We start from the raw sequence: 72089 nt of genomic DNA, 5'->3' as shown, positions 1-72089 counted from the left end.
ATCTATGTGCCATGCGCTACTTGATGTACCAGCCTGCTATGTCGGATACCGCCAGCCATGCATCGACCAGGCGCCAGGCGCGAACTGATGGTGGTGGTGGTGGTGAGAAGGAGAGCTCTGTGCCAGAACTTTGCAGCATAGAGAGCGTGTGTGGGCAGGCGTGTGTTTACCGCCATATTGCCAGGTGTGTCTTTACCACCATATTTATCAATCTCTGGCTTCCAAATGAATTCTGGCACTGTCCAGGACCAGCTGCAGGCACAAACATCTATGAGCTCAGCATTGTGTAGCTTGGTCTTTTCCCTTGCAGCTTCGGTTTGATGATATTCACTACAGCTCCTTCCATCCGCTACATCGCATATAGGTCAGTTTCATACCCTCGCTTGGTGCAAGCCGATACGCCGCCCCTCCGCTTCAACAAAATCAACCACAAGTAAACGGATGCATTACAGCAGCCGCTCCCAGAAGAGGGCATGGTTGGAAACTGTGATCTCCGTACACTCTCTGTCACTCTATTTCATCCAGCAGCCTTTTTCTTCATTGAATGATCAATTCGTTTCTTCAGAATTCCCAACCTCCATGCCCTGATGAAGTCTGATGATGCCCAATGGGCGAACTATTGGCAAAGTTATCTATTTGGTGCAGCTGAGAGCCTGTTGCCGGAATGGCGGTTATTTCGAGTGAGTGATCAATTCTTTCAACCTTTTGTCCATATCACCACGTGACTTGCTAAGCCGACGCAATCTGAATGGCCATTGGAAATGATACAGGAGATAGTGGATACTGTCTGGCAACCCCCAACAGTGTAAATTAAAGATTCAGCCTTCGCCAATGCCACCCTCAGCTTGTGTGAACGAATGACGATCGCACATTCAGGACGGGACGTGGAGATTCCTATCAAACTGGATCCATTGTTATTAGGCATTATGCCTGTTTTTGGTTTCCAGTATGAATAAAGTATACAAAATGTCTTCTTTTTTGTTTTTACTATTGAACACTCACTGCATGATGAACTAAAATGAGGAAAAGAACTCGACACAATGGTACATATCCAGCAGGACGGAGTGGGTGGGACCTGTGAAGCTCAGCCGACCAAGGGTCTCAGCATCACAGCTGCACATGTGCACCAAAGGAAACAAAATGGGGAGTGGAAGGGCGGGGAGGGGAGCAGGAGAGCAAGAACTCTAAGGGTAGGAAAGAGAGGAGGGGGGGGGGGGGGGTAGGAAACCAGGAAACTTGTTATTCCAAGATATGAGTGCAAACAAGTACGCAAACAAGTACAAATATAGCAGTATCAAGATCATGATGCTGAGGCGAAAGTAGAGGCTGATTGCCGTGCAGATTTGACGAAAGATTAGAGGAGAGTTAGAGAGAGATAAAGACAGATGGATTGGGAGTTTGATGAGAAGGGAGTGCTCCGAGAACATGAACAGGGTCGTACTGGCAGTAGCCTAGGGGGCGATGTCCGTGGCCAATGACCAACCCGACCGTTTCAGGTAGCGGTAGGTCTGAACCTTGAACTGCTGCATCCCTTTGGCAGACGGTGCATCGCGGAGGAGAGTGGCTGGCAGTTCATTCCAGGCTTCGATGAGGCACTCCGGGAAAGAGCGCAGCGCAACATTGCACGATCTGGCAGGTAGGGCTGTCTGGAGTTGAAGCTCGTGCGCAAGGTTGGCTGCCGAGCGGCGACGTGTGGCAGGCGCGATGGCGGGTGCGATGGCCCTGGCTGGGCGTGTCGCTGCAAGAGCTGGCGGGCTTGCGATGTAATGGAGCTTGTACAGAGTTGTGAGGCCGGCCACACGGCGCCGCAGGGACAGAGTGTCCATTGCAGCCCCTGTCCCAATCAGGGTGAGGGCACGATGCTGGACTCGGTCCAGCTGTGAGAGATGGGTAGCCGCAGCTCCCATCCATACAAGTGGACAGTACTCCATTAGAGGCCGAATGAACCTCCGGTATGCTGTGGCCCGGCCCGGTGGGTCCAGGACATGTCACGCCTTCCGGAAGAAACCAATTCGCTGTGTGGCACGCACTGCAGTTCCTCGAAGATGCTCCGAGTATGTTAGATAGGCATCAAACGTCACTCCAAGGAGCTTCAGCCGCGAGCATTCTGGGACCGCTGTACCGTTGAACTTGATGGGTGGTGTCTCCCAGGGTCTGCGGTGGCGGGACACAGTCATGGCCTGTGATTTCGTTGGCTCAAAAGTGACGCGCCACTGAGCACCCCATTCAGCAAGTGCATCCACACCAGCTTGGAGGTTGCGGCACACTTCTGTCACAGCATGTGGCGTTGGGATGTGGGCATAAAGCGTGGTGTCAACTGCGTAAACAGCCGGAGTGATCCCTTCCGGTAGGACGTCGCAGGCGTCATTCACGTACAGCAAAAACAGTGTGGGCCCAAGGATGCTCCCTTGTGGGACCCCAGCATCAATCTTGTATGGTTCTGAAGATGCTCCGCCGACTACTGCCTGCAACTTCCTGTCATACAGGTAGTCAGACAGCCAGTTGAGGAGGGGACCAGTGATGCCATATGACGCAGCCTTGTGGAGCACGCCTCGGTGTGAAACTTTGTCGAATGCTCCTGCTATGTCGACAGCCAGCACGCGGACTGCGCCACCACGGTTGACTTCGGAGACCCAGGAGTGGTTGAGAGACGTGAGAAGGTCAGATGTGCTGATCTCCTGCCGGAATCCGTACTGGTGGATGGACAGAGCCTTTTCATGCTCAAGATGATTGATTATGGCATTGTTGACAATCTTCTCCATGACTTTGGAGACAACAGATAACAAGGACACAGGTCGGTAGTTCTTAACAGCAGAATGAGATTGCTTCTTGTGTATCGGGACCACACGGGCTACTTTCCAGAGAGAGGGCTGGACATGACACCGAAAACAGAGTGAGAACAGCTTGGCAAGTGGTGAAGCCAAAACTTTTGAGCACTGCTTCAGAACTCTGGCAGGGATGCCATCGGGTCCGGTAGCCTTGGTTAGATCCAGCTGGCGGAGCTGGCGCTGGACTGTCGCTTCCCGAAATCGGACAGTTGTCAGGGCAGATGTACACCTAGGAGGAAGGTCAGGAAGGTCGGAGTGCTGTAGATCTTGATCACCCAGACTGCATTTGCTCGCAAAGAATTCTCCAAAGCAAGTAGCCTTTTCCTGGTTGGTGACATATTCTCTACCCTGGGCATTGCGTAGGACAGGGATAGACGAGCTGCGGCCAGAGCCTGCAGCTTGCTTCAGGAGTGACCACCATTGCTTGTTTCGCAGTGATCCATGTTTGAGCCGATCTCGGATACGGGCAGATTCTGCCTGCTTTGCGAGACGAAGGCAATTGGCAGAGGCTCGGACTTTGGCATTGTAGTCAATGAGTTGCTGGTGGCAGGTGGGGTGTCTCCTGAGACGGTTCCATGCATTCTTCTTTGCCTGGGTAGCGGCTGAGCATTCCGGCGTCCACCAGGATGGATCTGTTGGTTTCGTCGAAAGTTCTTTGTGTGGAATGAAGCGATTCATGCCTTCCATGACAACAGCGGTTACTGATCTGCACGACGCCTCGGGGTCTTCTGATATATCCCAGTTTGCTGTTGAGTAGAAGTGCCGAAGCCGGCCCCAGTCTGCCTGAGCATACCTCCAAACGCGCCGTTTAGTCGTTGGTTCGCGGAGTTGGGTGGCATCAAAAGTGGCCACAACGGTGGCATGGTCTGATGCTCCAATGGGGTCCAGTACATTTACCACCACTGAGGTCTCCAAGAAGTCGCTGAGTATGAGGCCCAGGGTGTTCTCACCACGTGTCGGTTGTGTAACGTGCTGGTGGAGCCCCTGGAACGCAGAGAGTTCTTCCATGTATTCACCAGCCGGTGTAGTCTTCGTGCTGCATAGCCAGCTTTCATTATGAACATTTAAATCCCCGGCTATCACGACGCTGTTCCCGAGGGATCGAGCTTGATCCATGACTGAGTCAAGATACTCAAGCAGAGAGACATCTTGTCCAGGGCACGACCCGAGTAGTAAGTATAAAGCCGGTTCTGGGTAATTTTTCACCTTTGACCTTTGGGCCAAATAAGGCACACTGTGTCGGTCGTGCTTGGTCTGGCCCCGGGACTCCCCCAGGGTTTGACCTTTGACCTTTAGGGTTTGTAATTATCCTCGAATAGGAGTGGGTATAAGAAGTAGATACATTGTTGGATAATGTTTCATTATGGAGATGATGATGTGGGGTGAAGATGGATTTTGAATTTCAGATCTTACGTACCTATCTACATGAAAAGAGACTTCGTGAAGAAGAAGAAGAACAAGAAGGAGAGCAAGAAGAAGAAGAAGAAGAGCAAGAAGGGAAGGAAAAGCAGTGTCATCATCTTGATCATGTTGTTCATGAAGGAAGATACGTATGTTCTTCTTGTGGACTTGTCATGGATGTGGTTTACTTACTTGAAGTACCTGAAGTTGATGTGCATCAGAGATGTAGTTTGATGAAGAAGCCTTACGCTGCGCATGAGCGGTTATGTGGTGTGGATCGTCATCTTTTGCATTTTCTTTCGAAAACTGAACTCTTATCCGATCAGCTTCGTGTACACCCTCTTCGAGAGCAGATACGTGCGATGAAGAAGTCCTGTTTGTACAAGAGTATAAATTATGCTATAGCATTATCCTGTATAGTATACGATACGAATGTGGATGCATTACGTAAACTGCATTCCTACTTACCTCATAGCAATGTAGCCTGGTTGAGGTTCAGTCGAATCATGAAACCTCTTCCTCAGCATTTTCCACTCCTATACGTACTGCATCTCATGGAGTCGACTAGGATGGTGTCTTCATTGCAATTGTCCACGTTGCGTTCGAATTTGCTGCTTTTATCTCCATCTGATATATCTCTTATGACATCATTGATTGATGCTTATTGCTGGGAAACCTATTCACTCGATCACGTGATCCAGAACATGCACACGTTTGACTGTGATCTTCTTTCCATACTGTACCAATTCGCCAAGGTGGCGGTATCATGTAAGGAATCTTTATAATGAGATATGATTTTGGCGGGCACGATGCTGATTGGTCAAATGTTTTTGGCGGGCTTAATGCTGATTGGTGAAATGTTTTTGGCGGGCTTGATGCTGATTGATCAAATATTTTTGGCGGGCTTGATTGGTTGACACATGCAATCAACGGAATTCCGCCACCTTGCAGTTGATTTTCCCCATTTCTCTCCTCATCAATCCCTACTTCTCTTTGTACATACATCTACATCTACTGTTCTTTCAATCAAATGAACCCCTCGATAGGCACATTGCCTTTGGGTCATTTCATAATAATAATAATAACATATCTTATCATTTCAATCCACATTCCTCTCTGGCTCGTATAAATACGAATGATTGTCTGCAGTTGAGTCATTCGTTCATCGAATACAGTGCTGACGAGTTGTCCTGACTTCACTTCCTAGAAGATGGCTTCCCTATACGAGCGAAGGATGAAGAAGAATTCCGCTCTTCCTGCTGACCCTCCTCGAGTTGTGCTCTCTTCGAAGCCAGTGCCGGCTAAGCGTCGCTATGCATCACTTGCTCCTACCAAGCTCCACAAAGAGATTGTGGTGGATGGGTTTCAGGAGGACATGCAGCTGTCCTACAAGTTATCGGGTAAATCCTTCTACAAACCTGGATATAAGATGTACTTCCCTTCAGGAGCTCTGCCAGCCTGTGGCAGTACGGCAACGGCTCGCAAAGATGCTCAAGGACAAGTTTACATCGAACTGAACGAGTCCACTGAGTTCATCATTGCGAACTTGATCAAGACGTGTCCATCGCTTCGTGACACTCTCCGAAGTGGACGTGTGGAGAAGATCAAAACCAACTTCTATACATCACGTTCGTCCGACGGTCAATGTCGGGTGTACATCAACGGTGAAAACAAGCTAGTCCCGACCAGCTCGTTTGAACTGGATGTGGAACAAGATGTATTCATCTACCCCGGGGCAGTCTCCCTCGACACTGACGAGCAAGTGATGAAGGTACGTCTTGCTGTTGCTCCAATCATCTGCATCAACGTGGAACCCAGATGTTTTCATCGTGCTCTGGACGCACACATGACACTTTCTATCACGGAACTGAAACAGCTGACTGAGAGCTTCACATCATTATGCAGTGTCGTCGTCCAACAGGACGATCAGCTGGTAGAGACCTTCCAATAAGTCTTTAATGAACTGCCTTCTTTATCACACAGCTGATCATTCATTCTTATTCTATCCTATACTATCCTATACTACTTTCTATGGCAATACCTCATGATACTCATTAAAAAAAAAAAAACTTCTAAAGAACAAGTATGGGTGGTGTTTTGTTGAGTAGTACGTCCACGGAAGAGTGCTGCCTTGCCTCTTCGGACTCTAGTATCCCCACTGCTACTAGTGGAGAATGGGTTGCAGGATGTGAAAAGAATGGAATTGGGAAAGATGAACCAGGGTGATCTCATGTGAACACCATCAATGAATGCGTCATTCATGACAAGATCAATCATGTCAAGGTTCCATCATCTGTTTTTGGCGGGCTTGATGGTGATTGGTTGACAACTTTGCATTTTCAACCCACCCCATTCTGACTTGTATAAATACGCATGCTTGGCATGCAGTCGAGTCATTCCTTCACCCGATACAGTATTGATCAGTTGCCTCGTGTCTTCGCATTCTAGGAAATGAATTCCCTTTACGAGAGATGGTTTCACGTTGCAAAGAGTCTTAACGGATCGGCTGATCACAAGACTCACGAATGTCAGGTGTGTCATCTGCTAGTACGAGTTGCTGACCATGTTCTTGCAACATACGCAAAGGATGAAGGTGAATGCTCGGAGACTCGTCATGCCTTTGCCATTGACCATTTGTTCGTTCGTGATTCGACATTATTTCACGCGTGGACATCTGCTAAATATATCGCTATGAAGAGACCTGACATTCTCAGGTATGATGCGAGCTTTACTGTTGGTGATGGTGATCGTGAACAAGCTGAACGACTTGAAAGTTGCCGTGGTTGGCAATCACCCACTCTCTTTAACATTGGCCGGTGTTTCCACCGAGTCTTGAGATGTTGTAATAAATAATAATAATAATAATAATAATAATAAGTTGCATATGCGGCATCATGGAAGGTTTATGGAGTCATGCATCAAACGACGTCGTTGCCCTGGAGATGACCTTGGCATATTCAGTCACTCTGTTGGACATGCTGGCACGGAAAGGCGATCGTGCGAAGGTGTTGTTAGCACGAGATTTCCTCATGAAACACATTCATAATCAATCGAGAAGGAGGATGAACGGTCGACTCATCAACACGATGACTGTGGCCCTTGTTTGTTGTGCATTGCCTGTTGTTTACCTGTTCTTATGAGCATCATAAAGATTTATTTGAGAAAGAAAATATTTCCTATCATAATTAGTACAGTGTGTGTGTGTGTGTGTGTGTGTGTGTGTGTGTGTGTGTGTGTGTGAAGATGGCGTACTGGGCTACGCATTTCCATAGGAGTGATGGTGACGAGGCCTCCCTCAAACACATGCAAAGCATGCGGAATGACATTATCGAGATGCAATCGGTTGTGGGGAACGATGACACCGAAAACACCTTGGTTCATGATGTGGAGAAACTGAAAGAGGAGAAAGCCGATGAGAGCAAAGTGGAAGATGTGGAAAACAGATCTACGCGCTACACAGATCAAGCCATAGCAGCTGATGAGCTGCACGTTAAAACAGACGGATCCGTGCCCATGGATGCTAACCTCGACATGAACGAACATTCAATCTGTAATTTGGCGTACGACGATAGCTCTTTGACATGTGCTGTCCCTGCCGGTTGGGTCAAGAATGAAATCCGTCAATCCTCATCGAGATTGCAACACGACATCGACGCTGTGCGCAAGATGAAAGGTCCTCGTGGTGATCGGGGCTTGGGATGGCTTAGCGGAGGTGGTACGCCACTGAACTCTGTAGGGAGAAACGGTGACTTCTATGTGGATGCAACCGCGCTCATCTTGTACAAGAAATTCAGCTCGGAATGGATGGCTTTCGGTCGGCTTCGTGGACCAAGAGGTGAAGCTGGTCCACGTGGAGAACGTGGATTGATCGGTCCTGAAGGTGAGACTGGACCTAGAGGAGCTGATGGGCAAGGTGGTGAACGCGGTCAAAAAGGCGATCAAGGAATACCTGGTCCAGAAGGTCCCAGAGGTAAAGTTGGACCACGTGGAGAACGTGGATTGGTCGGTCCTGAAGGTGAGATTGGGCCTAGAGGAGAAGATGGACAAGACGGCTCACAAGGTGAACGTGGTGTGCAAGGTGATCAAGGAACCATAGGCCCCGTCGGTCCCCAAGGAACCATCGGTCCAACTGGTCCTCCTGGAAAAAGAGGTCCCGTGGGCCCCCAAGGAATCGTCGGCCCCATAGGTCCTCCAGGAGCCAGAGGTCCCATGGGTCCGCAATCAAATCAGAACCTATCCGATCCGTTTCATCTACTACCTCTCATTCGGAGAAACGCCTACCTCTACATATACTCTCATCCTAGCAGATTTGAATCCGTCAACAGGGTGAGCAGAAACAGATACAGAGGGGGAAATATCGTTGCCTTGAATGACAAGAGAATCATCGTGAACGGCATCGACATGTTCCGAGACGGTCACTTCTACCTCAACATTTCACAACAACAGCAAGTTTCCATTAGAGAACGATTCGTCAATCTGTTCACGACAACATGTCTTTTGCAATGTTCCAAGTAATTCAAGTGGACGCACCTGACCCTAGAAACATGGCATTGAAGGCATTCGACATCGATACTGTCGGAAATTTCAGCTTGGATAGTTTGTACGTGTTGTTCACTGCCACCCACATAAGTGGCAACTACTTCACGGGTTCCGGCTATTCATCATTCAACCTACCCGTTTCGTCTTTAGCGAGCCAATTATCGATGGCTTTGGACAAGCCTGTGTCGAGCATGACGGATCTCTTGGGTACAAAGTGTGTCATAAGTTACGCACGGAATTCAGAAGGCCTATTCACTCTACACGTAAACTCCATTTTGATACATTCCAACTTAGACACTGACCCATTTTCCAGAACCAATGGAATCGAAGATTGCGATTATGGCATTGGTGGCACTCAATTCTTCAACGGCACTACGTCAAAGTTGTTCTGTCATTTGCACTTTGTCGAGAGTTTATCTTCTCACACAATCCAGCGCATCCACACAGAACTCATGGCACACTACAATATAATTATGAAAGTATTAAGTACTTCGATTGTACATATAGCACACATGCTACTCTACATTCTTGAGATGAAAATGAAAAAAAAACCTATCTATAGTGATTACCATCACAACATCAGAATGCCTGTGATACTGACGGTGGCGAACAACACGTCGGGGGTGAGCAGGGGATTGCACAAACCGAACTTTACTCTAAATGTGAAGGAACTGGATACGCGCGATAAAGTCCTGCATGTTGAATCGGCTCAGTTTGAAGTACACTTTGAGAACATAGACGAGGCAACGAACAAACTCTATGTGGTACATGGTGAAGAAGAAGAAGAAGAAGAAGAAGAGGATAGACTGTCCATCAAGACGGGAACATACAGCGATGTAGACGATTTGGTGTCTATAATCAATGCCACTCTGAAACGAGCAGGACACGGAGACATTGTGTTTTCCTACTCTCGTCACACCAGCCGCATAAGTGTCTCGGTACCCAGGAAGAAACGGTGCTTGTTGAAGAAGGACTCACCCGGATTGGTGCTGGGTGTGGGCACTATTCTCAAGCCATACACGATCGAGGGATCTCACACGTTCCCGTTCGCTGTGGATCTGACAAAAGACAGACGACTTGTCCTGCTCTACACCGACCTCATTGGACCTGCTGTGGAGTACGAAGACAACACTGATTCGAGGGTGTTGAAGACCTTTCTCATTCAAACCCTCAACGGTTTGAATAACTATGTGTTTGGAAAAGAAGACAAGCGATTGCTGCTTCCACACGAAAACGTGACTAGCATTTCGTTTTGGTTGAAATTCAACACCGGCGAACACATCACTTCGGGATATCCCGTCTACCTTGATCTTCGGATCACCAACACGACTTAGATGGATCTTCCAGATGTTCGTGTCCGTCACGTGCGAGACATGGTGGAGGATATAGCAAAACGAAAGGAATTGGAGAGCGAAAAGGTGCGTTGCCTGGAGAAGTACGTGATTTACAACACCGCAATCTTGTCCTTTCCCATACTCAGTCAAACCCTTCTCAATATTCTCCAAGGGAGTGGTGTCGTATCTGGAGAACATCGCATTCGAATCATCGCCATCAGTAGCACGATCATCGGCGTGATCATGGCATGCATAGGCAAACACCTTCTCGACACCAAACGTCAGCTTGTCACGTGTATCGAACAACTGCAGCAGATGGAGAGAGCTGAAGACGCGTTCATGTTGGAATTGGGCATCACTCTGGAAGATGGGAAGCTCACTAACGAGGAGCATCGACGATTGATAGCGATGATGAACGACTTTCGCAAGACACTGGATATTGGATCGTTGAAAAAAATTCGCCCCTATTATAATGTGACTGGCAAGAATGGCACAGGAGATCTACTCGCCGCAAGCTCCGGAGTCCTTCACGGGACTCCTGACCAACACGAAGATCGTTCAGAAGAACATCCTCGACAGGACGGAGAAGAAACTCTCGTTGCTTGAGGGTAGACGCGGAGTACGACTCTTTTTCACAGCAGATCGATCACCACCATCCCTGAACAATGAACTGGACATCTCGTCACCGAATTTCATTGCTCTCGGGGAGAGCTATTTCATCGTGAAAATGCGCTATAGTGTCAAAAACAATCTCGATAATCAACCTGGAGACTATACGCGATGGGTGTGCACCACATCACCAGCCTTTTCGTGGTTCAAGAACATTCGAGTGGAGATCAACGGTACAGAGGTCACGCAATCGAGTAAAGTTGCCGACATGCAAATGGTTCAGCATATCCTCAGTCTAATGGAAAGCAGCAGCGAACGTCTTCAGTACGTTGACTCGGATCTCTACGGTCTACAGAAACTGGATCCGCAAAGAGCATTGAGAGGTGTGGATTTATCGCCCTATCAACTTGGTGTGAAGCGTAAGCATGGCTACGCCTTCGAAACAAACGCTGTACACGCTGATGCAGCACGAGCACCGGATTTCGCCGCTAATTTCACACCCAAGCGTGCACCCACCGTCGAGCTTGTCACCAACGAAGGCTTCTCCAACACGGTACAGGAAAATGCACTTCGGGCAGCCGTTGGACGGTTTCAATACAAGCTGAGACCCTTCCTACCGTTTTTCAATCAGGACGATGCTTGGTTACCGCCGGGTACACAGATGAAGCTTCGCTTTGATCTACCCCAATCCGAGCTTTCCAGATACATCATGCTTAGCGATCAGGGCGGTGGTGCCAACAGTGCTCTGAGTGTCGGTGATATTGACATCGATCTACTCCAACTGGACTTTGTGTACACTACCTATCGCATGGAACCCAATCTTACCGATCGTGTACGCCTTCCCAAGCAACTCTATTTCCACACGTGGTGCCCTCGTCTCATACAAAAGAGCATTTCAGATGATGCTGGTACAATGGAACTGCTTCACAATGCAGACATACTACGCAGAATGATCCTGTTCTTCACGGATTTGACTCATGGTACACAACCAACATTGGCTGGAGGCCAAGCATCACATTCGTCGAACAGACTGGCCATGATTCATGCAAATCTCAGTCAACTTCGTGTCACTGTCAACGACGAGACGCTCTTTGACAACCCGCTCAAGTTCCAGTGGGATGTGAGTCGTAATACGGAAGGACAATACTTCTACGATTACAACAAATCCTCCTACCTGCGTGCCTACAATCTGGTTCAAGACTTTTTCGGCATGACGTATGGAACGCAAATCCCCATCACTGCTGCAGATTACTGCAATCACTACTTTATGGTGCCTATCAACTTGAATCTGGATGGGATGACAGACAATCCAAGATCGAGAGGAAATCTGTCCATCGACTATCAATTTAGCGACGTGACAAACGCTCCGTTGAGAAGACCTAGCGAAAATGGTGCCTCGATCAAAGTCAACCTTCTCTGCATGGACAAGTACCTGTACACCATGAGCAAAGACGAAGGCATCAAAGCCGAAGTTGTATAAATTAATTCCGATCTAGTACTAAAAGGGCATCATGGAAGGTGGTGACCTAGAGACCAGACATCGTGTCTACGGTGGTGATTTGAAATCGTCGAGTCGACAACACGGTGGTTTCTTCTGGAAAAAGAGCTTCTGGAAAAACCTTATTGGTGCTGGACCCGAGGAGATGGACAAACAGATGGCGGAACCCATGACAAAACAAGATGACATGCAACGCGGTGGACTTGGACCCTTGGCTGCCATGGCAGGAATGACACTTCTTCCCATGCTTTTGGGGAGGGGAGAGTCCGGAGACATCGTGGAAGCACAAATGAAAACGGCTTACAACCCGTCCATGCACCGAGGTGGTCTAGCCATTCCACCAGGATTAGCCGCCAAGGCCATACCACTACTAACAAATCTGGCTGCTCCCTTAGCCATGGGTACCATGGCATCACTAGGTGACAACGTAATGGATAAAATATTCGGTAGAGGAGTAAGGAAGGGAAGATCAACAGGTACCACGAAGCGCGCTAAAAATCGTCGTCGTCACGCTCCGAAGAACATTCGGCATCGAGCACCTCGAAAAACCAAAAAGCCAGCTCGTCAAATTCGCTCCAAAGGTCGCAACACACGAGGAATAAAGAAACAAGGAAGGGCCTTGTTCAAGCAATTAGGACATCGTGCCCTGAACGAAGCTTCATCATTCCTGTCTGCACCACCACCACCACCACAGAGATCACTGACCCGTCCTGAAACTCCATTTGCTCAAAAAATTCGACAGAACATTAACAGTGCAGGACCGTCTTCTCTGAGTTCCGCTCACATCGGCCCATCCTTCAACATCTGATCATGGACTTCATCTCGCTCCTTGGACAGGAAACCGAGAGGAAGAAAAAGGCTAGTCCCGTAAGGAATGACGATGTTCCATCCACGGTCGCTGCTCGACACAAGCTGCACGTTCCTGGTCTTCAATTCGAGTCTAAGGATTGGTTCACGGAAATCATTCCTGCCCTGAAATCCTGGGGACAAAACGTATTGTTTCTGGGACAGAGCAACATGGGCAAATCCCACTTTCTCATCAAACTCCTGAAACGTGTGCAACCCGAGCGTATGGTGGTCATCTCCAACACGCCGGCCGATCAGTATCGTCTTCCAAACCTCAAATCCTTTAAGCATTACAGCACCATGCCCGAGTGCATCGAAGACATGAATCTCCAACCTAATACGTATGTGATCATTGATGACATCAGAGTGATGGGTTTGAAGCACGGTAGTCAAAGAGAGTGTCTCTACAAGTTCTTCACCATGTACAGCCATCATCATAAGTTGAACGTGTTCTTTCTCTCTCAGAGCTTTGATAACATTAAGGACATGAAGATCAATGCAAACTTTATGTATCTGTTTTGCTTCACCGATAAAAGCAATATTAAACGTTATCTCAATACTCTGTTTGGTGGTATGTGCACGAAGTCATCCATTATCTTTAGATTGTACGAGAAGTTATTGTCGGCGTGCCGCAGGCCTATCCTAACCATTGATTGCTCTTCTAATCAGTACTACACGTATTGCGAAGACACTGCATTAAAGGTGACTTTTGAATAAACCCCTCGTTGATGTGTGTGTGTGTGTGTGTGTACGATATTAGTCGAAGAGTTAACCGAAAAATTAGCCGAAAAGTTAGCCGAAAAGTTAGCCAAAAAGTTAGCCGAAAAGTTAGCCGAAAAGTTAGCCGAAAAGTTAGCCGAAAAGTTAGCCGAAAAGTTAGCCGAAACATTGAAAAAAATTCCAATCATGAATAAGAATGGAGCATCTTACGGTGAAATTCTCAAATGGGCTACCGAGTAGTATACAAAGAGTGGGACCCAGAAAGGGATCCTTCTCGATACCCAAGCGTAAAAGGTTGCAAACCTTGCAGTTTATGACGAATCATCCTCAACACATCATTAAGAAGAGAGCAAATTCGTGGGAAGTTCTCGGTATACCACCACTCATGCGGCAAAAAGGAGGTAATAACTACAATACCTACTTGAAAAGCGTCAAGAAAGTTCTTTCCCAAGTACCAGATCACAGTTTGAGCACCTCCACCCTGTTGGAACTGCAAGCCGATCCGCGAGTAAAGCGTCTATATGACACCCACTTCAAAAACAATCCCGATCACATCAGTTACCCGTCTGTGAGAAATGTGATTGCATCCAACATACTCAACTATGATTCCACTACCAATCAAGTTCGCGATTCCGTTGCAGATGTCAGGAAGAAGAGAAAGGCACCTTTAACATCGGTACCTTTCAATCTACTACAAGATCATGAATTTGACCGATGGATCCTGCAAATCCTGGACAGTTTCCTCCGGCATACAAATATACCGGTAACCTTTTTGAAGAGCAACTATTTCACAAGCCGATCACAACTGCTGCAACTCTACGATGAAGATCGACTGAGGTTCAGGAGTAGGGTGGAAGCGGCTGCGGATGCCCTGAAGACGCAGACGATGAACGACTACACTACTCTGGTGAACAAGACGAATCGCATCTACATGTCCAGGTACCCGTTTGCAGCCATAGCAGGTGCCATGGGAATCGACAAACACGTCGATGGGTTCCTTCGATCAGAACGAAAGATTCAGGAACTAACCACCCTTGTGCTAGCTATACCGGGATCACAGCTCAAGTTTCAAGATCTCAACGATATGACTTCTACGTATGGTAGAACAACTGAAGCAAAATTGATCCATCCCGAGCATTTCATGATCAGAGCACAAAAGGTGATGGTGGACGATGCATCATTCATTCAACAGGTGCTGAAGGACAAAAGCAGGATCACTCGTATCATCAAGGATATCTTGAGCGGACGCTCCATGTGATCACGTGCCAAATATTTTCAGGCTATGATCAAGAATGGACTATCCTCTCAGCAGTGCCGATATCAAAGGAAGATTGAATGGTGTCGGAGGGTTCGTGGGCTGTACGAGTTACGACCTCTTGCCACCCTTGAACAATGGAGACTTTTGTATCGTCAACACCGACAACGTTCTACCGGTGTACGATGCAACGGAAGGCGGACATCATTGGTTGACCGTGTGTCGCGAGCAAAACGTGATCCTGGTTTTCGACAGTTTCGGACGCAGTCTATACACTATGGAGCAAGATTACACTGAACCTGCACTGTGCGATTTCTTTAAAGAAGCCTACGCAGACTGTAAGGTCATCACCAACACCCAAGCCGTTCAAGACAGAAGCACAGCAGTATGTGGATGGTATGCCATATTGATGGGAAAGCTATTTTCCAAATATGGTCTGGATGAAGCACTTCGAATTTTCCGAAGAGTCTTTGATGATGACGAAAAGCTGGAAAACGATAAACTGTTTCTCAGTTCAGGTGCCCTGGAAGGTGCTGGAGCCTTTTGGGACAACAAAGTGCAAAAGGCAATTCATGATGGAAGACGGAAGAAGAAGACAGAACCCGCACAGTTCCATACGAAACTGGCTAACGAATTGCACAAGCCCAGACGAGTGCATTTCAAAAGACGCAAGGTGAAGAGCAGAGCAATTGACCATATATGGAGTGCAGATCTTGTGGATATGCAACGGTTTGCCCGAAGCAATAAGAACATCAAATTCCTGCTAACAGTCATCGACTTATACAGCCGCTATGCCTGGGCAATGCCTTTGAAATCGAAGACGGGTATCGCCGTGAGAGATGCGTTCGATGAGATCGTCAGTACATCCGGAAGGACACCGCTAAAACTCTGGGTAGACGAAGGCAAGGAATTCTACAATGCCCCCATGAAACGATGGTTATCACAACACAACGTCATCATGTACAGCACCCATAACGAGGGTAAAGCGGTGGTGGTCGAGCGCTTCAATAGAACGTTGAAGGCAAGAATGTGGCGTCACTTTACAGAGAAATCCACGAACACGTACCTCAATGTCCTACCTCATCTACTAGACCGCTACAACCAGTCAAAGCATAGAAGCATTGGGATGACACCTCACGAAACATCGAACGGTAGAATACCAAAAGATGCAGATCAACAAGACCCCCTGCAGTCAAAACCCAAGTTCAAAGTGGGTGACGAGGTGCGCCTAACCGTATCTAAGCGTCATTTCGAGAAGGGCTACACTGCGAACTGGACGGAGGAAGTATTCGAGGTGGATGAAATCCTATCAACATCACCACACACCTACAGGATTCGTGATCTGATGGGAGAACACATCATCGGATCGTTTTACGAAGCAGAACTGCAACACGCCAGAGAGACCGGTTTAGGATTCGATAAGGTGTTGAAATACAACAAGGATCAACGTCTTGTGCAATGGAAAGGCTACACAGATAATACGTTCAATACCTGGCTCACAAAGAAGGATGTGAACAGTCTTAGATCATGATTCACAATGTCATTCATATTGAAAAATAAAAAATAAATGATTGAGTGCTATGTACAAGCTGATGGTGTTCATGAGAAGCTATTCATCAACGATCATGAATGTGTGTGTGCCTCTGTGTGTGTGTGTGTGTGTGTGTGTGTGTGTGTGTGTGTGTGTGTGTGTGTGTGTGTGTGTGTGTGTGTGTGTGTGTGTGTGCCATCGGTTGTTCCTTACAGTAAAGTAGATGTCTATCCAGAGTCTCTTGCCGGCGACACAGATGGAGGCACCGCAAACAAATGTAGTGCCGACATTTGGCACCCGCGGCGAGCAGCCTACTCATATTTTTAATCCACACCCAGTGTTGAGCGGTACCATCACCGAACAGCAGCAGGTTGATTGCAGATTGCGGTTGATCAGAAACGCGAAGAGGGTAGAGGGACTTGCTCTCGTAACCGAACGCATTGATGAATAAACCAGGATTCATCTTCTCAATGCGCTCGATGTCCACCACCTTTGCAGGAAACTCTATGCCGTCCAATTTGATAGCGTCGCCGTGATTGACGTACGATGAGACTGCTTTGGGATTTGACTTCGTGTGGGAGAACTTAGCGGCAAGAATGGCCCATCTGCACAATCATCAACAGCAACAATGCACACAGGTTCTTCTATTAGAGGTGAACAAAAATCAACATTAAAAATAATTAAAAAACATTTTTAATATCTTACACACAGGTAAAACACATAAAAGACATTATTTTCTACATAACAACAGGATAGTATCACTGGAGAATTCACGGCATCGAAAGAAGCATCAACTTACAGCATGCACTTTTTGTCGTAGTTGATTACATTGATGATGGCCTTCTTTGTATTTGTATTTATATCATTATCTCATGGCACATCATGACGACGGCCAATAAAACTGAGACAAGGGTGAAAGCCAACCACAGCAGTAAAACAGATAAAAGAATACAAGTAAGAGGCAAAGAAGGCAAAGGAGGAGACAAACCAGCAGGATATACATGAAACCTATAATTGAGCAGAGATTTTAGCAACAAAATTATCCATCGACGTGCTGGTCTTGGCCTGCGTTGGTAATGTTGCCCAAAACACATAGCCAGCAAAGATCGGGGATCTAGTGAATAGGGTGGAGGCAGCGCGTGGGAGACTGAGTGAGTTCCGGGTATTCCGTGTTTCGGAGAACCAATTATAAGCCTGCATATGCAAGGGTATTTTATTTAGTAATATTTTATGTATGAGAACACAGAGGTGGTACTTATGTCGAGTGGAAAGGGGACTGATCTTGGCAATTTCGTAAAGACTAGCGGAGGGAAAGCGACGATCTTTGCTAAATAAGATTTTAAGGAGCATGCGGTTATGGGTTTCTAGCTTGTTCAATACAGTAGTAGTTATGCCACACCAAGCAGTATCACAGTAGTCAAGTAAGGGCAATATATAGCAACGATAAAACAAGCGTTTGCAAGAAAGAGGAAGATGTCTACAGTGGGCTTGAAGAGCCCCAAGGATGGAGCTTGTGCGCTTGCAGACATACTGCACATGGGGTGACCACGACAATTTAGAGTCAATAATAACGCCAAGATGCTTATGCTCTTCAACAATATGAATAGCAACACTTGAAGAAGGAAAACAAAGTGGCAGGGAAGGGGGAGAAGGGGAAATGTACATAGCTGCCGTTTTATCAACGTTTGGCTGCAACTTCCAATCATGCATCCAGGTTATAACTTTCCCAATGCTATCTTGCATGGCTTCGTGCAGGCGTGTAGGGCAAGCATTGGAGCAAAGCAGGGCTGTGTCGTCAGCGAAAAGGCTGACACCAGGGGCAATATCGGGGAGGTCATTAATATACAGGAGAAATAGCAGTGGCCCAAGGATTGAACCCTGGGGGACTCCAGAAGTAACGGGTAAAGGCTCCGATAACACAGTTGAGAGGCGTACAAGCTGATGTCGGTTAGAGAGATACGATGAGAGCCAGCCGATAGCCTTGCCATCAATGCGATATACTGTTCGCAGCTTAGCTAAGAGACCCCTGTGCCAAACAGTGTCGAAGGCCTTTGCGAGATCGAAGAAAACTAAACCAACATGGTTATGGGCGTTCCGGGCGGTGTGGATGTCTTGCACGAGGCGGGTAACCTGGTACCTGGTGGAGTCACCCCGACAAAAGCCCGACTGTGCTGGCGAAAGTGAAATGCGAACATGATCATAAATGATGTCATATACAACACGTTCGCACACTTTTGATAAAGTAGAGAGCAATGAGATAGGGCGATAGTTGCTGGGGGTGGTGCGTGGTCCTCTATTTTTGTAGGTGGCCACGACTACCGCAGTTTTCCACATGGCTGGGAATTTCCCTTCACGAAATGACATATTCAAGATAATTGACACAGGATAGGCAACAGACGGAGCAAGAGCTCTCCAAACTTCGTTGGTAATTCCGTCTTGACCAGGGGACTTGCCAGTTTTCAGATTACGGAGATATTTCCTCACTTGGGCTGTACCAGTCGACAATGATAGGAGGGACGCAGGTATTGAGGGTGAAGGGATGAGTGGTGGTATAGGCCACGTAGGGTCGTCAGGAAGTCCAAACGACGTAAACTGCGTGTTTAATATGTCTGCTATGTCTGCGGGATCTGTTGCTACCGTGCCGTCTGAAGCTGTCATTGATTCTTATTCTTCAACTCTGAAGGGAGTTGTATAAAGGCGTGAACTGGATCAACGTCGATCCTTGGTCTCTTTCGAGGTGGCTCCATCTTCCTATCTCAGGGCTATTTGCTCGAATGAAGAACTGATCTGAAGTGTTGGGTCTTTTATTTCACTTCTCGATGGAACAGTCCAATTTCGGAAATAGTATTCAATCAAATCAATTCCCGCCGTAAAGAATTACCCAATCAGGAAGCTTGATTTGAAAAACGAAAGAATTGACCAATCAGGAACGGAGAAATCCAATTCCCGGAATTCCTTATATGTAAAGCATCCACCGATCGTGCAGTTCACTGTGATGTCATTGCACAGTGTATGTGATGCGCGCGGGTGAGTTTGTGTGGTCCGTTGTGTATCCTATAATCCACTGTGACGTCAAAGCACACTCCATGATGTGTGCATCCATGGTCCGTGTGCTTCACGTATTTCCACCACTGAAAATATATGAAAATCAAGTACTATGAGAGTAAGAATTATATGAGCGGAAAGCTAGAAAAAATCTCCATCACATCGACCTTTCGATAGAAGAAAGGGATTCACATCTCAATCTGATATCACAGTCGAAAGATTCCAAACCCGAACAAAAAAGACTCACCATGACGGGGACGTCTTTCCGCTTTCGAAACACATCGTGTTCTCCAAGGTCGTCACCTCCCCGTGGCGTGACCTTTGGCCTTGTTTGAGACATAGCCTTGTTCTCAAAGGTCATCGTGGCGTGATCTTTGACCTTGATGTGAAGTAGTCTCAGGGGCCGTTTACATGAGAAAAATAAGCCCGGGCTTATTCAACCCTAGGCTTACGATAAGCCCGCCTTGATCTGTCACCCAGTCATTTTAGAGCGCGCGTTTACATGGTCAGGCGGGCTTATTCAGCTCGCCCCGAGCTGAACTAGCCCTACCCTTGACCCCCGAGCTTATCCAACCCCCAGGGCTTATTTTGTCATGTAAACGGTCAAGAAGGGCTTATAAGCGAGTTTTTCCGTATTTTTCGATTTTGCCTCGTGAACCTGAGAGAATGTGGCCGTGGACAGTGCGTCTCTTTTATTTATTTCTTGGTATGTTTTCTTCTAGTTTTTGTCCAGTGGAAGGTCCTAGCCCATCCTTCACCTTCTCGAAAAATAAGTGACAATTGGAAAGGCAGTAGAAACCTGAGCCGCCATTTCTTGATCCAAATTTCATCAGACACGAACATTTACCACTGCGTTTATGTGCGATTTGAAAAATAAAATGCGCGCAGAACTCGCAGTCACTCACCTGAACTCAGGCCCGTACAACCGTCATGTAAACGGTTGAAAAATAAGCCCGAGGCGAATAAGCCCGGGCTTATTTTCCTCATGTAAACGGCCCCTCAACCTATCAAGAACCAACCTTTGTGACGTATGTGTGAGCATGACCATTTTCAAAAGATTGCATGGGGAGGTGGGGTTGGATGACATGGCATGTCAGGGTCAAACTCTGGGGAGCCCCGGGCCCAGATCAAGCGCAGTGCGCCTTATTTAACCCAAAGGTCAAAGGTCAAACCCTGGGGAGTCCCTGGGCCAGACCAAGCACGACCGACACAGTGTGCCTTATTTGGCCCAAAGGTCAAAGGTGAAAAATTACCCAGAACCGGCTTTATACTTACTACTGACCCGGGTCGGTACACTGCACATACAACTACTTTCTGGCCATTGTCCAGGTGCAGGCGAAGCCAGATGACCTCATGGCCATGGCAGTTGATGTCACTCAGGTGGTCAAAGGAGAGGGAGTCCCGGACCCAGACTGCAACTCCGCCACCTTGAGCAGATCGGTCAAGTCGGAGGGGTGGGTGGAAGCCCGGCATGGAGGAGTCAGATAGTGAGGCTTTCTCCGGGGTGAGTTTAGTCTCTGTTACGATGGCGATGTCAGATCTGCTCCGAGCAACAGCATGCTGGAAGGCTCCAAACTTTGACAGCAGCCCAAAAGCATTTGTCAGCAGGAGCTTCATTACTGGGTATGTCCTTGCGCAGCTGGTGTTCATTGGTGTTTGTGTGACTGAATCGATCCAGCTGAGGCAGCCTCTTCCTCACTGTCCCTATCGCCTCTGCTGCCCACGTTGCCGGCACCAGCTGCACCAGATGAGCTGTCACCCTGCGGCCGTTTGCGGTGTCGCCAGGCTCGAGCTAAAGCGGTCGTGGCCAGAAGTTTGCAGCAGTGACTGTTTCTAATCCAGTGGCGTCGAGCGTCAATCGGGCTGAGACTTTCCCGTCTTCCGTGGTGTGCATGCTGCACTCATGGACTTTGACAGATTTGGCCACGGCCACAGATCGCTGCTGAGTGAACTCTGTCACTCGTTCCTCTGTGCAATCCGCGTGCAGATTTCCCACATACACGACTGCCTTCCTTGTTTGGTGGGGTTCTTTGGATACTAGTTTCCACGATTCATCAGCGATTGGGTCGAACGATGTTTTTCTGGGGCTTGACTGGAGGGCGCACAACAGTCTGAAAACTTTCGTCTTCCTCGGTCGAGATCTCACGATCACTGCCAGTGTCATCCACGTGTACGCGTTTGAAAGCGCTACGGTGTTCTCCTGCTGCTGCACCAGTGCACTTGGTGATCTGGTCTCTTCGCGTACGGCTACGAGATCCCTTCCGCCTCGTCGTACTCTGCATCTGGGGCCGTTGTTCAGCCGGAGGAGAGGTAACACTTGCCGTTGCAATGGCGGACTCCTTCATGGCGACAACCTCCTCTTTCAGTCCTGTTATCTGCATGACCAGTTCGTCAATCCTGTTTTTGAGACGGTACGCTTTCCAACGGCCAAAGAGAGTTGGAAAGCTTGTGTCTTTGTGGGTAACCTGAACATTTGGGCTCATCCAAAATCGCACCGATTTTGGGATTTCCCCACAACTTTTTGCGTCCGCAAAAATGTTGTGCTGGACCGCATTCCTGTCACTTCGCAGTGGCTTTTCGTTGGTGCAGTTTGTATTTTGGAGTTCTATGACATGTTGGGTCTAACATGATCATGGAAGAGTGCTCTTTCGACGAGAACAGGGCTTCAACTGTAGCTTTACAGCAGGAAAGAAAATCGATGCTGGTGGTCAGAGGGAAGACGTGATTGAACGATTTCTTGGCTGTTTTATGTTGGCAAGTCAAATATTCACCCTGCCGGGGCGTAGGCAGGTTAGTTTTTCTTCAGCTTCGGCCGTTTTTTACCTCGGCTGCTGAACAGCTAGATCCCTGGACGTCAACTGCCGGCCAAGCATGTCATTGTTACGTACGGCCGGCCTGCTGCGAGTGTTCATCCAAATAATAGTGTGATCTACAGCGGGGCTGCCAAGTTTGTCCATTGATGCTGTCCAGCCAACTTTGTTGCTGCGTCTTATCAGCCAAATCCAGTGTCATCTGCTGCGAATATGCCAAATTTGGCCATTGCTACTACTTCTAGTCCGTCACATACAGTATTATCTGCGGAGAATCTGCCAAATGATTCGTCCAGTGCAGCTGGTCAGCCAACCATTGTGGCATCTGCTGCAGGCCTGGTGAATGTTGCTGTTTGTCAGTCAACATGTAAAACCATCGACCATGTATAAGTAATCACTCATACATTGTTCACAATGCAGTATGTTGCTGGGCACCCATATTCGCCCTTCACAGCCAGTCAGCCACTAATTTTCCTGCTGGTGGTCATCCATATATGCCAGCTTTGTCGGTCGGTCGGTACCCGTATGTCGCGTACTGCATTCAGTTGCGCATGTTGCCAGCGAGTTATCTCACATCACGGTAATAATGGACGTATCTCACAGTGCTGCCCCTGCATGGGCTCTTTGGCCGCGTGAATGAGTGGAGAGATTTTCACAAAAAATTCCGGGGTTCCAGTATGTAGCGGCAACACCCCGACCGCTCAGCAAGCAACTTCTGCACAAGCAGCAAGATGTTCGGGCGTAGTGTGAGAGCCGGCGTCAACCTAAGTCTGGAGGCCGTGGAGAATGATCAAACCATGATGGCAGAGATGCTGCAATATTTGAGTGGCGTTGAAGTGGATGGATTTGATGTGGCCGCCTCCTATTCTCAGTAGCGGTATTGCAGCAGAGGAGGCTAGCCGAGTTCTTGGCAGCCACCAAGAAAAAGCTGGAATCGCCCACAGCGGCAATCTGACAAGTGAGATGCTTTACAGCCACACCTGTGCCGAGGGCATATAAATCCCCTCAGATACCACCTGGGCTGAATTATCCATCAGGCAAGTGTACATGATGATAAACAATGTCTGTTTTGGGCTTAAGGTATTCATTTTGCATTGAATGAGTGGTCAGGCCATGCAACGAGCTTCTTACAAGCGGATGAGTATAATGTAGGGGCCTGGTGGGTCATGCGATTTGTGTGCAAGGGATGTATTTACTCATAATTCTCGGTGCTTTGCCGCTAAACCAGTGATGAAACATCACTATGATCCATGGACATGAAAAACAGAATCCATTATAAGGTATATGGGTACCTACGAAAGCATGAATAAGGAATAACGAGCATGAATGAGACAAGGGTACCTGCGGAAGCATGAATAATGAATAACGAGCATGAATGAGACAAACACCAAAAAGTGTGAAATAGTTGGGTACCTACGAAAGCATGAATATGGAATAACGAGCATGAATGAGACAAGGGTACCTGCGGAAGCATGAATAAGGAGTAACGAGCATGAAGGAGACAAACACCGAAAAGTGTGAAATAGTTGTGTAGCCGATTACCGTATATCTGATATCCTATTCTTACTTTGCCCTTGTCAGTGAAGTGTAAGAGAGCCCCAGTGCGGCTCAGAAGTGTGAAGGGTGCAAATGCCTTCGGGCAATGAAGAGAGAGAGAGAGAGAGAGAGAGAGAGAGAGAGAGAGAGAGAGAGAGAGCTAATGCCACAGTGGCACCATTTCGTGGGTGTGAATGTCTTCGGGCAATGAGAGAGAGAGAGCTAATGCCGCAGTGGCACAGTTTGGCGGGTGTGAATGCCTTCGGGCAATGAGAGAGAGAGAGAGAGAGAGAGAGAGAACTAATGCCGCGGTGGCACAGTTTGGTGGGTGTGAATGCCTTCGGGCAATGAGTGAGAGAGAGAGCTAATGCCGCGGTGGCACGGAGATATTGCCGAAGTGGCACAGTTTGGTGGGTGTGAATGCCTTCGGGCTATGAGTGAGAGAGAACTAATGCCGCAGTGGCACGGTTTGGTGGGTGTGAATGCCTTCGGGCAATGAGTGAGAGAGAGAGAGAGAGCTAATGCCGCGGTGGCACAGAGATATTGCCGAAGTGGCACAGTTTTGGTGGGTGTGAATGCTTTCGGGCAATGAGAGAGAGAGAGAACTAATGCCGCGGTGGCACCGAGATATTGCCGAAGTGGCACAGTTTGGTGGGTGTGAATGCCTTCGGGCTATGAGTGAGAGAGAGAGCTAATGCCGCGGTGGCACGGAGATATTGCCGAAGTGGCACAGTTTTGGTGGGTGAGAATGCTTTCGGGCAATGAGAGAGAGAGAGGGAGAACTAATGCCGCGGTGGCACCGAGATATTGCCGAAGTGGCACAGTTTGGTGGGTGTGAATGCCTTCGGGCAATGAGAGAGAGAGAACTAATGCCGCAGTGGCACGGTTTGGTGGGTGTGAATGCCTTCGGGCAATGAGTGAGAGAGAGAGAGAGCTAATGCCGCAGTGGCACCGAGATATTGCCGAAGTGGCACAGTTTGGTGGGTGTGAATGCCTTCGGGCAATGAGAGAGAGAGAACTAACGCCGCAGTGGCACAGTTTGGTGGGTGTGAATGCCTTCGGGCAATGAGAGAGAGAGAACTAACGCCGCAGTGGCACAGTTTGGTGGGTGTGAATGCCTTCGGGCAATGAGAGAGAGAGAGAGAGAGAGAGAGAGAGAGAGAGAAAGAGAGAGAGAGAGAGAGAGAGAGAGAGAGAGAGAGAGAGAGAGAGAGGAGAGAGAGAGAGAGAGAGAGAGAGAGAGAGAGAGAGCTAATGCCACAGTGGCACAGTTTGGTCTGTGTGAATGCCTTCGGGTAATGAGAGAGAGAGAGAGAGAGAGAGAGAGAGAGAGAGAGAGCTTCTGCTGCAGTGGCACAGTTTGGGCTGTGTGAATGCCTTTGGGTAATGAGAGAGAGAAGGAGAGAGAGAGAGAGAGAGAGAGAGAGAGAGAGAGAGAGAGAGAGAGAGAGAGAGAGAGAGAGAGAGAGAGAGAGAGAGAGAGGAAGAGAGAGCTGATGCCGCAGTTTCATGGGTGTGAATGCCTTCGGGAAACGAGTGAGAGAAATATTGTCAAAGTGGCACAGTTTGATGGGTGTGAGTACCGTCGGGGAATTAGTGAGAAATACAGTACAGTACCGCTTTGGCCTGCGGTTGTGTGTTGTGTTTGTGCTTCGCTTCTGTAACTTGTATGTTTCCACAGGTGGAGGCGTTGGGCACGAAAGTGACATATCTTGTCTTAACCTTGCGCTCAGTTGTGTGGCTATCGCAGTGGTCTGAAGAGCACGAAGATGCCTGGGTTCAGGGGGGCCATTTGGTACCTACCGAGTCAATGCCCTGACCGTACAGTTGGACTGTGGCCTATATACAGACGTTTTGGCATGATCACATCAGCAGCTGGGCCAGCCATTGTATGGCGAGACACATGCTTGGCATTTACCATGGCCTTTACATCTCTATGACGTATACCAGGGCCGAGAGCTGTTTTCTGTAGATGCTGCGCGAGTAGGATGTTAATGAGAGTGTTGTTCAGGAACATGGATAGTGCAGTCTGCCTTACTGGACGAATCCAAACCTCGTATTGGCAAATATTGGGAATCTATGCAAGCGCTATGCAGCCGAATCGGATGACACAATTTGACAGGTAACACAGAGTATATGGCAAGGCATGTACCCAGGGCTATCCTTTTCTGTCGCCATTGCCGAGCCACCGTGCTCACAGCAGAGACTTCTGTGTGTGTTATTGTTGTGAAGTGGACCACAAAGACGGTACGCTTTCCAACGGCCAAAGAGAGTTGGAAAGCTTGTGTCTTTGTGGGTAACCTGAACATTTAGGCTCATGCAAAATCGCACCGATTTTGGGATTTCCCCACAACTTTTTGCGTCCGCAAAAATGTTGTGCTGGACCGCATTCCTGTCACTTCGCAGTGGCCTTTCGTTGGTGCAGTTTGTATCCCACCCTCCCACCCCTGACTTCTGGGTGTGTGTTTATCGATATATTATCGTATTGGTTTTTCTTATTGGCCATGTGGCTGTTGCAGTTACGACTGCTTTTCTTTTTTAGTTAAAAAACGTAGGGGTGATGTGTGCGTCGTGGGCCATTGTATGGTTACATACAGCTTCAGATTGTATGGCTAGTGACAGGGGGGTTGAGTCTGCAGGGGAAGAATACAGTGATTGAACTGAAGCTGGATGATGACCGTGTGGTGAGTGTGTGTGTGGGGGGGGGGGGGGGGGTTCGAGATGCCGTCCTGGGGCAGGGATGTCGGTCCTTTACTTAGGCTTTAGCTTGGACACGCGTGTACATTCATTGTAACATTTTGTCGTTTTCTGTGTGTTTTGCTGTGCGACTATAGTAGCAGCAGTGTCTTGTGCTCATTTTTCTTATGATATCAGGCCCTATGCGTACAATTATTCAAAAAGAAAAAATATCAGGAAGGAGATATAATAATAATATCAATAATAAAGCCATTGCCGAGCCACCGTGCTCACAGCAGAGACTTCTGTGTGTGTTATTGTTGTGAAGTGGACCACAAAGACGGACCTCCCGGTTTGCAGATTCCGACACGAGCGCTGACAGCGTCTTGACCATTTCAAAGACGGACGATTCAATTTCAGGGATGGAGCTCAAAAGTTTTATTTCCGATTCCGTCAGGCTGCGAGTGGCAGTTCTGGCCGGCATAGCTACCTGTGTCTACCTACTAGTACTACCTAGACTATCTACTACTCACCACTCTTCTCTTCTACCCTGTAACTACCTCCAGACCGGCCTGGTGCCGGCTGGGCTGATAAATCGCACGAAAAACTACGGAGCTCGAAAAAGTCTGCGCCGAACCTTTCATTCAAGTTGGAACAATGGCAAAGACATGGTTCAGATTCGACAAAAGTACTTTCAAACTGTCAGTGGGTGCGTGCGATCTACAGAAGTACTCATGTCTATTTCGAGAAAGGGCAATGTCTTATGTGGGGAGTCAGGAATGCTTCAAGGAGGAGACACCATCATCGCAATGGCCGATCGCCAGAAGAACGTCTTGTCCTTCCAAAGGGAGTTCACAGCTGGGAAATGGGTTGGTGATACTGAAGTAGTGCCCTCTGCGAAGAAAGTGTGCTTGCATTCTATGGTTTGGCGGAAATAGACAAATATCGTCCGCAGCAGATGCAGCTTACAATACTGCTCCCGTGATGGCACATGTGAATACATGGTTGTAGTTTGATGGCTTGAAATTGTGGCCATCTTGTGAAGACAAACAAGCTGCCTCTCACTTAGTCCTCAGCTAACACAGAATCTGTGTGATCATATCCAGTTACTGTCAGTGTTATCAACTACATGACTGCACTGTGTAACTCTGTCCGTGTTATCCTGGCTCTGCTGCTATTCTCGAAGAATGCTTACATTACAAATAATTATAATTATAATATCGCTTTGGTACTTTCAGTACCCTGCTTGTACCAGGATTCATACAAACCCGTGTTGGACGACTGGCCGTTTTTCACCATCTATCCTTGATGGATCATTAGCTCAGCTATTCCTCCTGAGCGTTGTGTGGTGCAAATATCTCATCGTGGACTGCAGTATAATTATTTACGTACAAGCTTGGATGCCCGCATGTCATGGCAGCCTCAGGTCGATGCGAGCATCTCCAAAGCCAACAAGAAAATCGGAACCCTTTGGCGGACACGAAAGTCTCGAACACAACACTTGCCATCTGGGTGCAGTTTTCCAAGGCAGCTATGATGCCGCACCTCCTGTATGGGTTCGTTGCGTTCTGCCCAGGCCCTACTCTGAGGCAGGGCAGGCACGTACAGACCGATCGGTTCCAAGTACTAAGTAGCACAAAACCGCGGGGCAAGAGCAGTGTAGGGTCGGCCAGGCTTCTCCCTTTTCATCCACTGCGTTTCTTTTGCCCGTAAAAGAGGCTTCGCATATGCGAGAGGTGACGTCGCGGAAAAACAGTTTCACACCATCGCAATCGGTACTCCTGATGAGGTACTGAGTATCCATCACGGCATCAGTCCCTCCGCCACGTACATGTATCGTACAGACATATAATAATTATTCTTTTCACAATGCCGTGACCTAAGATAAAGGACAGGTAAACTACGGCACGGATTTTCCGAATAGAACTCATACTGTACCCCTCCTTACTACAGTCATATACTTGGTGCAGCTTTAGTCTGCCGACGCATCGCAATCTGATTTCACTGCGACATTCCTTCTTCAGCTGGCCGTAACGCTACCAAAGTATACAGGACATTAGTAGAATGTTTCTCATTGATACATTCGATGGGTTAATGCTATTTTTATATTAATTGTCATGCTGTTTTTGTCCCAATTGCATTTTCACACTTGTAGCGTGATGTACATGTATCTCCCCAAAATTCCTTACCTATCTACTGTACATGTACAGAAAAGCCTCTTGTACGGGCAAAGCAAATGTGCTTACAATCATAATAACTGCGTTTTGCTCATTTTTTGTATAGACATTTTGTGTCATAATAATTATTATTATGACACAAAATGTCTATACAAAAAAATGAGCAAAACGCCAAGAATCTGAAGAACAAAACTCAATCAAATCCTTTGTTGCCATAAGTAAAAAGTAAATTATCGTGTCCGTTCCCGAAGGGAACTCACGACGGCCGCTAACACCCGGTAAACCCTAGCGGCAGATGCAGCGCCTAACGGTGGGGGTGAGTGGGTTAGCCTCACAACCACTGGCACAAGTGCCGAGAACGACCCCATTAGCTGCATCCATGTACCCCTTGTGCCTGGCCACAAGTTCCCAGTTGACTGTGGGTAGCAGCACGGCTGGAAAAACCGCTCCCAGGCAGGACTTAAACCAGGTTGCCATAACGCGAACTGAAACCCAAGTTGTTACCCAACACAAATCTGAGCAGATGGCAAGTACAGACAGTTGGTACATGTGCATGTACCAACATGTGCATGTACCAACTGCTGTTTTAGTCATTTCACTTTATTTCCTGTAAGAGCCTGTGATGAGAAGGGAACGAAAACTAGGCTTTCCCCAAATCGGTCCGTTTTTCGCCTATTCGGCTTTTCGCTCGGCTCAAAAAATACATCACATTCGGCCGCAAAATTATTATTACGCACACACTCATGGCCAAGGCCAATCAAGGAGGAGTTGAGGGCGATTATAGCCAGCCATGGCAAATCAACTGATTGCTAGAAAATCGGCTGCAAAATTGGAATCTAATGGAAATTGGCTATTATAATTGTTGGCATATTGGCTTCAAAATTGGTGAGACATTGCAAATATACATGTACATGTACATGCGCTACTTGATGTACCAGCCTGCTATGCCGGATACCGCCAGCCATGCATCGACCAGGCGCCAGGCGCGAACTGATGGTGGTGGTGGTGGTGAGAAGGAGAGCTCTGTGCAAGAACTTTGCAGCCCAGAGAGCGTGTGTGGGCAGGCGTGTGTTTACCGCCATATTGCCAGGTGTGTCTTTACCACCATGTAAGTTGATTAATGCTAACCTCAACCAGTAGCTGCGGATTCTTGTGCGATCGTGAATGCTCAATGGCAATTAACACAACATTTTAAGAACAACAGTTCAAGAATGGAGAGCCAAGGATTAATTTATACAAAAGAAAAAGGACCAAGGAACTACAAGTTACGCTATACTGTCCACTAAGACCACCAGTTACTAGACAATCAGCTCATGCATGAGCTGATTGTTTAGTAACTGGTGGTGTTAGTGGACATTATTGGGTAACTTGTAGTTCCTTGGTCCTAGTTCTTTTGTTTAAACAACAGTTCAGGTAGAAGAATCCAGGTTCAAGCTAACTATAAAGGTACATGACATACACACACACACACACACACACACACACACACACACACACACACACGCGCGCACACACACACACATACATGTATATATTATAAACAAGGCTGGTCTGTTGTGTGTGTATGTATTACAGAGGCAATATGCTTTGGTTCTGCAAAAGTGCTCAATGCCTGATTCAGGCAGAGCGGCGTACACAAAGGCACACAATGAAAACCTTGGCAAATTAATTCCGTTGTGACTCAGAGTTTCATGGCTGAACCAATCATCAGACAACGATAATGGAATAGGAGGCAGCGCTGGTATATCTAAGTGGAGAGAGGTGTGATAATACGATAGCGAGAGGAGTAATCGCGTGAATGTATGCAGGGGCAGGCTATTTCAGAGGCAGATGCAGTTGGCGCAGGTCTAGCACTAATAAGCACGCGCTTAATCTTGCTCACACAACAGCACCCTAACACGCACACGCACAAACAACATATCCACACCCACACACATACTAAACACGCACACACATAGTAACACTCACACACATACACACATACACGCACACACTAACACACACACACACATACACCCACCCACAACACCCTAACTTGCACACGGGCGCACGCACAGACACCCACCCACCCACAACACCCTAACTCGCACACGCACGCACATACGCACACACGCATACACACACCTATAGATATAGTATGCACACACACATACACACACATGTCCACACGCACTCACGCATACACAGGCATCTGCGTTCGTATGACAAATCTAAGCGCACACAAACTCCTGCAATCACGCGTCAAAAACCCGCAGCGGTCATAGCTGTCTATGTTATACTTATAGGGGTGGCCACCAGCTGAAACGAGAACCGCGGATTCGACATCAGATGGGAGATCAAGGATAGAGCACCTTCATACAGTAACATCAGCAAGAAGTGTGGCCTTTGCCTCACCGAAAAGGCTTCAAAAGTTACCTCCCTAAACAAGAGAAGTGAGCTGGTATCTAAATACCCTCACCAGCGCAAGTTTCTGCTGGCCACCCCTATAACATAGACAGCTATGACCGCTGCCGGTTTTTGACGCATGATTGCAGGAGTTTGTGTGCGCTTAGATTTGTCATACGAACGCAGATGCCTGTGTATGCGTGTGTGCGTGTGGACATGTGTGTGTATGTGTGTGTGCATATTATCTATCGGTGTGCGTGTGTTTGTGCGTGTGCGAGTTAGGGTGTTGTGGGTGGGTGGGTGTCTGTGTGGGTGGGTGGGTGTATGTGTGTGTGTGTTAGTGTGTGCGTGTATGTGTGTATGTGTGTGAGTGTTACTATGTGTGTGCGTGTTTAGTATGTGTGTGGGTGTGGATATGTTGTTTGTGCGTGTGCGTGTTAGGGTGCTGGTGTGTGAGCAAGATTAAGCGCGTGCTTATTAGTGCTAGACCTGCGCCAACTGCATCTGCCTCTGAAATAGCCTGCCCCTGCATACATTCACGCGATTACTCCTCTCGCTATCGTATTATTATCACACCTCTCTCCACTTAGATATACCAGCGCTGCCTCCTATTCCATTATCGTTGTCTGATGATTGGTTCAGCCATATGAAACTCTGAGCCACAACGGAATTAATTTGCCAAGGTTTTCATTGTGTGCCGTTGTGTATGTATTATAATTATACAGATTTAGATTGAGTAATTATACATGATTGAGTACTGAGATTGAGTAACTGTACATGTAAGTGAGCAGCAGAAGTAAGCAAAAAGCTGAGTGACTACATGACTGAATTCACAAACAATTAATCATACGCGAATTTAAGGCAAACGGAAGTTGTGCACAATACCTTGTGACAGTGCAGCCTGCTTGGGTACAGTACTTGGCGTGCCACTACTGTACATTGTAATTATTATTATAATAGCAGGGCATCAGCTCCGATTGCGGTTCAATTATACACAATGTACATGATTAGATGATACCCTATTACCAGCGCCATCAGCCTCAAGTTCCCTGCTCATATGGACATCTATCATTTGTACTACTCGAATACGCCACTATACGGCAACAATCATGATACTTTACAAATAATAGTATGGTTAATTACTTAATATGGTTGCTAACTCTTCTCAAAGTCGTCTCAACAAGTATTGCTATTGCGTACATGTATACATGTACATGTGCGCGTGGAAGCAAAATTTGATGGGGAGCTGGCAACATGGCCACCATGTAAAAGAGAACTCTGCATAGCAGAGATGCGAGCAAAGGCCACAGGCACAGTGCATAGATCATACATTCGAGTTAATTGCATTTTGCGGATGTTTCCAAAGAGATCGTAATCATAGAATATGCATGTATTTTACATGTACATATGTACATATGTATGTACAATGTGTGGTGCCACTTTTAAAAAAACTCTAAATTTAAGGCGCTGCACAAAAGCAATGCTGATAATCCTCTTTGCCTATTAGGAGAATATTCGTGTAAGTGTAACGGTAGTCGAGTGGTAGGCGCGGTGAAATCAACAAGAGTTAGTTTTATTCTACTTCTTTCAGGTACACACCTGAGATATAATTATTAGTGAAAGAAGAAGCGGCAAATAAATGAGTTTCTCTCCGGTGCTCACCTGGAGGTTGAATAGCTCGTTATTATCAAAATCTCATCTAAACAGAAATGCGCAGCAGCTTTTATGCAGCAGACGCCGTACGCTTACATACGGAGATACACTAACTATACATGTACATCAGGCAAAGCTCCATATTAGTTCCGTACTACTTCCGTATTGGTCGGGCAGGGATACTACATAAGTAGCATGGGCATTGCAAATTTTCTCGTACCTTTTTTAAAACTTTTCAAACATTAATTGGCAATATTTGATAGCCATAAACGTAGACGATAGAACTCTTATTGTGAAAAATCTGGATAAGTTCTTCGAAGATACCATGATAAAAGTGAGCACCGGTCATACCTCTGACCCGAGGACCCGAGGTACATGTACATATAATTATGATCGGCATATCCTGTTTCCGATAGAGTGAGTGGAAGCTCAGTCGAAATGGGAAGAGTGCATGCAAAGTATGTACTCTTGAAGATTTGATTTGAAGCACCGTGCTTTGCCACCAGGGACTTCTATCAACCATGTGTCCTAGTGTGTGAAGTCAAGGTCCATACCGTCCGCTATGCAGGGACCAATAGTGTGACGGGCGCTGCATTCGTGGCCAATCCGTGGCTAGAAGAGCAGGAGCAACACTTTGTTGGAGAATCAACGTGACTGTTGGCCGGCAGCAGGTGGAACTGGCACCAAATATTGGTTGGTTGGTATATTTTATTTTACTTCGCCAGAATGAACAGGCATTGCTGCCTTCTTGCCTGGACAAGTGGATTGTCCAAGCTCTCACAAAAAGACGAAGAAAGGAAAGAAATATTACATGAGAGTGTGAAGCATGCAATCTTATAAAATAAAAAATAAAATAAAAATTTCCATGAGAGTGTGACGCATGCATGATGAGAGAGGAGAGATAGATATAGATAGAGAGAGAAAGAGAGAGAGAGAGAGAGAGAGAGAGAGAGAGAGACTGCTTTATTGCCTAGACAAGTGAACTGTCCAAGCTCTTACAAAATGACCAACAACAACAACAACAACAGCAACGGCAACAACAACAGCGACAGCGACAACAACAACAGACCAACAACAACAGCAACGGCAACACCACAGCAGCAGCAACAACAACAAGAGAGAGAGAGAGAAAGAGAGAGAGAGAAAGAGAGAGAGAGAGAGAGAGAGAGAGAGAGAGAGAGAGAGAAAGAGAGAGGGAGAGAGAGAGAGAGAGAGAGAGAGAGAGAGAGAGAGAGAGAGAGAGAGAGAGAGAGAGAGAGAGAGAGAGAGAGAGAGAGAGAGAGAGAGAGAGAGAGAGAGAGAGAGAGAGAGGAGAGGAGAGAGACGCTTTACTACCTGGACAGGGAATTGTACAAGCTGTCACAAAATGACCAACAACAACAACAACAACAACAACAATAACAACAACAACAACAACAACAACAGAGAGAGATAGATAGATAGAGGGAGAGAGAGAGAGAGAGAGTGTGTGTGTGTCAGAGACAGAAAGAGAGGGGGGGGGGGAGGAGGAGAGATATGCGGATTGTTAAAATGGATTTCGACATGAAGTTAGGTACAGAGAATGTTAATATGGGTAAAGGCTGGGCAAGTCGAGAGCCGTGGCTAGAGCTTTAAATGTCTGCCAATCACCTTCCGTACGGACTGCAACTGGGAGAGCATTCCACAGAATGCTGCTAACAAACTGAATTGAACGACGTCCAGCAGGACCAGGGAGGAACGGAACTCTCAGCAGGCTTGACACTTGACCCCGTGTCGTCCTCAGCTGAGGTGTGGCAGGGTCGTTGATCGGCACGAACAGATTCTTTAACAGGGGACTTGTCTTGTCATTTAAACATTTGAAAACGAAGATGGCAAGCTTCTGGAAGAGAAGCTGTGGCAAGCTTGGCACACCCAGTAGCTCGAGAAGGGGGGCAGTCGGGACCAGAGTCCTTTGCTGCAGGGTCGCTCTGACACCGGATTTTGACAGGCGGTGGAGTTTATCCAGGAGCTGCTTGGAAAGACTGGAGAAGAACAGTTGGATCCATAGGACAGATGAGCCTGTATCATGCTGACATACCAGACTTGGCGTGCTCTTAGGCTCAGGGACCTGCCGTGTCGCCATAGCTGTCCAATTACTGGCCCGATCTTGCGTGTTACATGGCTGATATGTGGCTGCCAGGAGAGGTCATTGTCGATTACAACACCCAGGTATTTCGCAGATGTTGTTGATTCCAGGGATTGTCCTCGACAACGTACGTGTTCTTGAACATCAGCACCGCCTCTTGGTTTTACAAACAGAACTTGGGTTTTCTGGGCATTCAGAAGTAGGCCGATGTCATCTAGCCACTTGGCGAGGTTGGTCACTGCAGACGACAGAGACTCGCAGACTTGCTTGGGACACGCGTTGGAGCAATCGAGAGCGATGTCATCAGCGAATTCCTGATCTGCCACATCCGGAGGCATCGTTGACTTGACGTCAGCAGTGTAAATTACAAACAGGAGTGGGCCTAAGACACTGCCCTGCGGAACACCGCGAGAGCAAGGAACAGTCCCTGACAACTGATCCTGCAGTTTGATCTGCTGTGTCCGGCCAGACAGGTAACTGCAGAACCAGTTGAGTGCAGTTCCTGAGATGCCTAGCTTAAACAGTTCGGTAACGAGTCGCTCATGCCTGACGCGGTCAAAGGCCTTTGACATGTCGACAAACACGATGCCGGTATACTTGCGCTCTGCCCGTGCCATTTGCCATCGATCAACAGCATACGTTAAGGCATCTTCTGTGGAGTGAAGCTTTCGGTAGGCGAACTGAGTAGGCGGAAGAAGTTGCTTGGAGTCCAAGTACTGCGTGATCTGATTTTTTACAAATGCTTCTGTGATGCGGGAGATAACTGGAAGCAGTGACACAGGGCGGTAGTTCTTTGGCAAAGTTGGGTCTCCACTCTTGAAGAGCGGACTCACGTGGGACAACTTGAAGGACAGGGGGAACTCACCGGAGGACAGGGATATATTAATGATGCGTGTAAGTGTGGGGGCAATGGTTGGATAACACTTTTGCAGGATGATGCTTGGAACTTGGTCACTGCCTGTTGCCTTGAAAGGGTTGACAGATTTCAAACTGCTTGCCACATCCTCGACTGTCACTACACTGAAGTCGGTAAATGCCCCTTCCGCCATTGGACCAGAGGGAGAACAGAGCTGAGGAGGACGCTGGGGATCATGGACAACGTCACCAAACAGCTTGCTAAGATCCGATATGGGTACTTGAGCAGTGTGCGATTGTTTCTTCCGGCCAACCACAGTATTGATGACTGACCAAAGTTTACGTTGGTCAGAAGTCTGGCACTGCTGGATGAAATACGTGTTCTTCAGGCTCCTGTCCAGCTTCCTGGCCTTGGCACGAGCAGTGCGGTGTTGACTGCGGAGATCATCATTGCAGCGGTTCTTCATGAGCAGTCGATGGAGTCTGTCTCGCTCCCGTACGCAGGCCACAAGTTCATCTGTTACCCACGGGCAGGGACGTCTATCCCGATTTCGCCTCATCCGCACGGGTGCATGCTTATCCAATGTTGACACTATGGAGGCGATGAAAGATGATGCAAGGGTGTTGACATCATCTATGGCGAGCAGAGAGGCCTGCTCTGCACTGAGATCGCTGTTGAAGGTGTCCCAGTTTATCTTATGGATGCGGCGTGTAGGTCTGTAGCTGGAAGTACGGCCTGGTGCAAACCCTGCCACAGAGAGATTCCCAAGTACTGCAAAGTGGTCACTAATGTCTAGGTAGGCTATCTCACAAGGTCCCGTCAGCGGGGAAGTTGATAGGAAGAGATCAATGATTGACTCAGTAAGGGTGGTGGCACGTGTTGGTGAAGACACATAATTTGTCATACCAAATTTTTTAAACAAGTCAGTTACTCGTATGGCCATGGGTGACTGGTTCATTTTCATATCAACGTTGAAATCACCCAGCATGACAGTTGCCAGAACCTTCTTTCCTGGTGCATGAACTGATGCGTCTAGGCTGGACTCCAGGGAGGTCCAGAATGCTACAGGTTTGTCTAGTGGACGATAACAGCATCCAACCAGTACTATGCCACCGGAAACGCTAACTTCTATCCACAGCAGCTCTAAGTCAGTCTCCAAGTCAGTGCGTCTTCGCGCAAGAACAGATTCATGGCAGTATATCCCAACACCACCACCACGTTGCTGCAATCTATCCTTCCGATGTAGCTTGAAATGTGGGATAGTAAGTTCACTGTCCAAGATATCTGGAGTGAGCCAAGTCTCAGCCATACCAAAGACATGAATGCCTCTGTTTGACAAGAACTTTTGCACTTCGGCTGTCTTGCGCCTGATACTACATACATTCAAGAAGGCAGTGTGCAGCATGGTCATCAGCAGGCATGGTTGATTTCAGAGCCATCGCTGACTGAGGGCGCGTGCACATTTGTTTCCACTTCCGAAAGGGATGCCGAGTTTGCTTGCGTGTCGTCCCATGCTGTGGTTTCTGTGGTATCATCACTGACATCAGAGGCAGAGTACTTGTCGAAATTCCACTGTCTGGAATAGAGTGGTCTGGGCCAGAAGCGACGATCCAACAGCGTCTTGCTGCACGATGCGTGGACTACCAGTCTCGCAGACGACGACTTTTGCTTCTGAAAAACTTTACAATATTCCATCAACCGTTTCTCTCCTCATGCTATCGTTTATTATTCTTTCACTTCCAATGGTCCATTTCTGGTTTTAGGTCAAAAGGAAGCTTAGCCATCACGAGGCACGATTCATCTGCCTGATTGCTGTAAGGTGGTGTGGGCCAATGTCAAGGCCTTGAAATGCACTGGTGCTACTAGTAGTAGAAACCTGCTAGGGTATTCAAAAGGTCTACCTACTACTAGTACTAGTAGAAGTTTAGCCCATGGTTTTATGCCGCTTTAGATGTAGAGAGAGGTGATCGGAACGGGAGAATGTCTGCTCGCACTGCTTGCACTTGAATGGCCGCTCACCGGTGTGCTTCCGATAGTGTCGGGTTAGCTCGTCGGAGCGGGTGAACCGCCAGCCACAGTCTGCCCACGTACATTGGTAGGGCTTCTCGCCGGTGTGCGTGCGCCGGTGTGCCTTCAAATGCGACGATTTCGTGTACTTTTTTAGACAGCCAGGGTAGTCGCAGGCGTGAGTACGACGTGGGGAGTCCGCACTCAACGTGTTGTGCCCACCGCCTCCGCCGGACGGGGGTGAGCTCTCCTGAGCAGGTGTATCAACGGACAGCTATGCGCTGGCCAGGATTGCGGTATAGAGGCGGGAATACATGCGATGCAGCAGGCCTTTGAGCTGGATGACACCGAAGGAATTCTGATGGCGGATGCAAGTAATGCGTTCAACAGACTAAATCGACAGACTTGCTTAAGAAATGTTCGGCACTTGTGTCCATCACTTGCTACCGTTCTTATTAATACCTACCGTGATCCAGCTCATCTCTACGTGGACGGTGAAAGTATCCTGTCGCAAGAAGGGACAACACAGGGTGATCCCCTTGCAATGTACATGTACGCGTTGGGAATAATGCCCTTGATACGTTTGGCGGATGAGGCGGGTGCGGTGCAGTCATGGTTCGCGGACGATTCATCCGCTGCTGCTCGTCTTCGCAGACTCCGTCTATGGTGGGACATAATGGACAAGAGAGGACCGGCATATGGATATTACGTAAACCCAAAGAAATCGGTCCTTGTCGTCAAGGAAAGGTGTTACCAGGAGGCGACTGAATTGTTTCGAGACACTGGTGTAATGATAACGGACGAGGGATCACGATATCTTGGCGCAGCAATCGGAAGGGACAGCTTTCTTCAAAGCTATATCAAAACAAAGGTGGACGAATGGATGGGGGAACTGAAGAAGCTAGCAGTATTTGCACAAACCCAGCCACAGGCTGCGTATTCTGCGTATGTGACGGGCCTCAGGGGTAGATGGGCGTTCCTCTGTCGTACCATGAAGGTACCCGAACCCATGTTCCAACCGCTGGAGGACATTGTGAAGTCTGAACTGATTCCCGCCTTAACTTGCCGTGCACCCCCAGGCGACACTCTCCGACGGCTTATGGCTTTGCCGTGTCGTCTGGGTGGGCTCGGTTTGATTAACCCTGTGTCCCTATGCCAACAATACGACTCGTCGGTTCGGATGACCAACCCTTTGTCTCGGAGAATCTTGTCAGGGGATGGCTCCATCGGTGACTCGGTAGTGTTAATCAGATCGGCCAAGAGAGACGCCAAGGCATCTTCTCGACGTCATCAGAAACTGGAATTCGACGCGATATCGGGCAGTGCGTCGGAGTCGCTACGACATGTCATAGACGTCGCGAAGGAGAAAGGGTCGTCGAGCTGGCTGACGTGCCGTCCACTTAAGAAATATCATTTTAATTTAACAAAGGGAGAGTTTTGGGACGGACTCTGCCTCCGTTACGGATGGACACCGGCCAGGGTACCGTCACACTGCTCTTGCGGCCAAGAGGCAACTGTCGCGCATTCCCTGTCGTGCCCCTATGGAGGGTTTCCCTCCATTAGACACAATGGTATTCGGGACGTCACGGCCCGGCTGCTGGACGAGGTGTGCACCAGTGTGTCCATCGAGCCCTTGCTGCAACCGCTGACGGGGGAGCGTCTTCGCTACCGGACCGCAAATGTGGAAGACCGTGCCCGGTTGGATGTCGCTGCCAATGGTTTGTGGGGCAGTCGTTTTGAGCGTACACTTATTGATATACGGGTTTTTAATCCTCACTCACGCTCAAATCGATCTGCACCACATACTATTGTGTATCAGCGACATGAAAAAGAAAAGAGAAGGCACTATGAGGAGCGGGTGAGGCAGGTTGAGCAAGCCTCCTTTGTTCCGGCGGTCATGTCAGCCAGTGGCGGAATGGGTCCAGCATCAACAGCACTGTACAAACGAATTGCTCATCTGTTGGCGGAGAAGAGGGGTGAGCATTACTCTCATGTTATGGCATTTGTTAGATGCAGGATTTCCTTCAGCCTTCTGAAATCCTGTATCATGTGCATTCGCGGTTGTAGGCGTTTAAATTTTGGTTTGAAATTTGCACCCTCCTGCGGAGCCCACGCTGCTTTGGCAGTGGCGGAGGCTCGCTTGCCGACGTAACCGGCGGAGATCATCATGAACAATGGACTGACTAATTATTCACTTGTCCTGTCTTTATAAATAACATGTTATTGCATATGTTCTTGGTTTAGTTTTTGGCCTTTTTCGTGCTTTGGAGTTGATAACATTTTCCTCACTATCAACGGACGGGGGCTGGGACGGTTGACCATTCGGGCTGGAGTCCGAAGACCCTTGGTCGACGCCCTGTGTGGTACCCGTGGGCGACCGGGGAGGCGTCACAACGGCGGAAAACGCCGACGAAGCGCTACTGGTATTGAGCGAGAATAGAGAGGCTGCTGAGGCGAATGCAGACGTGTGCGGAGAGCATATTGACTGTGTACCCGTCACAGCCTGCAGAGGTAACAGGCCGGGCATGCCGGGACTAGCCATGGGAGGACTGGGCAACCAGGTGCCGTCCGATGAATACATCGCGGGCAAATGAAAGGCTGAAACGCTCGGACTGCCCATGTTAGTTTCGTCATCGTATGCTTCGCCGCACCAGGGCAGCCCCGGGAGCACTGCTTCGGGTACCACGATCTCCTCGAGTAACTTCTGCAGGTGAATATGGGATGAGGAGAGCATTACGTCATCGACAGGGCTGCTCCTATCCACGTCCGGTATTAGCTCAGGAGGTGAATCGTCGGCGCTGAGAAACGATTCCGTGCTGGTGCTGCCGTCGGACGAACTCAAGCACTGGTCCACGATGGTCAGACACTTCTTCATGAAGTAGGCGCTTTGCCGCCGGAACTCGACCTCCTCGTCATGCATGGGGTCTTCTTCATTTTGAGTGGCGATATTAGTAACTTTTGAGCTTTTTCTGAAAATATGGATGCGATTTCAGCAACTTTTTAAAGTTGCTGAAATCGCATCCATATTTTCAGAAAAAGCTCAAAAGCTTTTCGCAACCATGCCAAAACAAGTTAAAACTTGTTTTGGCATGGTTGCGAAAAGCACAAGTTGCGAAACTTGTTGGCATCTTTGGGGAAAAGGCTAAAGGGCATACATGTATACAATGCTCGAGCCGAACCACGTCTGGGCGTCTGGGCGTCTGGGCGTCCTGCACTGTGCGGCGCACATTCCTTCTTCAGCTGGCCGTAGCGTTACCAACGTATACAGGACATTAGTAGAATGTTTCTCATTGATACATTCGATGTGTTAGTGCTATTTTTATATTAATTGTCACACACAAGCGGAAAAACCGTCAGAGATCAAATTCCATTACACAGTGTTTCACCGTTCAAGCAACGAATCATCAGATGGATCTCTGACGGTTTTTCTGCTTGTGTGTGATGAAGCTCTGCCTCGCTTGCATTGAGCACTCTCCGCAGTTTGAGACCATTCCCTTGTAATAATTGTCATGCTGTTTTTGTCCCAATTGCATTTTCACACTTGTAGCGTGATGTACATGTATCTCCCCAAAATTCCTTACCTATATACTGTACGTGTACAGAAAAGCCTCTTGTACGGGCAAAGCAAATGTGCTTACAATCATAATATTATGACACAAAATGTCTATACAAAAAAATGAGCAAAACGCCAAGAATCTGAAGAAAAAGACTCAATCCAATCCTTTGTTTTGCCATATTAAACGGGAACTGAAACCCAACACAAATCTGAGAAGATGGCAAGAACAGACTGTTGGTACATGTACATGTACATGTATAACAGCATGCTGTCCGCAGATTGAGTATTTCGCTCCTGCTCTTGTAGCAGTTGAGCACTCTTGCGTGGGGTAGTGCCTTTGCTGTTTGCGTTATGCAGAGCTCACTGACTTGTCAGTTTGAGCACTCTGGCAAGGTGCGTTCGGGCCTGATTGGAAATTTTTATTTCCATTGCTATCAGGTTCGGCCTCATTTCCTCTGTGCTGCGCTGACGAGTCCACAAAGGACGAAACAGTTCTGTCCGCAGATTGTGTACATGGTACATGTACATGTACATGTACCTGTACATGTTACTGCTGTTTTAGTCATTTCACATAATTCCCTGCAAGAGCCTGTGATGAGAAGGGAACGAAAACTAGGCTTTTCCCCAAATCGGTCCGTTTTTCGCCTATTCGGCTTTTCGCTCGGCTCAAAAAATACATCAGATTCGGCCGCAAAATTATAATTACGCACACACTCATGGCCAAGGCCAATCAAGGAGGAGGTGAGGGCGATTATAGCCAGCCATGGCAAATCAACTGATTGTTAGAAAATCGGCTGCAAAATTGGAATCTAATGGAAATTGGCTGCAATAGTTGTTGGCATATGTGCTTCAAAATTGGTGAGATATTGCAAATATACATGTACATGTACGTGTAGCTCTGCTGGCTACAACTGTACGTTGTTTTTACTAACGATCTTTAATTATTCTTCCTAGTGGCTATTCAACGAGGGGGGATGAAGAAGCAAGAGTATAGAGAGATTCAGATGAGAATGTTCGGTCTTTTTTTTAGTGTTGCGGGCGAACTGACAGTCTGTTCGTGCCGGTGTCTGCAACAAGCGACGTGTGGTGTCGTCTGCAGATGATCTGGTGACTGTGGTCGAATGAAGAATCTGCTACATGTACTGTACTTCGAAGTACAGTTTTCCCGTTTGCACCTTGCCCTCAAACCATGATCCTACAGTATGCACAATGTAAGTACAGTGAAACCTGTCAAGGCGACCACTCCGATAAGGCGACCACCTGTCCTACAAGACCACTGGAACCAGAATCAAGGGATGCTCTTTCCAGTCAAATGACCCTGGATAAGGAGACCACCTGGTAACAAAGACCACGTTTCGAAGGTCCCTTGAGCGGTCGTCTGCGTGAGGAATGTTTTTGTATGATACAGTTCATGTACATGCAGGTACCTCGAAAGTTAGATTGTGACACCGACAGCAGATCATTTGCACGATTTAAGAGGCCAGGCCAGAGCGTTCGGCCTGGAGTCTCAAGTCACGTGTCCCCTCCGCAATCCGAGGCGTGCCCTGCGTGCGTCTCCAGTATGAACTCAAGATACCGGTACGGTGGTAGGCAAGTAGCGTGAACTCAGTACAGTACAGTGTGTCACAGTTCTCACCCATTTACCTTCCTTCACACCTTTTACCTTCCCACTTTCACCTTCCTTCTCACAATATTCACACTTATCTGATATATAAGCGCTGAGCAGGATCCTGCTCAGCCTCTTTCTTCAAATATCAACTTCGACCTGTTACACAGTGAGCTAAGTAAAGTACCACCAGACCTTCCGTCTCGCAAGAGCGCCCCTGGCCCACCTTGATTTTACAGCCAGGGAAAGGAAAATGGTATGCAACGAAGTGTGCACGATAATTATGTTATTTTTATGGTAATTTTGTTTTTCTGAGGAGCTCATGTCCACTCGAAGATAACTAGTAGTAGGCACTTCAGGCGGTTTTTTCAAAACCAGAAATACTCGTTTTTCTTTTTTGTATCCGATTCAGATAGGTTTAGGAAGACTCCACAGAAAATTTGAAGCAAAAAGAATAACTTGGCACAGAGATATAGCCATCCAAAGTCGGAGAATTGAATAACGGCAATTTCAGTATTTCGACGGCACCAGCAGCATATCAGAAATTGGTAGGACTTGCTTCAGTGTCTATAGTGGCAAAATACCAGGCTCGCTGGAAGCAGGTCAAAATAACCAGATGAATGCAGAAACAGCATGGTTTGGAAAAACTTCGCATTTTTCATCCGTCCGGCAGCTCAGACGAAGATATCGGGTGTGGTCACCATGGCAACTCCATAGCAACTCCATCGCAACAGCATGAAAACAGTGCAGAGAAGCCTTTGGAAAAGCATAAGATAAGACTCTGAGGTAAGATAAAGTAACTACAATAATTCAGTGCCAGAACACATTGTTGCTACATGTACAGTACTGACATGGTGATGAGTACAGAAGAACAATGAGCCACAGACGGAGCAAACTAGAATTTTACCGGGTATTTGACGGAAAGAAATGACAAACTATTGAACATCGTTTGCAAATGTTTGGGACTACTGAAACTTCAGCAACTCCAGCATGAGAGATTCTGTGTATAGAGTGTGTGCTGGATTCTTGGTATTATATCACCGTCAATGCTTTTCTTGGTCGCTGGAAGCCACCTGCTGATCAGCTGACGATTTGTTCCAAGCAGGCCGTTTTGATGTCAGCTCTCTTGGTCAAGTCGCCGAAGTATATACTGTCCTACTCGTTGCCTGCAGGAGAGGACGACTGCTCCGATGCGACTCCAATATAATTATAACACCGGGCAATATTTCTTCTTGCGCAGCCATGCGCATGGGCTCCAACGAACAAGGACTACTGCCGGGAGGACGCCTGCCGCGGCTCGCTTTCAATAACACCTCGCATTATTTCTTCTTGCGCAGCAATGCGCAAAGTGTTGGACAAACGAGGACAACTGATTCCGAAAGGAAATACGACGCTGAAGACGATGAGCTACATGGCAAATGCGTGCAATCAAGTGAAATGCCCGAAAAATCCTTGCCGATTTTACTCGAACTGTACGTGAGTTCAAAAAATTGCCGCATCATGACGTATGTGGGCTCAAACGAAAGCTGAGGGCCTCAGCTACACGCTGCGCCACACGAGAAGGCCCTGCGCAGATTCTGTGCAGCTACAGATCGATCTATGCATGCGCCTTTCCGTGGTGCCACGCAAGTACGCGATTCAGCGTTAGCACTTTTTGACAGGTCGTGTCACGTGACTGAAGTGCCTACTAGTAGTACTACCAAGAGCAAAATAATCCTCGGGTTATGTACTCTTGATAGTACAGACAGGACACCGTGCACCACCTACAATGTATTTTGGTATTTACAGGTATTTACAGGTATTTACAGGTATTTACAGGTATTTACAGGTATTTACAGGTATTTACAGGTATTTACAGGTATTTTATGACATTAGACTGTATTTACAGACATATAACAAAACAAAAAATAAAATAAAGAAAAACAATGTAGCACCTCCGCGACCACAAAAGTACGAGATGGTAGTATACATGTAAAATGTATCTGCTATATTGCCAGTACAGCACTGGTCCTTGGCTTGGAGTGGGACTAAGGTTGTTGCTCGACCTGATCAGATACCAGCACATAATACATGTATGCACCGGTACTTGATTGAGCACAAACTCATGTAGATCTACTTTTAAAAGTCTTAAGTGTACGGACTGTACGTGCAAAAAACGTCCAACACAACCAGGCAACACTACAGACTTCAGAGAGGGCCAACACAAACGCTACAACTTTGAATGAGTACAAGTAAGGCCTCACTTGCTCACACACCAGCAGCCGTAGTCCTCTGTACTTGCCGAGCAAAGTAGACTGATGATCTTCCACTGTGCAGCCTTATACCAAATATATGTACGTAAAAAGGAACTTGGAAGTGAGACCCGCGACACGTTGGGGGAACGGAACTATAAATTTGCTGAGAAAGCTCAGCTATTGATGGCGGCCTCTGCGGTGGTCATGGAGAAGGAACAAGCGATGGCTGGTTTTAAATGTGCTTCGTGTGATCAGCCACCACGGGACGGTAGGCTTATTCGATGTCTGCACACGCTGTGTGCGCTGTGTGTTGAGCCACATATCAAAGACGACAACACAATTCATTGTCCGAACTGCGCGGAGATCACACCCTCTCCGGGTCCTAGGCGATCTCAGTTGCAATCTCTACCCAGAGCTCCATTGGAGAACGGTGCTATTGCTAGTGCCGACTCTTCATCCAGCACCAGATCTGCACGTGTTGTGTGTGAGGAATGTGATGAGGAAGAAGCAGCTACGTTCAATTGCCATGACTGCTCCATGTTCTATTGCACAGATCATGGCAAGGCTCACCTCAAGTCCAAATCCACCAAAAGTCACAGAACTGAGCGTATTTGTGAGGATCCAGCAACCAGCAGCAACATTTCGGAGCAGACATCTCAAACTAGTAGATGCTCGCTGCATCAAAAGATTCATAATGCAAGTTTTGAATGGTACTGCACGGAATGCAAGGAATTCCTATGCGAAACCTGCAGAGCCACCCACAGGAAAGCCCATGTTCAGAATTCCGACCAAGTGATGCCCATCGCTGATGCTGCACGTAATGCGCGCAGAGGATTGAAGCAGAAAGTATCGGAGCAAGGCACAAAACGCCTGAACATAATCAGCACTGCTCAAACAGCAGCCAATGCTTCAACGGAGTTGCTGTCCGATACGTATGGTGCTTTGTCTTCAGATATCACTGCGGCGTTCGCGAAGTTGGAAAAGTTATCGAAAGAGCGCTGTGATGAGCTGCTGAGAGAAGCGCACAGCAAGTACTGGCAGCAGTCTAGTGTGTTGGAACGTCGTGTCGAGAAGCTGAAAAGGAAGAGGACACGCCTTACACGAATGTATGGTTTGATTAAGTCCAGCACTGAAGACATCGATTTCCTGAGACTTCATCCGTGGTTACTGGGGAAAATGACCGAAGAGGACAAGGATGCTGCGACAACGCAGCCGTTAACTGGTCTTGAAATGCCGATGTTCAAGTCGAATTGCCTGGATACTGCGGTCGAGGTATTGCGGAAGATTCGAAGCATAGAAGCAGCTGATTCGGACCCTGAAGACTCTCAGGCTGCCTCCAATGCCAAGAATTATAAATTCAGCCTTCGCCAATGTCACCCAAAACTGGTGCTAACGAACGACGATCGCACAATCTACTGGACGCGCCGTGGTGCGACCTATCGAAGTGTGTGTGTCGAGCCGTATATTCAAGTTGGGACAGTAGCAACGGCTAAGTTCCGTTTTGACCTCAACGCTCCCTATCTCTCAGTTGGTGTTTGCAATCCACTAGAGTATGTTAGTGGACTAGAGAAGCAAACGTGCGAGGTCAGGAGTCATATCAAGTTCCGGAATACTGGAGAATGTATCAAGGTGACAGCGGATCGTCAGAAGCATGTCTTGTCCTTCCAAAAGGAATCTACGGGTGAGAAATGGGCTGGAGGTATCCTCTGCGAGGAAGGTGTCCTTGCGTTCTATGGACTCTGTACAGACAACTTCAATGATGTGAGACTTACCATACTGTCATTCGTCATTGTAAGTGATGCTGTTTAAGTTGGCATGGCAAGAGTTGGTGATTGTGATGCTGTGATAGCGCACCTCTCTCCCCGAGCATAGCGTATACATACCATGTAGATCTACGGGACTTTAATTATTACTCACCTCTTGGATTCGTGCCTGCCCATCAGGCGTTATGTTTCTACGAGTTCTGTATCTTTCCAGTAATGTTTTCAGTCTTTCACGAAGAGCTGTTATAGTCACTTCACATTCTGCTGCCACCTCGCCCATGAATTGTTGCTGCTGTTATATAACTTAGCACATGGTGTGTGTGTGTGTGTGTGTGTGTGTAATACTTCCGTGTGTGTGTGTGTGTGTGGCTGTGCGTGTGTGCGTGTGTGCAAGTGCGCGTACGTGCGTGTGTGTATGATTTCGGATACCTGCTGCTGGGCGTATGCAGTCAATGTATGGTGTACCTGAACCTCAACTTTTTTCCTCCCATTGAACAACATTCCGTGACCGTGCTGCCACCCTTATTTCACATTTGCTCTGCAGTGCTCCTGCTCATTTTTCTATTTCCGTATTTTTCTGTTTGGCGCGCATGAGCAGTGCTGAGGCCGAGACCCCTGGTCGGTTTAGCTGCTCTTGCCCCGCCGCCACTGCTTCGGCTGCCATAATAATAATAATAATAATAATAATAATAATAATAATAATAATAATAATAATAATAATAATAATAATAATACCACAGCACGCGTACAAAGGCCAAAGAACAATGCATGAGAATACACTGAAATTAAGCCAAGTCCGCTTCTGTCTCCAGTCAACAAAAAACTCATCCATAAACAATGTCTGATCTCCATTTCGACTTGTCTGCAGCAAGTGCTCGTGCTCCTTCTAGGTCGCTGGCATTCTTCAAAGGAATGTCGTGCCTACCAGGTCCTTCATGATGGTGGTAGGGAGAGTAGCCGCGGGACGGCCCCTTCGTCCACGTGACCCCGCTTGAAAATAGCAGGACATCGCAAGGCAAGGGGGGGACTGCTCACTCATCCTCAGCACATGGCCAGTGAGGCTACGGCGTCGCTTGGCAACAAGCTCCGACAGTGGCTGCGAGTTACATCTGGAATACAGATCATCATTCGTAATTCTGTCTGGATATCGCACTCCCACCAGGTTTCTGAGCTGTCGGCGGTGAAAACAGTCCAGTCGCTGAAAGACTGCCTGGGTTACTCCCCAAGTCTCACAGTTGTAAAGGAGGACAGGCAGCACAAGCGAGCTGTACAGCTTGAGCCTGGACCTTTCTGACACATGCTTGCGCCGCAGCCAGAGGCTGAACATACTACCGTATGCCTGGGATGCCAGCGAAATCCGCATGTCGATATATTCGCAACTTTCTTCAATTCGAAAACTACTGGGCACCTTTTCCGCAACCATGAGCAGAGAAGCGCCCTGGAGGAGACCATTGAAGTGTCCGTGATGCTCCGCTTCAACAAGAAGCGCGGAAACATTATATACCGGGAACTGCATCAAATCATCACGACAAGTGTACTTCTCGAAGTACATGTATGTGGCAGTGCGGAGCGATGCCACTATATGTACATGTACATGTATGTCATGAATGCTGTGTGAAGGTAAAGCAAAAAGGACAATGACTCATTCCAAGTCTGTTCATTTTCCTAAGCTAAGATGTTTTACTCCATGAACTCGTGCATTCGTAATGTACTTCAAAGTACTCATGCAGCTGTGCTCTGCCACAGCGTTGTCTATTTCCACTCCTTTTTGGGTTGTTTTTGGCATCATTATGCACAACTCGCTCATTTTGAGTTGCGATATTAGCAACTTTTGTTCCTTCTTAAGCTGGCCGTAAAGCCTAGTTCACATTCGACGGGACGCGACGTAAGGATCGACAGGAAGCGACGGGATCGTCTGACGGCGTCCAATGTAAACACCAGGAACGGGAACGCAACCGTACTGCCGTACAGATCGGGATGCGATGGGAAGAGTTGGATCGATCCAACTTTTCATACCGTAGACGGGCGTAGACGCAAGCGTACAAAACGGCTGCAATTCGAGTATGAACAGGAGACGGCGTCGTGCGCCGACTACTCCCGATTCGTACTTGGACATTTTTAGCATTTCGAACACTGCGCTTGCCATGATAACTCACAGAATGGCTAGCACGACTTGAGTTGAATTTTAGAAACATAAGATCTCATGTCACTCATTGTATTTAGGGACAGTTCAGAAGCGTGACAGACGAACTATTCTATCATTTCCTGGGGCTATTATTTGACCTTTGCAAGGGCGTCTGCAAGTCCAATAGGTGCGTCTACGACTAAAACCAAAATTGCTCCGAAATATCACAATACTGCTTTTCATAACTGCTGCGGTAATAATAATTAACATCTTTTTAAAGTATCAACAAAATTCCTCTCTTAACGTAGTGCGTGGATTTGCATCCACCTGCCACCATTTTACTGGATTATTCTCAAAAAGGAGTCGACAATGCCCTTTATTCTGTGTCTGCATCCTCTGTTCAATCTGAGCAATGCTGTCATGTGCCCCTTAGCAGGTACATGTACGTCTTGTTATTGTATTTCTATTTCTGTTGTCGTTGCTCTTTTTATTTTTATTTTTATTTTCATTTTCCAAGTCCATTCACCACGTGCGAATTTGTGGGCGGTTTACCACCGCTGACATTGACGCGTAAGTGCATAATAATAATAATTATTATTATTTGAATGCCACAACTTTCAGGGCTAATTTTTTTGGTCTTCATGAAAAACTGGTATTGTGAACTTGATTCCGCTTCTTTCAAGGAGAAATAATTGAAAAGAAGTCCCGAAAAACGAGAAATTAGGTCCGAAACGACCGAAAGTCACCCCGTCACGGACCGTGCCTTATGACTCGCGCCGTTCGACGTTGAACGTCGCAACGACTGCTGCATGTCGTGTCGTACGAATCGTGCAGGATTTTACAGCTCACCCTACGCCCTCCCGACGACCTCTTACATCCCGTACCGTCGGCGTCGGCTGTGTGTTTTCAGATGACCAGACACCTAGAGGACTGGTCTGAGGTGTTTCAAGGATAGGTCTATTCTGTTGTTCCCCAGCTATGGGGGTGTTATTGTCCCTATGTTTTTTTGGCAAAAATTCAATGATTTTTCACTATTATATAAAAGGCGTAAAATTCCAGCTGATAATGCTTCAAAAATCCTGAAAGTGGCTATGGAGGGGCCTACAATACTGTCTCCTTTGGGAAATGTCCACAACATATGACCAGTGAGAGGCCGAGGTAGCCCAGAATGTGATTTGGCAAAACGCATATTTCAGCAGACCGGACTTTAGACTTGTTTGAGTAGTGGAGAATCGAGACAATAACATGGTCCATGTTATGGTCATTATCTGCTCTTCAAGGCCATAGGAATTAGGAAGGCTCTACAAAAATAGATTTTTATGTCTACCATCTCGTTTCTCCATGAGAAACAAAATTTGTGACGGATTTTGCATATTCAACTTGAAAGTCAGATTCAGCATTGTTGCCAAAATGAGTTTATCGACTTCATTCAAGCTTCAGTTTGACTATGTAGGGCGAGAAGCATTTGCTATAGACCAATCCCAGACAATACCACACGCCACAGTCACTACTGAATTGTGTTATTCACATCTTTGTTGTATATTGTCCCGTGCACCCCCCTAGTTGGGGGGCCGAGCACGCCCCTGCGTACTGGCATACATGATTGCACTACATTTAGCTAATAGTCATTATTATACCCAGCTCATATTAACCCCCACTAATTCCTGTGGTCTATAACTGGTGAATATAGGGACCTTTCGCACCCCGCTGACGGATACGAAACGAATGCTGATTCGTCACCTGGGTTCGAGGATTCGTCAGAGTCCCTGCGGAGAACTCGTTTTCACGAATGGAGGCCTCTTCATTCGTGGCACGCTCCGAATCCGTCAGGTACACATTTATTTGGATAGGTACACATGTTTTGCAAGGTACACATTTTTCCCTTGATTCCATGATCCATGCACGTGTGCGTGTAAAAACCCGTACGCCAAGCTACCGGCGCCCGCGGCCGTATTCGTAGTTGCCATGCACATTTGCATGACGACTTGCGAAACCTGAAATCTGTTTTCAACGAAACGATTACGAGCCGAATCAAACTTTCGTTTCGCATTCGTTTCGTAGCAAATGCGAAAGGTCCCTTATATCTCCATATTTACCACTTTAACTTGGGGTATATACTTTGCTATATTACCCACTTAGAGGTTGTAACTTTTCAACTTTCAAGGGACTTAGAAATTTTCTCTCCAATTGAAAAAGAAAAAATTGAAGAGAAGAAAGAAGTTTCAGCAGGAATCGAACCTGCAACCATAAGATTCCCAAGCACCTATCTTGACCACCCAGCCACCAGGGTGTTGATGCAGATGTTGGTTGAAAGAAAGGTCTTAGGTCTGGAACACGCAATACTACCTACACATAATAGTATACTATTGTATACTGGGATACTAAAATAGCTATTTCGGACCAGTGTTTCAGGCCAAAAACGAAGCTAGGTATAAATAGAATAAACACCTCTGTCTTGTGTTTATGGGAATATAAACACTGTCTATAAAAACCTCGGCTACGCCTCGGTTTTTATAGCAGTATTTATATTCCCATAAACACTACGACATCGGTGTTTATTCTATACATACACACACCTTATCACATCAGCTCACGAATATAATATCAGGCAAAACTGCAACAATGAGAGCATAAAGTTTGATTACGAGATGGCGAAGAGAACATACATATATCTGCTATCGCGTGATCGCATCAACAAACGTTTCCCACTCGTCATTAATTTTTCGTCTTGTTACTTCAACGTTCTTGTGTCCGCTTATCAAACTCTTGTCTCCATGCTGCTCATATTTTCCTTGCCATGCGTCTATTGCTTGGATTTTCTGCCTACGACATCGTTCCACAGACGCCAGTTGCAACGGAACTCGTCCGACTGACGGTATTCCTGGGACCCACGAGGCTCAGGCAGTGAACGACTGAAAGCTTCGTCATGACAGCCTTCATCTCAGAGAACGGACGAGGAGCGCTCCTTTGCTGCTGGGGTGGAAACGTTTACGATTATTGATTGACGCATCTAGCTGCTGCAGCATGTGCAGCGTACATACATGTACGTAGTATGAACTTTTTTTTCTCCCGAAATTTCTGAAAACCTACGCGGGCGATGACGAGAAACATAGATAAAACAAAGTGTGGCCTTATGGACAAAATGCGTTCAGAAATGCCTTTTATGGATGAATTTGGAAAGGTTGAGGCGCTTGCTACATTTCCCCCCCCCCCCCCCGGATATCCGGATGAACACTATCGCTACGGTTGCTGGGGACACACCCCAGCCAATGCAGCCATACTATTCCGCATGTGTTTTGATTTGCACCTTATACCCAGCTCATATTAACCTCCACTAATTTCTGTGATCTATAACTGGTGAATATATCTCCATATTCACCACTTTAACTTGGGGTATATACTTTGCAATAATTATTACCCACTTAGAGGTTGTAACTTTTCAACTTTCAAGGGACTTAGAAATTTTCTCTCCAATTGAAAAAGAAAAAAATTGAAGAGAAGAAAGAAGTTTCAGCAGGAATCGAACCTGCACCCATAAGATTCCCAAGCACCCCTCTTGACCACCCAGCCACCAGGGTGTTGATGCAGATGTTGGTTGAAAGATGGGTCTTAGGTCTGGAACACGCAATGTTTTTTTTTTTTTTTTTTTTTTTTTTTTTTTAATGTTTATTTGAATTCGGATAGCTCAACAGTACAGAAGTACAACTACAAAGAGTACCGAATAGAAGGCCCCGAGAACGGGAAACCAAAAAAAAAACAAAAAAAAAAAACAAAAACAGCAACATCAAGTTACTGATTATGCACATTGCTTGAAAGCAAATCACAACAATGATTAAGAGTTAAGCTGTCTTTTAGCCAAATAGCCAATTTGACGCGGAAATCTGCGATAGTAGTGCAGGACTTCAGGTCGTCTGGTAAATAATTCCAAACAAGAGCCGATTTACTTGAAAAGGACAGAAAGCCAGACATAGATCTATAGCGATTGATACTCATGTTATGAGTTGTAGAGCCGCGAGTAGTTCGGGTAGACGTACAGATGGGAAAGAGGGACTGCAAGCAAACAGCCGGCTTAATACAGTAACAGTGGAAAATGAATACAAGGAACAAAAATACTGATCGATATTGGAAAGAGGAAACATTGAGGTGGTGAAGAAGTGGCGTGATATTAGCTTGGGGTGATGCACCACAAGCAACTCGTACAGCGCGCCGGTGGAGTGAGGCTAGCTTGTTTCTATTTTTAGCGGATATAAACGAAAGGTATACAGGGAGAGCATATTCTAGATCAGGCTGAATAACACCGACAACGAAAGTACGGCGGGCAAACAGGTTCATCTGGCGGAAAGATCGACGCAGTACACCGATCTTCCGTGAGGCTTTCCGGACGACATTGTTAATGTGTTGGTCAAAAGATAGCTTATTGTCAACAACGACTCCTAAGCATCTGGTGCTTTCCACTTCCCCTAGCGTAACATTTGACAAGGTGATTTGCAGTTGTTGCCTTTGTTGTTGTTGCTGACTCCCTGTGGCACGTTTGGGATGGATTTGCATGACAACGGTTTTGTCGGTATTTATCTGCATACCAATGGAGCCAAGGTGGTTGTTTAGTATCTCCAGTGCCGATGACAACTTGGCTTCGGAACGCGCCTTCGACGGATCACTAGAGTAGACTGTCTTGTCATCTGCGAACATCAGTAATTTTGAACCCGCTGTCTCCGCAAGCCGGGGAAGGTCCCTCAGGTAGACATTAAAGAGGGTAGGGCCTAAAATACTTCCCTGAGGAACTCCTCGAGACACTGCAAGACTTGAGGACTGGCTGGCTGGCGTGACGACACGCTGAGATCTCCCGGCGAGGTACGACGCAAACCAACGCAGGGCGCTTGCATGAACACCCATGCCATGGAGCATGTTACCTACACATAATAGTATACTATAGTATACTGGGATACTAAAATAGCTATTTCGGACCAGTATTTCAGGCCAAAAACGAAGCTAGCTATAAATAGAATAAACACCTCTGTCTTGTGTTTATGGGAATATAAACACTGTCTTTAAAAACCTCGGCTACGCCTCGGTTTTTATAGCAGTGTTTATATTCCCATAAACACTACGACATCGGTGTTTATTCTATACATCAACATGATAGCCGTGAAGCCAATGAATATTCCAAGGTTGTAATTTTACTGAAATGATCTACACTTTCTGCTTATGTCGAGCATATTTTGGCATATTTTGGCATAATCTTTTTGCATATCTTGCTAAGCCTTTGGCATATTATGGACGTTTTCCCTGATATGCGACGAGCATTATATTATGCTCTTTTTTAGCATATTTCGTCGAGGCCTATCATGGTGGAAGGAGAGGTGGAGCTACGGGAGAGACGAGCTGATTTTTCGCAGGGTTAGGGTGACATCGGTTGGACGAGTATGATGATTACGAAGACAGTTGAGCATGATAATTTTCAAAGGTAACTCAAACTAATTTGGCAATGAAAAAATCTTTTTACAAAAGAAATCAACTAATGCATAGAACGAGTCATGCTTTCTCTTTCCATGTTGATCTCTAGCATGCATGGTCATCTTGGTATGGGGATATTCATGTATTTTGTTGTACTAATGGCCACTTGCAAGTACGAAAAGGCACAAGTTTCCTAACTTTGTGGCTCCATACCTACAACAAAGTGAGTATGTATCCCTGCGTGCCAAAGCATAATATGAGGATTTCGCGAGCATAATGCGAGAATCCATGAAAGCATAATTCCATGATTTCGCGAGCATAATCCGCCAGAGCCTAGTGATGTCCTATCTAGGACATCACCAGGACTGTAAAGGCCATGCTGCCACCAACCAAGCCCCCTGCCGTAGCTAGCATGTGCACAGGGCAAAAACGTCAGACGCACCATGCCTTTCAGCTGAAGTGGACACCCCCTCGCACAGCCCCCGACTACCTCCTGCGATCCTTCCCCTTCTTCGCCATCACACCCTGGAACAACCTGCCTGCGGACCTCCTGCTTCACGAGCCTCATTCAAGACGCCTCCAAACCTTCAAGGTCAACGTATGTAAGGATCTAATCCGAAAGAGATGGCTGTGGTCCACACAGTACCTGTGACGATGATATTGAGACCCATTTAGTATTTACCTCTCTACGAGTACTTGCTTGTTATGATTATTGTTCTCTTTCTTCCTTTTCCCTTCTGGTTTAGTCATTACACGTATTTATATTATTTGGTGCAATACTAGCGCCCCTTTCTCGCACTAAATTATTATTTTTGCTACCTGACCATGCACCCCCCCCCTTTTTTTCGATGCCAGGTTGCAACGCTAACGCCCTCGAAGATAACTAGTAGTACTACCAAGAGCAAAATAATCCTCGGGTTATGTACTCTTGATAGTACAGACAGGACACCGTGCACCACCTACACTGTATTTACAGGTATTTACAGGTATTTACAGCCATTTTATGACATTAGACTGCATTAAAATTTTACTGCCATATAACAAAATAAAAAATAAAAAATATAAACAATGTAGCACCTCCACGACTAGGCATATTATGCGGATAATGCCGGCAGAAAAATTGGCATAATTCGGTACTTTTTCTGGTAAGTTTCATGAATGTTTTGGTATGTGGATAAAGAAATGGGGCAGAATTCGAGGAATTGCCCGCCATAAGGTTTGTATGGTTCTGCCAATTTCACTGCTTTTCGAGCAGAATCTGCCACCTTTTCGAGCATTATCCGCACACCCCTATCCACGACCACGAAAGTACGAGATGGTAAAAAAAATTTCACGGTTCGCGTGAGACTCGGCTGGAAGCCGGGTTTTCCGCATCCGTAGGAACGCCACCACCCTTCAAGGATCAAGGCGCAGATGCAGCTCCTAAAGCGGTGGGAGGTGAGTAGATCAGCTCACCAGCAAGTGGTCAAAGACCGAAAATCCCATTCACTGCATCCATGTTTTCCTCGTGCCAGGCCACGAGTTCCCAATTAACTGTGGGTCGCAGCACGGCTGGAAAAAATCCTTCCGCTTCCAAGCAGGGCTTGAACCTGGTACCCTCTGTTTCTCAATCATGGTCTTGGACCATCCCACTATGCCTGCCTGCGAGATGGTAGTATACATGTAAAAATGTATCTGCTATATTGCCAGTACAGCACTGGTCCTTGGCTTGGAGTGGGACGCAGGTTTTTGCTCGAACTGATCAGATACCAGCACATAATATGCACCGGTACTTGATTGAGCACAAACTCATGTAGGTCTACTTAAGTCTACAGGGTACGGACTGTACTTGCAAAAAACATCCAACACAACCAGGCAACACTACAGACTTCAGAGAGGGCCAACACAAACGCTACAAGTAAGGCCTCACTTGCTCACACACCAGCAGCCGTAGTCCTCTGTACTTGCCGAGCAAAGTAGACTGATGATCTTCCACTGTGCAGCCTTATACAAAATATATGTACGTAAAAAGGAACTTGGAAGTGAGACCCGCGACACGTTGGGGGAACGGAACTATAAATTTGCTGAGAAAGCTCAGCTATTGATGGCGGCCTCTGCGGCGGTCATGGAGGAGGACCAAGCCATGGCTGGTTCGAAATGTGCTTCGTGTGATCAACCACCACGGGACGGTAGGCTTATTCGATGTCTGCACACGCTGTGTGCGCTGTGTGTTGAACCACATATCAAAGACGACAACACCATTCATTGTCCGAAGTGCGCGGAGATCACACCCTCTCCGGGTCCTAGGCGATCTCAGTTGCAATCGCTACCCAGAGCTCCAATGGAGAACAGTGCTGCTGCTAGTGCCGACTCTTCATCCGGCACCAGATCTGCACGTGTTCTGTGTGAGGAATGTGATGAGGAAGAAGCAGCTACGTTCAAATGCCACGACTGCTCCATGTTCTACTGCACAGATCATGGCAAGGCTCACCTCAAGTCCAAATCCACCAAAAGTCACAGAACTGAGCGTATTTGTGAAGACCCAGCAACCAGCAGCAACATTTCGGAGCAGATATCTCAAACTAGCAGATGCTCGCTGCATCGTAATGCACGTTTTGAATGGTACTGCACGGAATGCAAGGAATTCCTGTGTGAAACATGCAGAGCAACCCACAGGAAAGCCCATGTTCAGAATTCCGACCAAGTGATGCCCATCGCTGATGCTGCACGTAATGCGCGCAGAGGATTGGAGAAGAGTGTATCGGAGCAAGGCACAAAACGCCTGAGCATAATCTGCACTGCTCAAACAGCAGCCAATGCGTCAACCGAGTTGCTTGGCGAAGCGTACCGTGCTTTGTCTGCAGATATCACTGAGGCGTTCGCGAAGTTGGAAAAGTTATCGAAAGAGCGCTGTGATGAGCTGCTGAGAGAAGCGCACACGAAGTACTGGAAGCAGTCTAGTGTGTTGGAACGTCGTGTCGAGAAGCTGAAAAGGAAGAGGACACGCCTTACACGAATGTATGGTTTGATTAGGTCCAGCACTGAAGACATCGATTTCCTGAGACTTCATCCTTGGCTACTGGGGAAAATGTCTGAAGAGAACAAGGATTCTGAGACGACACAGCCGTTAACTGGTCTTGAAATGCCGATGTTCAAGTCGAATCGCCTGGACGCTGCAGTCGAGGTTTTGCGGAAGATTCCAAGCATAGAAGCAGCTGATGCGGACCCTGAAGACTTTCAGGCTACCTCCAATGCTATGAATTACAAGTTCAGCCTTGGCCAATGTCACCCACAGCTGGTGCTAACGAACGACGATCGCACTGTCTACTGTAAGGACAAGGCCTCTAGAGGTGCGTGTGTCGAGCCGTTTATTCAAGTTGGAACAGTAGCAACGGCAAAGTTCCGTTTTCACCAGTCAGCCTACACAAACTCAGTGGGTGTTTGCGATCCGCTAGAGTACAAACGTAATGCACTAGAAAAGCAAAAGTGTGAGGTTATGAATCCTAATACTGTGAACTTCTCGGCGGGAGAGATTGTCACGGTGACAGCGGATCGCCAGAGGCATATCCTGTACTTCCAAAAGGAATCTGCACCTGGTGAGAAATGGGTTGCTGAGAGCCATCTTTGCAAGGAAGGAGTTCTTGCATTCTATGGATGCATTCATCGTGACCAGTGGTCTACCTCTATCAGTTCGACGCTTACAGTCCTGCCACAGTGAAGTTCGATATTACCCATTACTGAAAGAGTGTCAACTGGTATGGCAAGAGTTGGTAATTGTGCAAGGTCCTATTCTCCTGTATAATTGTTTCCACACACAATGGCGCGCATCCTTTCCCCGGCTGGTGTGTACCCTGTACACATAGCTTCCCACATTCGCGCATAACACCTTATGTTCCGTTGGCCTGGGTAGCTGCTTATGTACCCATATTTGCCATAGCTGGCCAGACCCTTTATTTTAAAACTATCTGTCTTTCTCTCTCTGCCTCTCTCCGTCTCTTTCTCTCTCTTTCTCTCTCTCTTTCTCTTTCTCTCTCTGTCTCTCTGTCTGTATGTCTCTCTCTCTCTCTCTCTCTCTCTCTCTCTCTCTCTCTCTCTCTCTCTCTCTCTCTCTCTCTCTCTCTCTGCCTCTCTCTCTCTCTCTCTCTCTCTCTCATATCTCTCTCTCTCTCCCTCTCTCTTGTTCTCTCGTTCTCTCTATCTCTCTCTTCCCTCGTCACAAATGTCGTCCACAACCTTCGTCCTTGGCTTGATGTGAGTGAGGAGCAATGGGGTTCAGAAGACCCAACAATTGGTATGCTGTGTTATTGCACCTGTGCCACCAAGCATAGCGTGTGCATGCATGCAATTATCACTCGCCATTTGGATGCGTACATACCCATACTGAGTTATCATGTCTAAGAGTGGAGTCATTCGGTTCGTTAGAGTACTCAATGCTCACAGGATTCGGTGAAACCATACATGTACCCTCATACCTCGGTTATCCGGACACCGAAGTTACTGGCACTTTGGTTTACTGTGCACCCTTTGGGCGAGTTTTAGTGGAAATATTACTACTCTTGTGTAATTCAATAACCTATAAGGAGTAGGGTCCAGCGGATAATGCCGGCATTATATTCGCCATTATACGACTATCCGATCATCAGAGCATTATGGAGCATTAGAAAGGAACAAATCGAGCATTATGTGAGGTTCGAGCGGCATAACGAGTTTCATAGCGGATACTATCGGGAAATCCCAGGTTTTTGGCAACAAGCGGCTACAATCATGATCATGAGATGTTGTCTGATGATTGGTTTTTGCCATGAAACTCTGAGTAACAACGAAACAGCCCTATTTTACTCATTTTGTGTTCCTCTTGCGTGGACTACTGCGCTCAGCCCATTCCGGGCATTTGAGCACTATGCATTGTACCGGCGCATGACTTTGTGATTGGGTACAGACACGTAACGTTATAACACCTTTAGCACTAACGCTACATAACTATTGCTACATAAAAACGTTATGATTGTAGCGATGTGGTCGGGTAAATGTATACAAGCCATTTGTGAAGCATGCCCAACCGAGGCCGAGGCAGCTCAAGTGACACAAATCCGGAGGAATTATTTACGAGGTTTCTTTTACTTTTAGAATAATGGAGAGCTATGGAGGAGACATTCGCGAAGTGAATATCAAACAGACAAAGAAGAGTTTTCTAGTTGTGCCAGATGCTCTGGCGATAGCATCTCTAGCGATACTGAAGTAGACACTGATGCATTGCTAAATTTGGACCAGGATGAAGGAGCGGCAGCACAGAAAGAGCTCGTTCCAAAAGAACTGCCTTTGCCGAGTCCAGCTCAGGAGGCTCGAAAAGAACTAGAATTTCTCATGGACTCAGTACCAAGTCGATTGCTCAGCAGCGCCTGTCTTACTTTCCTGATGAAGCGCGTACAGTTAGTTGTGGACGGTTGTAATGCCAGGCCTACAGTCAAATGCTATAATAAAGGAAGAGTATTGTGGCAAGCCATACGTCTACACACCATCTCAAGGAGAAGATGAGAGCACAAGCAAAGGATGTAGAGTGGCATAATAACTTCTGACCACGTGTTTTCAGGATTTCCGCAAATGGGAGGGCTCTCCGGCATCTGAGATCGGATCTCAGGAGCTGGCCTCACGTCTCGTGTTTCAGATGAAGACATTATTCACAGAGTGGATGCAGTGACAGCTTGTCTGCAGGCAGGAATACTATTTGCCAAGATTAAGTTCATCCCAACAATGAATGACTACCTGCAACAATGGTTTCATCTCTCACTACATGGATAATTAGGGGAGGGATTTGATACACCGACTATTCTGCCACAAGCCTGCATCAAAGTTGGAATGGAGAGCAATCAATGGAGAATGGAGAAGTGTTAAGAAGTAGTGGAGCTCGTCAGAGATAAGGTGGCAACTTCAGATGCAGATCGACGATATGCATAATTTCACTGCACTCGCGGAAGTCCCTGCTTTTTAACAGTGATCGGGAGTGGATGAAGAAAGACGGAAGAGGACTTTTCGACGTGACCATGGGCTGCTTCGACGGTGCAGAAGTCTGCGAACTGGTCGGCACATATGCCCTGTCAAAGCTATCGGAGGAGTTCGACAGCGCAGACATCGGATTGTACCGCGATGATGGACTAGCGGTGATCAGAGATGCGACGGGCAGTACAGCAGACCGCGCCAGAAAAACCATATGCCAGATTTTCACGAATCTCGGTTTGAAACTGACCATCAGCGCTGGCATGAAGACGGTAGATTTCCTGGATGTGACACTGGATTTGTCAACAGGGAAATACCAACCATACTGGAAGCCGAACAACAAGCCCGTCTATGTCCACCAACTTTCCATTCACCCACCGGCCATCATCCAACAATTGCCAAAGACAATCAGCAGACGACTTAAAGACATATAAAGTGACCGACACATATTTGAGGAATCGGCACCAGCGTACAACGATACCCTCAGAGAGAGTGGATACGTGGAACGAGTCGAGTACATGGAAGAGAGGAAGGAGGAGACAGGACGAAGAAAGAAAAATAGGCGGCGCAACATCACTTGGTACAACCCACCCTTTAGCAAGAACGTGGCCACAGACATCGCACACAAATTCCTCCGACTCCTCGACACACACTTCCCTCACGGCTGCCGATTGTGTCAGATATTTAACCGCAACACCGTCAAAGTTAGCTATTCATGTATGCCGAATATGTCCGCAATAGTCAAATCCCACAACAACCATGTTCAAAGGAAGAGACAAACACAGGACAAGATCGTCCACGCCAAACGATGCAACTGCCGAGACAAAAGCACCTGCCCAATGGACGGCGACTGCCAAGTACGATGCATTGTGTACAAGGCAACAGTCCAGCACACCGGAAGAGAGCAGTGGCACGAGTACCTCGGCCTAACGGAACCACCCTTTAAACAGAGATACAACAATCACATGAGCACGACGAGGCATGAGAGGATGGAAAAAAGCACGGAGCTGTCCAAGTGCATATGGAAGCTCAAGCGGAAGAACACTTCGCACTCTGTCAAATGGGCCGTCGTCACCAAGGCCCAGGCCTATTCGAACGCGACCAAGCGGTGTCCCCTATGCCTGGCTGAGAAACTGGAGATCCTGGAAGCAGACAAAACGGTCAACATCAACAAAAGGTCGGAGTTGGTGTTGAAATGCAGACACGAGAACAAGTATTACCTGTCCAGATTCTCACCATCAGTTACATGAGTTTTTCAGCATGGCGCAACCTGCACCAGGTTTGGCGCCATGGTGCTTTCTCTCTCCCTCTTCACTCCTGCTGTGGTCTTGCGCTACTGTCGCTATCGCTTTTGATGACTCGGTAACACTGCCCTGTTATCGCTTCTATTCTCACCTATATCCGTTAACTCTCACAAAACAACTCAATACCATTGTCCCAATGCCACGTCTTCACTTCGCACATATGCACTAACTTCCACGCTAGCATCAAATATCTAGGCCTGCTCGTAGAGAATTCGATAGTGAATGCTGCTGTCTGATGATCGCTCCGATGCGTGACACTTTAAGTTACAGCTAACACAGCCTTTCGCCTCTGTTGTGTGTGTAATCTAAAATGCAAATATTCATCAGTTCGAGGAAAAGTTGCAAACGGGAAAAGTCTAAAATAAACATTGCCTTTCACCACCAGGACCTGAGCCAGGGACCCTAGCTTGGCCAGCGATACTCTAACCACTAAGCTATGGTGTAGTCGTCATCCAAGCAGCGACCGCTCAACACTTCCTTCAGACTTCTAACACGCTCCAGCTTTCAGGCTTATTTCGCGCTTTCGGGCTTTTCATCACCCACAACAAATTAAAGACCATGTGCGGATTGCACGGTGCACGGAGATTCAGAACTTTCAAGTTTGACGCACATTGTCATTGTAGGTGGTATGATGTTTCGGTACGATGTGATGATAAGCGATACTTCAGTCTAATTTTGGAAGGATTGGGAGAACTTCAAATTCAAAGGATCAGTCGGGGAAGTGAACTGCCTGAAAAGAGAAAAAAAACCCGACGCACTAGAACTCGAACTCTTTGGAGTGCAAAACTTGTCAGTGCCTTCTAGGTTCAGCCTGGTCCCATAGCTCAGTGGTTAGAGCATTGCTCATGACAAGCAAGGTCCCGAGTTCGATTCCTGGTGCGTCTGGCGTTTTGTTCTCTTTTCAGGCAGTTCACTTCCCCGACTGATACTTCAGTTAAAGTTTGCAATAGCATCAACCGATAATTGTAGAGTAGTGTACGAGCGTGGATGCACAGTGGCAATCGAATCAAACCAATAAGACACACAGGAAGAGGTATACAGGTTCGACCTGACCGCGAAGGTAGATCAGCAGAAGTAAACGAAAATTTAATGCTGGATGACCATTCACAAAATGGTAGATCACACGCGAATGCAAAGGCACACGGAAGCTGTGCACAATACTTTGCGACAATGCAGCCTGTTTGGCATGCTACTGCTGTACAATGTACAATGTAAATAGCAGGGCATCAGCTCAAGTGCGGTTCAATTATAACGCTATTATCACGATGTAGATGATTAGATGATACCCAAATGTTATTACCAACGCCATCAGCCTCAAGCTCATTGCTCACCTGTACATCTATCGGTTGCACTACCTGTATAATATAAAGGTCCCAATACTAGTATACGGCAATACAGTAGTCGTAATCATGGGTCCCTGAAGGTCATCTCAAATCGTCCCTACCTTCTACAAGTATTGACACTATGTATAATACATACATGTACATGTACATGTATGCGCGTAAAAGCGAAATTTGATGTGGAGCTGGCAACATGGTAACCATGTACATGAGAACTCTGCATGGCAGAGATGAGAGCAAAGGCCACAGGCACAGTGCATAGATTATACATTCTAGCATTTTGCCGATGTTTCTAAAGGTGTTGATAATCATAGACAATGCATATTGTGGTGTCACCTTGCAGAAGCTATAGTTTTTATGGCGCTGCACAAAAGCAATGTTGATAATTCTCATTGTATATTAGGACTAATAGAATATTGGTATAAGTTGCATGGACATTGCAAATTTTCTCGTGTCTTTTATAAATTTTTCAAATGGGCTAAATTTGATAGCCATAACAGTAGACGATAGAACTCTTGTGATAACTCTGGAAAACTTGATTTCTTTGAAGATAGCATGATAAAAGTGTGAACCGAGGTATGATGGACCCTACATATCGTGTTTCTGATGGAGACAGTGGAAGCTCGAGTCGAAGCAGGAGGGTCCATACTGTACACAGGGGATTACTCGTACTCTTGATGATAGAAGGTTGAGTGATTTGATTTGGAGCCCCATGCAGTGTAAGGTGCTCTGCCTCCGATGATTTCTATCAACGATGTGTCGTGGTGCGTTAAGTCAAGTTCCATGCTCTCCGTCCTGTAGTTGAAGGCACCATAGCTACGTTGCGGTAGGCGCTGCGTTCGTGGCCAAGTCGTGGCTAGAAAAGCAGGAGCAACACTTTGTTGGAGATTCAACGTGAATATTGGCCGGCAGCCGCGAGGTGGAACTGGCACCAAATATTCCATCAATCGTTTCTCTCCTCGTGCTATGGTTTATTATTCTTGCACTTCCCAATGGTCCATTTCTGGTTTTAGGTCAAAAGGAAGCTTAGCCATCACGAGGCACGATTCATCTGCCTGTTGTTGTAAGGTGGTGTGGGCCAATGTCAAGGCCTTGAAATGCACTGGTACTACTAGTAGTAGAAAGCTGCTGGGGTATTCAAAAGGTCTACCTACTACTAGTACTAGTAGAAGTTTAGCCCATGGTTTTATGCCGCTTTAGATGTAGAGAGAGGTGATCGGAACGGGAGAATGTCTGCTCGCACTGCTTGCACTTGAATGGCCGCTCACCGGTGTGCTTCCGATAGTGTCGGGTTAGCTCGTCGGAGCGGGCGAACCGCCAGCCACAGTCCGCCCACGTACATTGGTAGGGCTTCTCGCCGGTGTGCGTGCGCCGGTGTGCCTTCAGATGCGACGATTTCGTGTACTTCTTCAGACAGCCAGGGTAGTCGCAGGCGTGAGTACGACGTGGGGAGTCCGCACTCAACGTGTTGTGCCCACCGCCTCCGCCGGACGGGGGTGAGCTCTCCTGAGCAGGTGTATCAACGGACGGGGGCTGGGACGGTTGACCATTCGGGCTGGAGTCCGAAGACCCTTGGTCGACGCCCTGTGTGGTACCCGTGGGCGACCGGGGAGGCGTCACAACGGCGGAAAACGCCGACGAAGCGCTACTGGTATTGAGCGGGAATAGAGAGGCTGCTGAGGCGAATGCAGACGTGTGCGGAGAGCATATTGACTGTGTACCCGTCACAGCCTGCAGAGGTAACAGGCCGGGCATGCCGGGACTAGCAATGGGAGGACTGGGCAACCAGGTGCCGTCCGATGAATACATCGGGGGCAAATGAAAGGCTGAAACGCTCGGACTGCTCATGTTAGTTTCGTCATCGTATGCTTCGCCGCACCAGGGCAGCCCCGGGAGCACTGCTTCGGGTACCACGATCTCCTCCAGTAACTTCTGCAGGTGAATATGGGATGAGGAGAACATTACGTCATCGACAGGGCTGCTCCTATCCACGTCTGGTATTAGCTCAGGAGGTGAATCGTCGGCGCTGAGAAACGATTCCGTGCTAGTGCTGCCGTCGGACGAGCTCAAGCACTGGTCCACGATGGTCAGATACTTCTCCATGAAGTTGGCGCTTTGCCGCCGGAACTCAACCTCCTCGTCATGCATGGGGTCCTCTTCAGGCGAGCTGCAGTCCGACTGTGCTAAGTACCGCTCCATCTGCGAAGGTTGCTGCGCACACACAATATACACACACACACACACACATCACTGATCAGTTTAACCATTTTCCCACGAACGATCCCACGCGAGAAAAGTTTTTTTTTACTGAATCTTTTCGATTTTACTCGCCTGAAATAGAACAAAAGAGTACCATAAGGAGGAGGAAACGTGACATGACCAAAACGCTCACATGCCCCTCTACCCAATCATACCCAGACATTTGTACTTCTTATGGTGGATCAAACGAAGTTACTTCTTCGTCCAGTGGCTCAAAAAGTTCTAGCATTTGCCAAACTTGGCATCGATGACTGAATAGTTCCTCTCATCAGTCATCTTGTTCATGGACGGGTTCAAGTCGTTCACTTGATCACGTGTCAGCAACACGCCAGGTCGCCAGGATGACACTCTCGAGTGAGAAATTTTCATCAGAAGTTCAAAAATGGCTTCAGATTGTAACGCTCAACACACCCAGATACACACCTCTCAGACGGTATTCCATTCAAAAGAACTGCTCAACGATCCACCATAATTCAGCGTTACATGACCTTGTAGGGGCTGATGGGTATCACATAGACGTATACAGTTATTATACACACGTAACATTGTTCTGTACCTACTCCTGGCGTTCCCATACTACTGTATAAGTACAATTTTTACGTTAGGAAGCAACTTTCGCTATATTCGTTAGCGGGCACGAAATAACTAACGTTTGTACCAAACTAAAGTTTTTTTCTGAACGTTGGGGGTGACAGACCTCGACCAAAAACGAAATGTAGTACGTAGCAAGCCTGCTGGTGGATTGAAACAACGAAAGATTTCGTGAACGAAAATTTGTGCTTATACCTCTATACTATAATTATTATAGTATAGAGGATACTGGTTGCAACCGAAATCCGATCCCAGCACGGGGCACTCACATTGCAAACGCCTCACAAGCGTTATTATAAACAAATGGATACCACAAGAATCGTTGCTGCACTCGAGGACGAAAACCAGGGGTCGGATTTCAGTTGCCATCAAATGTACTGTAGTAGTACAGTGTCATGTACGATCGTCCTGAGCACAGAGGACTCGAGGAGGGCGGGCATGTCATATCTGATAATTATCATTCGTGATGGCGATCCACCCACTGGTGCACCATCTCATTTTTTTCTTCATTTTTTATCGTTTTTAAGGATTCTCCAAAGGCTTTCGCCTATCGAGGGGGTTTCCAAACTTTCCATAATACCAAATACCAAATCTGTAAAAGAAGTGATGATCAATAGGTAAGCAAAGAAATAGTATAGAGGAGAGCTCTGCGCTTGAACATTATGATTGTAAGCGTGCAGAACTGGGATAATACATGATGGAAAGTGTGCCATCATCATCACCATCATAATTGTTGATTGCTCCAGACCGGCTGGTTATAGCCAGGAACATGGCAGCCAAGCATCACTTGCAGCACCAGTGCTCCCTGTCCACTGATCGTGGTGCGATACCTCACAACGGCAGCGTGTACAATTATTGTATGCCCGATGAGGTGCCCAACTATGAAGTCGCCTCGACACAAGTCGCAGACCGTAATGCTGGCTGGCGATTTGTAGCCTGTCAGAAAGGCGTGTAGTCGTGGAATGGTTGTGCTGGAGGTGCTGAACTGACCAAGGCAGGACTTGATGACATTCACAAACTTCCTCCTTCATCCCTCTGCACGGCGTAGGTGGTTAATCCGTCCTAGTAAGTATTGCCGGGGTGTGAGAGGTGCCGTTCACCACCATGTGAAGTGCTGGCAGCCGGCGGGAGAACAGCGCAGGCTGCAGCGCGACGGAAAGCCTTGTTCACATCGGTATGTGGATGGGTTGACCAGGAAGCGCCACGCATCTGCAGTACGAGCAGAGCTGCTCCTGTCGCTGCCAGGCAGATACCGTTCAGCACCGACCAGGCACGGAAGGAGCAGAACCTTGCGTAAACTCGTCCACATCGTCCGTCTCTGCTCAGGTCACTCGCGTAGGCATACAGCGCTGCCTCCACGCGTCAGGAAGCGGCGACGGGAAGTTCAAGTCTACACTGGACGCGTCTAATTCACTCTGCAAACGCATTCACTCAACGCCGTGTCGAGATATCGATGATAATGATGACGGTACTTGCTCTTAAAACGTTATCCATGTAGCACCTTCTAGTGGTAGAAACTTTCAAAGTAACCCGAGGCAACGCAGATGATGGTGACGGTTTGAATTTTGGTTAGCACATACAGTAGTCATTATGCGGCAGTTGCAGATGTAATAGTTTGAGAGTCACGCGTAGACTAGCGCGAATGCTGGCAGATCTAGAAGTATGCACGGTGTATACTGTGTAATTCTGCCATAAGTCTGCATGTACGTGTGCAGGTACAGTGTAGTAGATCGGTGGATTGTTCTGACTTCTGCGTCGTAACCAACACCGCCAGTAGAGAGCATGGCGGGCGGAAGAGGCCATGATCCATAGCCAATTACTCCGCCACAATGCTACTACTAATAATACAAATAACAATGCTCTCCCGCTTTCTGCATTCCACCATATCACATCATCAGCTAGGACGCAGCCCAGTGAAGTAGTTACGTCGCTCTGTAGTAGTGTAGCGTAAGCAATCTGACACGCGTGTGTCGAACTATGAACTGATGAAGATGGACGGGATCTAGGATTGCCCTGAGCAGGAAGGGTATGACATTATCACGGAGTGACATCCACTCCTGGAACGCATCTCACCTATAGGCTCGTAAGCAGGGATTTGTCGGAGAATACGGGCATTTGTGAAAGACACTGTTTGAAAGCTGCCAACCCCTCACGTGAACATTATCACCAGTAATACAGTGTTACCTCTATTATGCTTTTGGATAGTCTGTCATTCAGAGTACGAGTCACTGCACCTGAAATTCACCTTGATTTGTAGTCAGGTGCTGTTTAACATCCAGCCTACTCAGATGGTGAAGCAAGGAAACAAATTGTAACATGGAAACTGTGGGCACATGTTTTGCGTTCCTTGTCAGTTTTGTGCTAGATTGTGCACGTCTGACTGTTCAAAATCTGGTTTACTCGATCGCATAACAAACTTGTGCCCACAATTTCCATGTTACACATTTTTTATCATTCATTGCATTTTTCTTGAGCCGGGTTTGTGTTCTGTTGTGGTAACGAAAGTAATCTGGCATTCCAGCAACTAATGTTGCTGTTGTTGATGATACAGTCAAACCTCATTAGGACGAACATCAAGGGACCGATGATATTTGTTCGCAATAACGGGAGTTCTTCTTATCCATAATGTCTTACCCAGTGAATACACAGGGTTTTATCCAATACAGTTACGAATACTAGTTCTTCTTAGGCAAACATTTGTCTTATCAGTGTTCTTCCTAACCACGTTTTACTGTACTTTATTTTGTATGACAGACCAAACCTGTGTGTAGATCACTCTCCGCGACACCAGGCAGACGGGTAGCAGTACTAGTAGATCGACCATTCCCTACTCGAAATACAACCAGGGAGTAGTATTCGTCTAGGGATTGAGTTGAATCTGTTACGCAACCTTGATACATCCGCCTAGAGTTTCTTTGGGTTAGGCAATTTCAAATTTTCATTTTGATTTCATCGCCGAGTTTCATCCCTTGTGTCTTTGGTGTTCTTCCTTCTTTCCATGTCGTATTGTTTGAATAAATCCGTTTTTGACTAGTACATAATTATTATGGTATTGTACTACTCCCTGCCTATAATCCACAGTTCGGACATGAAGTTAACAACTACTTCAAAGTAAAATACGGACGATAAATATCTTGGATTAAAAGATGCCTGGAATGTTCATGCCTCACTGTCTACCCACGTAACCAGATCATATACTTTGCCTCAACAACCGAGATAAATGTCTTCCTCGCCATGTACATGTAGATCTACATGTACTGTATGAGCCGCTGAAGAAAACATTTCCAGGCTGCAATCACAATGAATGTGATTTCATCCAGATGTACATGTACATCCTTCCACTCATTCCATCGATCATCAGGTGATGGAATCCTCATCAACAAAAGCAAAATCGTTCAATGTTTGATGAGCCATGACGAAAACACGACCCCCCCCCCCCCCACACACACACACAGAATGGTTTCCGGACTTTTGGAACTCCTGCTGCAGCGTGGATTGCTGGGACTTCGATGACTGATTTCTCGTGAGGAATAAGCCTTCGACACAGTCTTTGTACGATGCTGGTTACCGGCGTGTGACTGCACACATGAACACTCACGCAGAGGAACGGAAGGATCTTCACCAAAGTTCACTGGACTGCATCATGCAAGATTGCAATAGCATCCCTTGGGAGAAGGCTATCCGGGCATCTCAGAGGTTTTGCTCATCAAACCCTCACCATTCCACCTGTGCGTTTCGATGACTTCCCGGGCTGCGATTGACGTGTTAGGGCCTGTCGCCATCCATAAACCCAGATACCTTGTACCAACGGCTAGAGTTCAGCGCAGATTGCAGTTCAAAAGTTGCAGAGATAGGCAAAGAAAAGTTTATGTTCTTCTACACACTGGGGAACAACGTGTTGACTCTGCATATAGGAACGTAGTCAACTTACGAATACCGTACTCGAATTGATCATCAACCTTTTGTCTTTTTCAGCCTTGAACAAGCCAGCAATGAGAGCTGGAGCGACATGAGAGCTGAACCAGCGTTTGTTGACGGTAGAGTAGAGGCTTACAAACAGTGAATTACCAGAACAGGTAAATGCACAGAACGAGCCAGAAATAGGATGTATTGAGTAATTCTGTGCACGCGCAGCTCATTCCTGGCTAGATTGTACAGTCTACCGACATGGTGATTCTAGCCTGCTACTCATACGATCGCCAGCAGTCAATTGCTGCATGTTCTGAGCTGAAGCTCGTGAGCGCAGACCTACATAATATCCTCAGCGGATAACATGCGTACAGTACTCGAAGTAGTCGTTATGTAGTAGTCAGACCTTGTCCTAAATTGGACATCACGACTGACACTCATCGCTCGCGTGTGTTTCTTTTGCTGCTCCCCAGTCCGGTGCGGCTTCACGGCTTCCGCATCGCACCTACATGTATCAGTGCGATCATGCATGGCCCAGTTGATGATTATTGGTCATTGCTTTCTATAACAAACCTGGCTGCCCTGAAGGACACCTCTTTACTCGACCTTTTGCCATTTCCTAAAGTGCATGGCAGCACAAGTACTTGAAGGGTCGTTTTAAACAGCTTGTCAAATCTGCATATTGGTGGGTAAGGCGCAAAGCAAGCTAAGTTAAACTTACTTGTAAAAAGGCCGATTGACTAACTACAATTATGTAAGTATTGTGCCTGGAAAGTTGAAACTATCCTTCCGTGACCATAACCTGCAGGCTGCAGCACACGTGATTTGCCTGCATATCTGGCACACCTGTTTTCCACTAGATCAGCGCAAGAACGTGGATGTCGTGAACCAAGTGTTCCACTTTCATCACGTGCAATCAATCCCCTATTTTCAGGCAGAGCAGCTAGCTACAGAGATCAGACCACTCTCACGAATTAACATCGCGTCCTTGACTCACCAGTGAGATTGAGAGTTCTGAATACTAGTAACAAGAGTATCATTATAACTTAAGCCCAGAGGTTATACTCTTGCTACTAGTACTAGTAGGACCGTAATCATAAGCTATGTCGTGTACATGTCGAACAGGCACTGGTTAATTAATTAATCTCTATTGTTTTCGCTTGGGCCTACCTTAGTCACCTCGGTCGCATCATCCATCACGATTTCGTTGTTGGTCGCACTGGGCACCTCCACATCCATGCACTGTGATAGGTAGGGTGTGAAGGCGGTGTAATGGAGGCGGGCGCGACCAGCGAACACCGACGCAGGCGAGACCAGCGGCGGGCTGAGGAGAAAATCTACATCGGAACCATCCATAGTGCTACTGTCACCCCAAGCCAAGACCTTCCGCCAAGCGAGCACGCGCGTAGACTCCACGTCAGCACGAGCATAAACTCCTGGTCGGATGTTCTTAGTGTTTGTCCTGTGGATGTAGGAAAGCTATGCTGGAGAGGTGAGTTTGTGGCGGAGTGTGTACGCGACCGTCGTCTTCTACCTTACATTGGATCACACCCTGTGTTACAGCACTCCGCCTGCCAAGTCTCCCTAAGGACTCAAGTGCACTAAAGTGACGAGGAGTTGATTATATATCTCGGTCTCCCTCCTAAGTGCCCTCCGTCGGTCCGTGGGCCGCCGTACACGAGTGGGTAACGCGCGCGCAAGTGCGCGCGTGTGTGTGTGCGTGTGTGTATGTGAGAAGGACGAGTTTAACTCCGCACTGTGGTGTCCCAATCCAACCACCAGTCTCCCAATGGCCTCTACCCGTGAGGCCAGCACGCAGGTATGGTTCATGCGGCGTAGCTAGCCTGTTAGGCTGTAACTCACTTAGAACACATGCCATACCCGGCTCAGTCAAGTGTACTTACTGCCCATAATCCAAGTAAGTTACAGCCTCTCTCTCTGTGTGTACATGTATGTGCGTGTGTGTGTGTGTGTGTGTGTGTACATGTATGTGCGTGTGTGTGTGTGTGTGTGTGCGTGTGTGTGATGACAGAATTGGATAGCGAAAACAGGGCACCGTGACCAAACAAGGCGAATTTTATCGGCGCAAAGGGTCTCTGCGAGAACCTCGGCCAATCACAATCGTAGCACTACATGTAACAGTAGTCGAGAGACTGCAGAAGCGA

At 47.3% G+C, this 72089-nt stretch overlaps 3 protein-coding genes across 3 annotated transcripts; 2 read left to right on the top strand and 1 right to left on the bottom strand.

Annotated features, from left to right (window-relative positions):
• The first annotated feature begins 45389 nt into the window (after nucleotides 1-45389).
• LOC135813250 (E3 ubiquitin-protein ligase TRIM56-like) lies at nucleotides 45390-47015 on the top strand. Its single transcript, XM_065326413.1, has one exon. It carries the CDS (start codon nucleotides 45390-45392, stop codon nucleotides 47013-47015), a length of 1626 nt encoding a protein of 541 aa, XP_065182485.1.
• A 9616-nt stretch (nucleotides 47016-56631) lies between these two features.
• Nucleotides 56632-58245, top strand: LOC135813139 (E3 ubiquitin-protein ligase TRIM56-like). Its single transcript, XM_065326382.1, has one exon. It carries the CDS (start codon nucleotides 56632-56634, stop codon nucleotides 58243-58245), a length of 1614 nt encoding a protein of 537 aa, XP_065182454.1.
• Nucleotides 58246-62748: 4503 nt separating this feature from the next.
• On the bottom strand, nucleotides 62749-71546 carry LOC135814055 (Krueppel-like factor 3). The gene is made up of 2 exons (XM_065327116.1): nucleotides 71095-71546; nucleotides 62749-65376 (listed from the first exon to the last, which is right to left on the bottom strand). The coding sequence occupies exons 1-2, from the start codon at nucleotides 71278-71280 to the stop codon at nucleotides 64339-64341; spliced, it is 1224 nt and encodes a 407-aa protein (XP_065183188.1). The 5' UTR covers nucleotides 71281-71546; the 3' UTR covers nucleotides 62749-64338.
• Between the last annotated feature and the right edge of the window lie 543 nt (nucleotides 71547-72089).

This window comes from Sycon ciliatum, chromosome 1 (assembly GCF_964019385.1).
Source record: "Sycon ciliatum chromosome 1, ocSycCili1.1, whole genome shotgun sequence".
NCBI lineage: Eukaryota > Metazoa > Porifera > Calcarea > Leucosolenida > Sycettidae > Sycon > Sycon ciliatum.
The sequence above is the reverse complement of the archived record's forward strand: the minus strand, read 5'-3'. Positions and strand labels throughout refer to the sequence as shown.

Bases quoted from the DNA above. Each gene is read 5' to 3' on its own strand.
- LOC135813250 (XM_065326413.1), top strand. From the start codon at position 45,390: ATGGCGGCCTCTGCGGTGGTCATGGAGAAGGAACAAGCGATGGCTGGT.
- LOC135813139 (XM_065326382.1), top strand. From the start codon at position 56,632: ATGGCGGCCTCTGCGGCGGTCATGGAGGAGGACCAAGCCATGGCTGGT.
- LOC135814055 (XM_065327116.1), bottom strand. From the start codon at position 71,280: ATGGATGGTTCCGATGTAGATTTTCTCCTCAGCCCGCCGCTGGTCTCG. The intron at 65,377-71,094 runs GTAGGCCCAAGC...GTGTGTGCGCAG, and splicing joins ATGCGACCGAGGTGACTAAG to CAACCTTCGCAGATGGAGCG.